Source organism: Sinohyriopsis cumingii, chromosome 14, assembly GCF_028554795.1.
Source record: "Sinohyriopsis cumingii isolate HCF-2022 chromosome 14, ASM2855479v2, whole genome shotgun sequence".
Classification (NCBI taxonomy): Eukaryota; Metazoa; Mollusca; class Bivalvia; order Unionida; family Unionidae; genus Sinohyriopsis; species Sinohyriopsis cumingii.
Window position 1 is genome coordinate 9,693,721 of NC_142974.1, and position 72,089 is coordinate 9,765,809.

Below are 72,089 nucleotides of genomic sequence, written 5' to 3' on the forward strand. Positions count from 1 at the left end.
CGTCCTTAAAATCTTGGCCTCGAAACAATAGAGGTCCGCGCATTTCTTGAGGGTGCACTTTCAAGGTGTAGCGTGGAGCTAGAGCATCTTGCAATTTTTGCATCTCAGGAATGCCACAGGGTGTGTCTTTGGGCAGTCCGGCTTGTTGTAACAGGAGTTCTGCTTCGTTTCGTTGTTTGGCTCGGTCGGAACGTTGAATAGTGTTCCAGGTTCTTTTCCATTCTACCGTGTCGTTCTTGTTGGCATAGGTTCGTCCCACCACGATGGCACGGGCTAAACACATCTGGTCATGAGGGTTGTTAATTCGGACGAGACTCGTTTTGGTGTTGCGAAGGTCGTCCACCAATAACATCTTTTTGCGTCCTGTCCCTTGAGGAGGAGAGACGTGGGTCATGTCCAGTGTGGCTTTTCCATCGGTGATGCCAAACTGGTCATTAGATTGTTGTACGTGTTGAATCTTGTCCATGACTTTGGAAGCGGTCAATTCTGCCGGGGTGCTAAACTCGATCCAAACAGGGGATTTCAAACCGTCGTGTTGTATGGAAAGTCTCAAGCGATCGTCTTCTTTGGGTTGACATTGTTGCTTGAGTGCAGTGAGCAAAGAATCCCACACCTCGGTGATGAACACTTCTGCTTTCTCTAACGGCACTTCAGCCTTGAAATCTTTAAACTTCACTGTGTATTTGTAAGCCGTGGTTCTAAATTTTCTAGAGGAGCGCTTTTCTGTCTCTCGAATGGAATAATACTTTTCAGGGTTGACTAAGGGTGATGAACTTGGTTTAGAGGGTTCGGATTCTGGTTCACTCATGTCCTCTTCAAAATCACTGGCATGAATTTGTGCCAAGATTTCAGCCCTGGTACGAGGCGATAGATCACGTTTCTGCCTCTTACTTTCTTCTTCTTCTTTCTTCTCGAATGAATTAGATCGTTTCATCTTGAAAGCAAAAAGTCAAATGACTCAAGTTCAAACACCATAAACTACTTTATAGTCATAGCAGACCAGCGTATATAAAAGGGTGTGTGTCTTGTCCTTTCACTATTCATTTCACTCTCAAGCCGAGCACAACGATGGAAGAGACTAACCAGATGGAACGTTTCGTCAGAGCTTTGCGAGGGGTCATTAGAAAATTCTCTTCAGACCAGCCTACGGACTACTCTCCTTCCTTTAGAGATAAAAGTCAAGATACTTGCTATATCTGTCAGAAGAAAGGGCATTGGTCTTCAGAGTGTCCAGACCGTCAAAAAAGAAAAAAAACAGGGGATAAAAAAGACAAAAGTCAAGATACCTGTTATTATTGTCAAGAAAAAGGACATTGGTCTCCAGATTGCCCAAAAAAGAAACAAGAGGAGTCAGAAGAAAAGAGGAATTCTTCAGAAGAAGAGAGGGGTTCTTCAGAGGAAGAGAGGGATTCTTCTGAGGAAGAAAGCAGACAGGTGAAGAAAAAGAAACAGGAGAAGAAAAGAAGAAGGGAAGAAAGTGAGGAGGAAGAAGAGGAAAAGAGTGTGACAGTGAAGAAATTCAAAAAAAACAGAGAGACTAAATAAGGAGAAAAGAAGAAATCAATGAACTTTTTATTAGAGTGTTGTGTTGTGAATTGTGAATTGGATTGTAAAAAATGGAGAAAAGAATAAATGAATGATATAAGGTAAGAGTCTTTGAGTTTTGATTTTAAAATAAGAAGCTACACTCACGCACTCATACACAGACACGTACTATAAGGGTAAAATGGGTGGGTTTTCTTTGAGTTATTGGCAAATTGAAATTGTATTTCTTTTCTAGAAATGTGGGTGGCCCTGAAAAGGGCCTTTTTTTCTTTATGGTGCAGGGGTGAGTTTAAGCAATCAATTTTAACTGCCTTAAGCCTTTGCCACGGCCAAGGCCTACTTCTGGACTGCGTAATGATGATAATGATTGGGTTGAAATCACTAAGGGTGGTACGGTAGGCTTAGTCACAGGGTTGACATGTTTGGCTCGGGAAGGTCGTATTCTCTTCGGTCGTGATAAAGAAGTCTGATACATTTGTTTCAGACTTCTTAACTCCGCTAAAATGTCCAACAGTACCGTGACCGTTTGATTTTCACCCTCTTGTTTCTTTGCTGCTACTTCTTCTTGCTGTTGTTTTTTTCTTACCTCTTCTTCTTGTTGCTGTTGCTGTAGGAGAAAAGCCTGTTCCGCTTCCTTTTGTCGTTGTATAAATTTCTCCAATTCTTCTTTCTGTCTCTGTCTAAAATTCTCCACTTGCGGTAATGAAGAAGGTAACGAAGGTTCCGGAACAAACTCTTGCGAGGAGAGAAAATCCACAAAATCCCAATTCACCTCTTCTGAAAGTAAGTCCGGGTTCCCTTGGGCGGTCTCACCTGCTGGTGCACCCCACTGGATCGTTTTCTGAGTTTCCGTCATGTTGAATCACTGTCGCATAGATTGACTGCACACAAGCGCTAGCGAATCTATATTGACTACGTGACGTCACAGACTGCTCTCTTCGGATTGGATGTGGGCTGACTGAATTCTGTAACGCGTGTTCGGATTGGTGAATGAACTCAATCCGTTTCAATCCTTTCTGTCCCTATAAATAAGCGCAGTTCACTGCATTGATTCACCTATTCTCGGAGCCTCAACATGTGGACCGACGTTGAATCTTCAACCCTTGTGTCAACGATGATGTTCAGGACGGACATGCTCATGTATGTCCGATCCAAGTGGACCGTTGTCCACAGGACCAACAGCAGCCTGTGGATAAGAAGAGTCTACATAGAGAGACAAGGTTGCCTCAAGAGGACTCTGATGTATGGCCCTGCTGTAAGACGAAGTTTGAGGACAAGAAGATGTCGCAAATGCCCTTTATGTTAAGGGAATATTAACATAAACCAAAGGCCCTTTTCAGGGCCAGCCATATTTCTCGAAAAGAGATAGTCTTTGAATTGCCTACCCCTTTTTTAAAAAAAATTATAAAAAAAAAATCCCATGTTAAATTCCCCTTGTCCGTAGATTGTCCCACGATTTATTCCCATGTTAAATTCCCCTTGTCCGTAAAGTGTCCCACGATTTATTCCCATGTTAATTCCCCTTGTCCGTATATGTTCCCACGATTTTTCGCCATGTTAAATTTCCATTGTCCGTAAAGTGTCCCAGGGGTGTTTTGACTGGAATTTCCATTGTCCGTAAAGTATCCCACCTTACTACTCACACGAGATCGCAATCTTAGATCATAAAAGACTGTCATAGATCCTCATCCACAACAAACAGCCCATTTCAGGGCTACCCAAAACTACCCAAAACTCAAGAAAATGAATACTAATACTAATTCAAATTGCCAATGGTATGTTAGTCAGTTAAAAAAAAGTGAATCTGTAAGCACATTATTTCTTTTGAAGTGCTTGTATAAGCCCTTCGTTTCTTTAGCTTGTCAAAAAATTAAAATGAGTGATTGTTAATAAAAGTGTTGTTTTTTTTTTAAGTCCGCGCATATTTGGTGATAATATGCTCAATGTAAGTTTTGGTGTCAGGGTATGTTTTCCTTCACGTCCGTGCTTGGCCAATATATTTTATATTTTTTGTTTATATTTTATATTATATATTTATTATATATTTTATATATATTTTTTATTTCCTTCTATTCTACTCACCTACCCAGCCCTATTCACTCCTAAATCATAAAACTCCCTAACAACATCCAACCACTAACAATGTCTGATAACCAACTCCACTACCAAATAATCAACCTCATAATAACGATCGTCAGGACCCAAAATTAAATTATATAAGGTAGTCTCCAAGTCCAAAGACTATCAGGCCCGGCAGCACAAGGCTGCAATAAACAAACTCGAATTAGGCCATAAGACCCCAAACCTAGAACATATAAGGTAGTCTCAAAACCCAAAGACTATTAGGTCCAACAGCACAATGCTGTAGAAAACCTTAACCTAGACAACAATGACCCCAAATTAACTACATATAAGGTAGTCTAAAAACCCAAAGACTATCAGGGCCAGCAGCACAAGGCTGCAAATAAAAACACCAATTAGAAACTAGAACCCCAACCTACCAATCAACATCAAACACCATGAGCAAGGTGGATAAAGGACCCATCACTTAATGGGTCTGCCCCAGTGTAAGGCAACTATCATAACCATCTAAACTCTTCACACTCTCTCTAACCAAAACTCTTAAAATAACAACAGCACAGAGTTAATCTTTATTCCAAATTCAAGAGACTGTTTTAAACCACGGATACCTGGATGTCGAAAGCACTACAGACCAGTGCTACCTCCGCCCGAACCCAAACCTCACCTCGTTCGCCACGGCCAGACACCAAATCTAAACGTGCAGTGCACGAAACATAAAGCGACCTTAATATAATCGCTATCATTGCAACTGAAAACCGAGTGTGTGCTGGGTCTAATCCCACTCAATTCAGGCCCTACACTCAGATCGACAGGCACAAATGATGCCTCGATCTGACGGCCCAATTAATAAGTGTTCCCTGAACACATTAAAGCCTGGGGGAAGCAGCACCTTTCCTCCCCCCACCCCGGAGTAATCAAAAAGCCACCTGTGGTGGCATAAACCAGTGGTAAATGTCCCTAGTTGGATGCACACCACTTAAATTCTAGCAAATAAGAAGAAGAAGAAGTCTGGCTATTATAAAAAACAAAAAACCTATAGGACAAATAATAAGGAAAATATTTTTAGACTGAAAAACTATACAAATACCAAACGTAAACTAAAACCTATACTATAAATAGTTAACTAGACCAATAACCAGGAAGGAATATGCAAAAGGGGGGGGGGGAGAAATTAACAACCTGTACTCTACTTCTCCTATCATACCACTCTTGTACAACGTCCTATTCTAACAGCTAAAACTTTACCATCTATACCTAGGTGACAGCTACAACAAACCTAGACTTAACCATACAACGCTAAAACAGAACGTATAAGGTGGTCGCAAGACGAGACCATCAGGGACACCCGCAATTGGAACCCAAATTAATACATATAAGGTAGTCGAAAAAACCCAACGACTATCAGGCCCTGAGGTACAATGCTGCAAAGTAACAACCATATAGAATAATACCCTAAAAATTACATATATAAGGTAGTCAAAAAACCCAATGACTATCAGGTCCAGCAGCACAAGGCTGCAACCAAAAATCAAACCAAGGAAAGTAGGACCCCAAATAAAACAAAAAGATGGACAAACACCAACTCCATCCAGGGCCAGCAGCACAAGGCTGCAAAACAAAAACCAAAGTTGATTTCACTGCTGTCACCTAGAAACTAACCTTGACCTCATAACCTCGATAGGCTCTCTCTCAAAACAAAACAGCACAGAGTTTATTATACCAGTTTCAGTGACGGAATTTAGGACCAAAAATATCCTGGATTGGAAGAGCACTACTGGCCTGTGGCAAGACACAACCACCTGCGCCTAACCACTTTCACCCTTTTCCACGGACAGACACCAAAACCCATATGTGCAGTGCATGAATCATAATTTAGCAGAAAAAGCGAACTTAGATCGGGTCCAATCCCACTAGTTGCAGCAAAATGCAACTGAAAACTGAGTGTGTGCTGGGTCCAATCCCACTCAACTTAGGCCTTACAATCAGATCGATATGTACACAAATGTACCTCGACCTGATGGCCCAATCAATAAGTGTTCTGTGAACACATAAAAGCCTGGAGGAAGTGGCACCATTCCTTCCCCCAGGAGTAATCAAAAAGGTGCCTGTGGCATCATAAACCAGTGGTACATGCTCAATGTGAGTGCACACCACTTTAATTCAACTCAACAACAACAAAAAAGTCTGGCTACCCATCATTGATTCAACAACATTGAAACTATAAATCTTGACGCCATATCATCCTGGGGGGTGGATGTCTGTAATGTATTTTCCCACTGATGTTATATCTTCCCATTTAACTACTCACACACACACACACACACACATGCACACACACGCGCGTGCATCCGAAACACCGAGTTCACAAATATAGCCATATCTTAAAAAACAATAATAGCTGAAAATGTCACACCATAGCTTTTAGTTAAGAAATTTGCCAGGGGCCAATTTAAGAAACTGGACCCTGCCAGCCTATGTCAGGCGAACGCCGACGCCATATTGTCATGTAATCTAGCTAATCAAACCATGGCACATGTATTCCTATAATATTCTCTTTCTTAATGACACAATATGAACTTTACTAATACTTTTGATTTGAATTATAGCAGTTGTTATCTTGTGTTCAAGCTTACCCACCAATACGTCATATATTTTTACAAATATTTTTACTTGTAGACGAAGATGAAGGAAAAGGGTACACACAACAATATTTTGATAATATTGCACATTTTGCACAGCGTCATCTCAGAAATTCCTTCCCCAATCGATTCCTTGATAAATTTTATGTCGAAATTAATATGAGGCGATGAACGACAGTCTACATATAGCCAAAGATTAAGACGAAAATATCACCCCTCTTTTACCAATTGTGTTGCAAATATTGCACATTTCACAGAATCAGAAGGTAGGGTAAACAGATCATTTTTAGGGGTGTCTATTTTTCAAAATAAAGCTTCCTACGAAAAATAAAAATACAAGGTCAATAACATCAAACTGAAGCCTCTAACTGACAGAGATTTTCTCTAATTAGATTAGTTCATTTTGTTACTTTATCTTTGTCGTTGTCTTTTCCAATTTGTACGTGTTCGTTTACCCACCCGGCCACTCATTGTTGGTCTAAATGTGAGGTAAGACTGAGGGCATATTATGACACGTTTGTTCTCGGGTATGAACTTCTTTCTGTACACTAATTCACATGCTTTCGTAATGGTACAAGCTTCCTTGAAAGGATTGATGACCCAGATATAATTGTCTAAATTTTCCGCTAAAACGGCGCACATGGACTAGTATCATTGTTTACAATTTAAATCTGTTTCTCTTCATTATTTGGAATTGTCAGATTTTCATTTGCTCTCCCAAGCTGTTTTTCAGTCTACGTTCTCATTCTTGTCTGCATACATTCATCACATGACAATGGTTTGGGCTAAACCTATATGGTCTTGGGAGTTGTCAATATCAACGATACAGCATTTGATAGTGCAAATGTTGTCCACCAAAATCACTTTTCTGTATGACCTGCTACCTTTAGAAGGTGGAACATGGGTCATAGAAATTAGAGCTTTTCCGTCGGTCATGTTTAACTTGTCAGTGGATTGTTGGACGACATTTGTCAATATTATTATTGCGTGCATTTTTCATTTGTAAATATTCTCAAGATCCAAGAAAAGTATTATGAAAATATGCTTGATATAAGTATCCATATAAAAAATTTATTAACTTATGTCACCAAAAAATCCTTTTGTTATTCACCAAGTTGCATTATTTATATACCCTTTGTTGCAACAAGAAGTAAATGCATACAATATTTTATACAAACACATTTATATGTGCTCTTAGGGTCATACATTTTGTTGCGTTTGAATATATTGTTGTATTGTGGTCCTGTGGTAATTATATTTGATTAAAATCTTGAAACTTGCATCTTGGAAGTCATATCACACTTACCCAGCATTGTGAAACCTTGTATATGTGTTCATATTTAAAAATTGTTTTGCTGGATAATGTACTGTACATTAAGATAAAGGATCATCTCAATCCTGTCTTGTTATCAGATGGATTTCTTTGATACAAAATAGTTTTTGTTTTGGAGATTGTTATGGTTGTATTTAAAATTTAATTATGTGGTTAAAATATAAATGGTGCAAGGCCAGCAAGATGTAGGTAGCTGGACAAAATTTCACTTAAAACTAGTACAATTCTGGCATTTCAACTCATGATTCCAGTGCAGTTTGGTAGGACATCCTGTTTAATAACATAGCCTCTCATACTAGCATTAATTAAAAGTGCTCTGTGCCATACTTTCAAAACGTTGTACATAGCCATATGTATGCAGACACCTATATTTCAAACTGTCTTTCTATTCATTGTCAACCAGAGAACAAGAATGTATTTTGGTGTGAGCAGCAAAAGTGAGTATAGCTTTGTTACAAATGGAAAGTGTTAAACACAAAATAGATAAAATGAAAAATCTGGTTCTGAATCCTAACAAGTGCTTGGTCAGCACTATGATTTACTTCTGGATGACAATGAATGGCAATTGGTGATGGATGTACAATGAGGAACATAAATAAAATGCCTTGGATGAACACTATTGAACAGATGAGGCTGCAATTGGATAGCAGTAGATGGAACAGCTTCAACTCCATAAATTGCAGTGGCAGCTCTTCTAGAAATGGCTGCAGTGACAAGTCATCACCACTACTGCAAGAATTAGAAGAACCCTTGATCCGAAGGATTGTGAAGCTAATCCTATGTATGTATGTAGTATCCCATATAGCACCAAGCACAAGAGTGGCTATGTAGTGAACATAAGCTAAATTTTGAAAAATATAACCATGAATTGATGTGATGTGATTTGGATTTTTAACGTAGCTTTAACAATTTTTTAGTCATATCGCTATGATGTCTGCAATGTGCCAGTTTATAGTGATGTCTAGCACTGAGGCATCATGCCGCAGACATGTAGCATGATGTCCCACCCGGTCACATTATCCTGACACCAGGTCGACCAGTCCTAACACTAACCTCTTAATGCTGAACGCCAAGCGAGCCAGCTGTTAGTACCATTTTTGTAAGTTTCTGGTATGACTCGGTCGGGGATCAAAACCCATGACCCACGACCTCTCGTATCTGAGGAGGACGCTCTAACCACAAGACACTGGAGTGGTAAACATGAATTGCATGAAACATTTAGGAAGACAAGTTCTTCCAAATAAATGTGAACATTAAGCACAAAAAGATAAAATATAAAACATAACAATGTTAAAATTTTGGCAAATTTATGCATATAACACAAAAGGCAACACATGTAAAATCCTTAAGACACGATTAAAACACCTTCCTTCTAAAATGTCCAAGATTTTTTATTGTGCTACATCATACAGTTTTTCCAAGGACATCAAAATATGTTTGTCTCACATGGTAGGAACCAGTACACTCTTCAAGAATATGGTCGGGCTATCAACTTATATACACCCCTTGGTGTCATCAACTGCTGGAGACAAAATATGAAGACAGATGCTGTCTGGGATTCATAATCATAAACCCTCTTTACTAAAATAAAGCCATTATCTTTGGCAATTCAATGTTTATTGCTCCCTTCCCCCAGTATTATAGAAACAAAATAAGTACTGCAACAAAATATTTTTATTTTATTTTTGCATTTGGTTGTTTATATGAATGCAAGTGTGTTGTCCCTCAAGACTTTCACTAAAATGGATTCTATCGAAAGTTATGGATACCAAAAAATGACCACCGAAGTGGCAATTGTGAAAGATCTCTGCTCCCAACAGGAGATTGTTGTACTAACATCTGAAAACCACACTTACATGCAAATGAAATGGGGCCCTGAGTGGATGAGTGGTCTAAAGCACTATCTGTTACAGATCACTGCCATCTCACCTCTGTTTGGGTTGGAGTCTCAGGTTCGGTCAATGTGGGTACGTGAGAAAGCTTGCCAGTAGCTTCTTGTGGGTCAGTGGTTCTTTCCGGGAGTTTATAGTGTTCTTTCTCCACCATTTATACTGGCCATCATGTAAAGCCGATATTGTGCTGAATAATGGCATTAAACCTTACAACAACAACAACAGCATATGAAAATAACGCTGATCAAAACTCCATGGCTACTTAGTATCCTGCACAAGACATGCTGAAACTGGATTTGTTCAATTAATGGTATAAAGCAATGTTCATTCACATACTGTATCAATTAGTGGTATAAAGCAATGTTCATACACATACTGTATCAATTAGTGGTATAAAGCAATGTTCATACACATACTGTATCAATTAGTGGTATAAAGCAATGTTCATACACATACTGTATCAATTAGTGGTATAAAGCAATGTTCATACACATACTGTTTCAATTAGTGGCATAAAGCAATGTTCATACACATACTGTTTCAAATAGTGGTATAAAGCAATGTTCATTCACATACTGTATCAATTAGTGGTATAAAGCAATGTTCATTCACATACTGTATCAATTAGTGGTATAAAGCAATGTTCATTCACATACTGTATCAATTAGTGGTATAAAGCAATGTTCATACACATACTGTATCAATTAGTGGTATAAAGCAATGTTCATTCACATACTGTTTCAATGAGTGGTATAAAGCAATGTTCATACACATACTGTTTCAATGAGTGGTATAAAGCAATGTTCATTCACATACTGTATCAATTAGTGGTATAAAGCAATGTTCATTCACATACTGTATCAATTAGTGGTATGAAGCAATGTTCATTCACATACTGTATCAATTAGTGGTATAAAGCAATGTTCATATAAATACTGTATCAATTAGTGGTATGAAGCAATGTTCATTCACATACTGTATCAATTAGTGGTATAAAGCAATGTTCATACACATACTGTATCAATTAGTGGTATAAAGCAATGTTCATTCACATACTGTTTCAATGAGTGGTATAAAGCAATGTTCATACACATACTGTTTCAATGAGTGGTATAAAGCAATGTTCATTCACATACTGTATCAATTAGTGGTATAAAGCAATGTTCATACACATACTGTATCAATTAGTGGTATAAAGCAATGTTCATACACATACTGTTTCAATTAGTGGCATAAAGCAATGTTCATACACATACTGTTTCAAATAGTGGTATAAAGCAATGTTCATTCACATACTGTATCAATTAGTGGTATAAAGCAATGTTCATTCACATACTGTATCAGTTAGTGGTATAAAGCAATGTTCATTCACATACTGTATCAATTAGTGGTATAAAGCAATGTTCATATAAATACTGTATCAATTAGTGGTATAAAGCAATGTTCATTCACATACTGTATCAATTAGTGGTATAAAGCAATGTTCATACACATACTGTATCAATTAGTGGTATAAAGCAATGTTCATTCACATACTGTTTCAATGAGTGGTATAAAGCAATGTTCATACACATACTGTTTCAATGAGTGGTATAAAGCAATGTTCATTCACATACTGTATCAATTAGTGGTATAAAGCAATGTTCATTCACATACTGTATCAATTAGTGGTATGAAGCAATGTTCATTCACATACTGTATCAATTAGTGGTATAAAGCAATGTTCATATAAATACTGTATCAATTAGTGGTATGAAGCAATGTTCATTCACATACTGTATCAATTAGTGGTATAAAGCAATGTTCATACACATACTGTATCAATTAGTGGTATAAAGCAATGTTCATTCACATACTGTTTCAATGAGTGGTATAAAGCAATGTTCATACACATACTGTTTCAAATAGTGGTATAAAGCAATGTTCATTCACATACTGTATCAATTAGTGGTATAAAGCAATGTTCATTCACATACTGTATCAATTAGTGGTATAAAGCAATGTTCATTCACATACTGTATCAATTAGTGGTATAAAGCAATGTTCATACAAATACTGTATCAATTAGTGGTATAAAGCAATATTCATTCGCATACTGTATCAATTAGTGGTATAAAGCAATGTTCATACACATACTTTATCAGTTAGTGGTATAAAGCAATGTTCATTCACATACTGTATCAATTAGTGGTATAAAGCAATGTTCATTCACATACTGTATCAATTAGTGGTATAAAGCAATGTTCATACAAATACTGTATCAATTAGTGGTATAAAGCAATGTTCATTCACATACTGTATCAATTAGTGGTATAATTGTTGTTGCTGTTGTAGGGTTTAACGCCATTTTTCAACACAAGATAGGCTATACATGGCGGCCAGTATTACTGGTGGAGGAAGAACCTGGGGAAAACCCCAGAAAGAACCACCGACCCACGAGAAGCTACTGGCAAGCTTTCTCACATACCCACATTGGCTGAATCCGAGACTCGAACCCACACAGACAGAGGTGAGATGGCAGTGATCCGTAATGGACAGCGCTTTAGACCACTTGGCCACTTGGGGCCCCAACAGTGGTACAAAGCAATATTTATACACATACTGTATCGACCTTGCTGATAAGTTCTCTGAAAATCAATATTCACCAAAAGTTGACTAATCTAAAAGTGCATCAAGAACTGAATATGTCTCTAGGTCTGACCATATAAACGTATGTTGCTGCAGGTCCACACCTATGTAACACCCCTCAAGTACTTTCATTTTCGAAGAAATCAGTCACAAGTCAATACCAAATGTCTACTGTTGATCACTGAAACTAATGCATCAATATTTCTAAGTTCAGAATAAAGTAACAATACATCATACATATTAATAACTAAGTGCTATTGTATCAACAATGCTGGAATACATCAGTCTCTCACATAATGGACCACCCAGACCAGCATTAAAACGATTAAGGACATCAAAGGCCATGCAAGACAGCTCCTTGTAACTACTGATGACATCATGAGGAACATGGACAAAGGTACCCGAATCAATAAACCCATATTATTAGACATCTCAAAGCCAGTGACATTGTCCCAAACACCAGAGAATGTTGCACAAAGGTATCATATTATGGAATCACATGAGGCACCCAGACATAAATTAATTCAAGCCCACAAGACCAACAACAGATTGTACTCTACTGTGTCAACAACCATCCTGTCTTGGTAGAGGACATTACTTTTTCAAACTCTGTTCCTGAACTGTATAAATGACATTGCTGACAACCTACATGCAAATGTCAGCCTCATTTCTGATGACCTTTTATGGTGAATTGCTTCATCGACTGCCTGCTTCTACAGAAAGGTCTTGATACACTGGTTAAATGGAGTAACACGTCAGATGGAGTTTAACATCAAGAAATGTGACATCATCCAAGATAAACATCCATGCAGTCGACTTAAAGAATACTCTACGTATCACAACAAAACATCAAGTGTATTGGGATTTCTTAAACAAAATATAAATTAGCTTAGTAAAACCAAAACTGGAATGTGCTTCCACCATTACAAATAGATGCCCCTGATTATACAAGTCGAACAGATGAAGAGAAATATAACCCATTTTGCATTCAACACAAAATACAACATAAGTAGAATCCTAATATAGTTTCCATCATGAATAACATATTGTAGTTGAAGTCACTGCAACAATAACACATCTACACAGTTGTGATCCTATTATATAAATCTGTCAATATTGCAGTAGCTGTACCATAAATCTATTGTACAATCTACCATATTACTAAGTATATTTAAGCATCTGACACATGTGCAGTGTACATTGGATCAAATTTGAAGAATATAATGTTGTAGAAGAGATACTGTATAATCAGTCTTATTATTACAGGATTCATACAGAATTCTGAATGATAAATTCAAAGACTTCCCAAACTTCCAAAGACCACATAGATTTCCAAGACCTATTTTCACTAACATTTTGTATATAAGTTATGTTATATGAGAAAACAACGAATGCAAAATACTATAATATTGTTTAATGATGAAATGAAACTGAATGGGTTGTCAAAAGAAAGAAATCAAGAAAACTCTACTACATCCAAATCTAACAACCTTGTAAAATTTTAGTGGTGATTACTGAAAGAAATTAAAATGTTTTTTTGTTCTTCAATTTTCAAAGACTTTTAAAGACCTCAGGGTAATCTGCTCAGTTTTAAAAAAAATTCAAGACCTTGAAATTGCTACTTCATTTTCCCCAAACTGTCAAAGACCATATGAACCCTGTATTAAAACTGTTACTAAGCCAAGGCACCAACCAAGAAAGCTACCTGTGCCTTAGCAATTGGATTTGTACTTGTACATATTTTAAGTGTCAAGCAGACAGACATAACAGCACATTTACCAAACCTCTATGTCCGTATCCAGAAAGCACTTTCAACAGAAGTAAAACATCGGCAAAAAATAAATTCCAAAACAATTCAATATTTACAACAATTTATAAACGTTTGCAATTAAAAATGAAGTATGAAGGTCCACAAAGATATGATCATATAACAGATGGCATTATCTGCTTAATATTTCAATTCATCACAGATATATGTAGGCAAAACCTCAAAAAAAATAATTTCAACATGAGCAACTTTATATCACAGAATAACATTATATTGGCATTCATTATTAATGGTGAATATATGTACCAACCAGGCTAACAACTATTCCATACATGATAGCATGTACATACATGTACTAGGTTATACAGTATTCCATACATGATAGCATCTACCTACTAGGTTAACTAGTATTCCATACATGATCGCATGTACCTACTAGGTAAACCAGTATTCCATATATGATAGCATATACCTACTAGGTTATCTAGTATTCCATACATCATAGCATCTACCTACTAGGTTATCTAGTATTCCATACATGATAGCATCTCCCTACTAGGTTATCTAGTATTCCATACATGATAGCATGTACCTGATAGGTTAACCAGTATTCCATACATGATGGCATCTACCTACTAGGTTATCCTGTATTTCATACATGATCACATGTACATACTTGTACTAGGTTAACCAGTATTTGATACATGATACAGACCTGCCAACCCTGATGAGTCCGTCTCATTAAGGCAATCAATTTGGTTCCATAAGAATCACCAGTTTTCAGTAAGGTGCAATAAAATATCAATACCTGCTATTCTAAAGCTGGAAAATGTAATTAAAAGTTTGATGCATCGATGATAAACATTATGTTCAACTGAAACGTTTGTAATGTACACGTATACTTTATTTACCACTAGTACAGTTGCACAAACTTTTGTTCTAAATCCTATGCAGCTCAATGACTTGTTGCTATCTCTCATCTTGATATAATTCTTGGAAATTCTTTTCCATTCCACACGATGACAGCAATCATGTCTCCTACCACAAGACACTCAAATTGGCATGTGATGCTGAATAAACATAATTGTGTCCTTTCCATCTTTTATTCATAAGAATCTGAATATTACTTTTTATTCTTTTGTGTTGATTATTAACACTTTTCTAGAAGATTATTTTCCCTTTCATGTTAAACATGCATTGCTTTCGGGATGCCATATTTAAAAAGTCTATAATCAACAGTTTGATCATGCAGATGCTTTGCCTGAGCAAATAGGTGCAGTTTCTAGCATCTGGGGTGCTGCCTTAAAGTCAGTCTGGTTCCCGACTAACTTTGCTAATTCTAAGATAAAATCTGATCCAAATAAAACACGGCTCAACCAATTACCCAGATTTTTTGGTAACGATAATTTTCCATAATTTTTGCTGGTATGCAGGAAGTCCATATTAAAAGAGTAATTTTCGTAAGACTTATGGCAGTATCATAAGAGCTGGCAGGTCTGCATGATAGTATGTACATACATGTACTTGGTTAACCAGTATTCCATACAAGATGTATATATTAGGTTAACAATTATTCAACACAAGATAACAAATAAATACAAGGCTAACCAATATTCCATACATGATAACAGGTTGATACTAGAGTAACTAGTATCTTATACTTAACAACACATACATACAAAATTAACCAGTGTTCCATAAATGAATATAAATATATACTGTACTAGGTTCACTAGAATTCCATACATAAAAAATATATTTGTGTATTATTATTGCACAACAAAACTGTTAGTCAAAATACATGAGATTTGTACCTGATTGTAAAATTTCAATCCCTGAATATAAATCTTTGGCTTTGTGAACATGTTTATGGTACATGATGCAGAGTATGTTAACTTCAATAAATAACTCAGATACATATTCTGGCAGAGGAGTCCCAAACTTTATGCAATAATGTAGCCAAGTTTCAGTTGAATACAGCAACATAGATGTAACAATAATTTAAATTAAACTTTCATAAATTTTAAATTATACAAATGATAACAGTGTTGATGTCGCAAGCAGAACAGCGATACCTATGTCTCCCCATTCACAGGCTTGACAATGAAAATGATACAATTAATTAGAGCCAAATAATGATTTATACACTGTTATGGTCTATGCTCTTGAAATAAGTAACTGAAAAGAGTGAAGACAACAAACTTTATAAAATTAAACAAATAATTTATTTCCCTAAAATACTAAGTGAAAAATAAGTAAACGAACTTTTGGTATTGTGAATTATGTCCAAAAATAATCCAAGAATTAAAATACACAAGTCCTATCAATGAAAAGTTCTAGGTGAATCAAGAGTCAAAATCCCGATGAAATCCAAGATGGAAGGCAATGACATCTGCAATTTTCAGTTTTGTACTGCTGTGTCAATAGTCTCTTGTTGAATCACAGAAAATATTATTCCAGTTTTTGAATTCTGTATAATTTCCAAGGAATGTCTTTGTCAAAGAATTATCGGGGCACTTACGTATTTCCAGGGAAAAGAATCACTTGAATTTCAACAAGCTGAAGAAAATAAAAAAACTCATCCCAAACTAAACACAACATATAACAACTTGATGTCTCGAGTGTTACGGCACAACTGCTAGAATTCTTATCATAATATCAGCTATAAAACTAACAATAGTGCAAAACAGATTCCTAGATGGGGGTAAAGAGTTCAACCTCTGCAGATGGGATGGGGAAAGTTATCTCAATTTAAAAACTTGTGCAATCCTTGTGCATAGAAAAATGAATGTGAAGTGCATTACAATTTTGGGACAATGTTTAATAATAATTGTTGTTCCTGAATTGACACTTGTGTGCACAATTTAAGGAGACCTGGTGTGTTATTATGTTTGCCTTTATTTAAGCAACAATGAAATTAACTTCAATCAAGATCGATAAATCGCAAAACTTGTATTCTGATGCTTGTTTTCAAACTAATGACCAAGAGGATGCAAATCTCATTATTGATTAAATTTAGTCAGATATGAATAGGTTACTATTTGCTTTCTAAAATTAATATATACTCCAGTGTGTTACTCATCATGAACAATTTGCTCATGTACGTTTTTTAAATATGGCCAGCATTATGTACAAACTGATTTATAAGTGTTTCTGTCTAAAAACAAGGCATGGGAATCGATTACAATTAATGATAAATGCATGCATAAAATGGTATTTGGAACTAAGGATTTCAGTAGAATTTATTATGTCAAATATGACAAACTGTCTTTTATATGTTATTATCAAAATTTACGGGACATTTACATGTCACTGTTTCTATTTTAATGTCTTTACTCAATTAATAAAAAATAATTGGTTCTCAGTAAAGACATTGTTAGACACCAGTAAAATTATTGAGCTGGTAGCAATGATTTTCATTAAATACAATTAACAGTAATATATGCATAGTAATTAGTAGCAATTATCTTAAAAAAACAATACATTAAAGTGTCACACTGAATATGGATTAGTAAATTCAAAGAAATCTTAAAACAAATTATTGTACTTTTTCAAAGTATACATATAATGTGCAGAGGATTAACACTTGTTATTGTCCCATGGCTAAACTCAAACCACTTGTTTACTTGACAAAAAAGCAAACTTAAAAATAAAAACAAATGAAAGAGAAAAAAACAATGCAGGTGCTTACTGGCAGGTAAATTGCCTCCAGCTTCATGCAAATCTGCAAAACCCAAAATTTATTTTATTTTTGCTGTAAATACCTGTAAATGTGTCAGTGTAATGAAATAAATGCTTTTATTCCATTTTAAATTTTTTCATTTTGTAACCAAGATCTATTTCATAAGAAAGGTTTCTTCAATCGAGAGGAAGCTTTTATCATAATTACAACAACACCTGCATTATCTTTACAGCTGACATCTCCTTTTGACATTCATGGACTGACATGTGTTTATTACAGTTCTCTTCAAAAGAAAGGAAAATATAGGACTTTTTCGGGTCCATGGGTGACTATCAATTACAACTAGGCAGGTAGTGTAACTTTTCATTAGCCTGCACACTGAGATAGAAAAATTATCCTTTTCACTCCATGGGTAGCAAATTATTATAGCTCATGCTTCCAAGTAACCTATGTGCTTGCCATGTTGATATCAGATTGTGAGAGAGCTTATTTAAATATAACTATGTATTTTTAACAAATAATTTTCACCTCTCAGTATTACCATAATTCATAATAATGGAGAATATATAGAACGAACCATAAATTTGCTCTAAGAGGTAATTAATGGAAGCAAGAGCCATCATGCAGCTCAGTGTTTAGCATGCTGGTCTCATGCACAAATGGGTGCAAGTTTGAATCCTACCAATGGACTGGACTGGGTCAGGTTCAAGTAAATAACCTAATTGTTTTATTGTACAGTAAAATACCAAACTAAACTAAACTAACATCAGTAGAATTTAAAACATCAAAATTCAGATAAATAAAAATGTCCTGTTGAACCCATTAATGAATAACTCAAGAATGGTACTTCCTTCAACTATTATGGAGCTAATGAAATTGGCTAGGATCTATGTCATGTAGACTTTTTGTCTCCTCCAGCACCACCTGAAAAAGAGTGTATAGATGTTATTAACTTGTAACATTGTGCACATTTCATGGGAAATGTGATGCCTACATTACATACACTGTACTGGGCACATAGAGCAGAAAAGAATTTGAAATTTAAAAGTTAATTGACATGCCATTCTTCAACATATGATTCTAATTCAAATTTCAAAATTATTATCTCTTTTATTGTTAATATTTATATCATTTTCTGATCACAAGTATCTAGGTAGTAATCTACATATATCCATATATGCCTACCACAACAACAAAATGGTCGAAGTTGCCAATGCAATATCACCATTTTAGAATAAACAGAATCATAACCATGACTTCCTGAGTTGTAGGAAGCAAATGCTGATTGATAGATAATGGGAACAGGCCATACCCTAAGTTCATTTAGCCTTAAGGAGCAAATAAAACTTAATGTGTAGAAAACCTTTTTTTGTCCTGAGGAATGGGTCTTTCTCAACTACTGCTGATGGTGTTATTGGCTGTGTCTGTGACAGAAGGAGCTTAGCAAATAAACAACAGAGGCTTAATTCCTTTTCATTCCAATTCTGGGCAGTATTTGAAGTATCTTGAAGTGAAGGTTGTGGATTGGCAATCAACATACCTCCTTCTGTCCTAGATCTCCCATCTCCAGGGTCTAAAGTAATCAAAAGAAATAAAAGTTTCAGTAAATTTGTTCAATTCAAACAGTGTAAAAAAATTATGAAAATGTTCAGTCACAAAACCTTTGCTCATCAGAATGTATATGCAGATTTATAAAAGTACATTTCATTAGGGTTGGAATTTTTGCTACTTATAAGAATTTATGTGCAAATCAAATAAGGTGTTTGCTTGTAAATACGATTCCATTTGCCAACAGGTCCATTTATGGAACAGTCAACATAAAGACATAATGAAAATACAAACCTGAAAAATTATTTAATTTACCTACTTTTGGAATGGTTAACTTATTTTCTTTGTGATACAAGCACATTACAATCTTTATAAACATAGTTACTTTAGAGTCAAATGTATTGAGGGTGTAAAAATACAAACAACATTTTAGCATAAAAGTTCGGTCTTATTAGTTAAGTTTAGACAGTGACCTACCTATCCAGAATCTAGAAATGGGTTTGGGATATTGTTGGTGTAATGAATGACTGGCTAACAAAACAAAGGCCCATTAGGAGTGAAACTAGGTCACACTGGCCTGCTTATGGCTGAGTTACTTTTCTTAAAATGCATACATAAATTACTCAAGGTCATATCATGGTAGCTGACCTATGCTGGTATGATGGCAGAAATCAAGCCTGCACCCTTTTGGTAACGAGTTTGGCAAAAATCACAAAAGTGCATTTCCCATTAGGGATATTGGGTGAGTACCTAAGTAGCAATGAACAGTTTATGTGCATTTCACAGTGCCAAGGCCTCACATCCAGAAAATACTTTATACCGCATTTAATTCCCAAGAGATATACCACAATATAAATTATCTACAGAACCAAAATTAGAAAGATAAACATTTCAGCTTCAGAGTTTCAATAATATGATTCACGATATCAAATCTTTTAAAGCTGGCAAGTTTAAATGGAGGGACCTTTTCTATTAAGATTGCATGCATACAGGAATCTAATTTGCATAGTAAATTGGAGGATAAAACTGATAAACAAAGGGAAGTAATGCCGGATAGGATGTGAAGGCATATCCTCCCATCTGCTGGGGTGGTCAAGTCAGGGAGTCTAGGCGTTTTTAAGATAAAACTGACATACATTTGCTGGGGTGGTCAAGTCAGGGAGTCTAGGCATTTTTAAGATAAAACTGACATACATCTGCTGGGGTGGTCAAGTCAGGGAGTCTTGGCGTTTGTAAGATAAAACTGACATACATCTGCTGGGGTGGTCAAGTCAGGGAGTCTAGGCGTTTTTAAGATAAAACTGACATACATCTGCTGGGGTGGTCAAGTCAGGGAGTCTAGGCATTTTTAAGATAAAATTGACATGCATTTGCAACATAAAAGTAGACATATCACAAAGAACAGCAACTGTTTTGAATATGATGCAAAGTTAGAAGATATACATTTTGTTACAATACTGTTGAGACTTTTTCGTTACTGGGACACTCTAGGAACTGTATGTTTCTTTCCATGTTAGAAAGAGACTGAATCTTCATTTTGTTAAAATACACGCCTAATATATCAATTTAATGTATCAGTAATGTTTTGTAATAAAAACATAAAAATAGAGTTTGAAAGTATTGTAAAATTATGAGCTTTGTGTATAAAACTGAATTTATTTACATTTTGTTAATCAGTGCAATTCACACTGACATTTGCTTGGAAGTGGAGCATGTGTATTCAGCAAGTATTGTGTATGAAGAAAGGGTCCAAAATCACTGTTCCATTAGAGACGTGAGGAAAGATCAACTTGCCTATGTCACTTCAGTTTAAATCAATCCATACATACCATATATAAAACAGAAAGCTAAAGAGTAAATCACAATCTCAACAATGCAGACAGACTGCTCACACAACTGCATAGTGTATATCTTGGTCTAACCCTGGTTATGTATGTCACATTGGGATTTTTCTGAGGTTTATAATAACTTTCATAAAACGCTAAATGCCTAATTCATATTTTTCAAAGCATACATTACAAAAACTGAAAGGATTGCTTGACTAAAATGGGGAAATGCAATAAATACAAAATCATATAAGTGTTCTGTTCCAAGTCGAGGAAAGAAATCATTTAATACAATTTAGGAACAAACATATCAGGCTTCAACATATTCCTATATTGCATCAAACTTGTAATTTCCTCCCACACAGAACAAAATAAACATGTCGTTTTGTCTATATAGTTATGCTTCTTTGATTGCAATTTTGACATGGTGGCCAATGGGAATGTTGTGAAGTATACATCTATTCACAGCAAAACCAACTTTTGAATTTTTTTAATTCAAACAAAACTGAAATCACAAGGCATTTTTTAGTTCTTTACCAGTGTATATGAATCCGTCAAGTTGTTATTTTGGGTTTAACTTCATTTCTCAGTTCAATCAAGAGAGGGATATACATGGCAGCCAGTAGAACTGGTGGAGGAATAACCCAAAGAAATTACCAGTAAGAACCACTGACCCCAAGAAACTATTGGTAGCTTTCTCACATACCCAAGATTCAAATCAACATGGACAGAGTGGGATGGCAGTGATCGGTAAAGGCCAGCACTTCAGACCACTTGGCCACCCAGGGTCCCTGAATGTGTTAAGTATTCATATTTCTTTGTCAGGCTGTGAATCATCCTATAATTTTCAGGAGTGCACTTAGTTCCTGTCTGAACTCTATGCGCTTTTCTCAAGTCCACTATTTGTTTCTTGAGTGGGTTTAATGTTTAGCGTGTTGTCAATATTAAATTAAAATTGTACTAGTAAACTGTTGGTTTCGCAGTATCATCACTTTTGATTTTAGGCTCTCAAATGTAAGCATATCATTAACAGCATCACCTTAATCCTTTAGTTACATCTTTTAGATTTCAACTTATAAAACAGCCAATATACACATAGCAAATTCATCCACTACATGGTGCTGGCCATTAATTTCTGCAATGGCAGGTGTGACCAGAATTTTCTTTTGATCTAAACTTGATTTTCCATTTATCTCAATATAGTTAATATTTTTTACAAATAATATCATGGATACAAGAATGTGTTGTTTTGAAATAAATCAGAGGAAACTATTTTTCCCAAAATTGACAGAAAAATTAAGCAAATACAAGTCTGGCCCCAGTTCCAGTACATTAAATTGTTGGTCCCTAAGACAACTGTGGTATAGTACAGTGCTTATTGCATTACATTAAAAAATAACATGGAACAAATGTTTTTCAAGTACCCAGCTTTATTATCATGTTTTGATGACTGAGTCAGGGCTGCTGTCAATCTGCACTGGACAAAATGGCATTCCAGGTGAGTGTAACCTTCGATGCCCCAAACTATCAGAAAAATATATCACAACCTCAGCAAAATGGTACCCCTGGTGGTCACTCATCCCTTTTGATGGCCTGGCTTAGTATACCATCATGTTTTGAAGGCTATATTCTCACGTTTTGATTGGATATAGTGTTACATTTTGATAACTTTACCATCATGTTTTGATGGCTACATGGTTTTAACTGTATGTTCTGATGGCTGTATTATCAATTTATCATCTTTTGATAGCTGCATAACATGGCCGATTGTTTTGATGGCAAATCCATCTTGTCTTGATGACTGTATCTCATGTTTTGATGATAATACTGTCACAATTTGATGACTGTACTAAAATGTTTTGCAAAGATTGTATGTGAACTTTGATGTCAACAAATTTAATTCTGTGTGATGATCATTGCATACCATATATCTTTTTAAGGATTAAACACTGTTGTTGTTGTTGTTGTTATAGGGTTTAACGCCATTTTTCAGCACAAGATAGGCTATACATGGCAGCCAGTATTAATGGTGAAGGAAGAACCCCGGAAAACCCCGGAAAGAACCACCGACCCACAAGAAGCTACCGGCAAGCTTTCTCACATATCCACATTGGCCAAGCCCAAAAGGATTAAACATACAAATTATTTTAAAAAATTCACCTTGTTTGGGGGTGTTACTTTCTGGTCTGCTGACTGGTAATCCAGCATCCAGCACCTGCAAAATATTGTATAAAATAATTATTTATCAGCAGGTGTGTCATTTGATCCAAGTATTACTCGTATTAGTTTCTTGTACTTTCTGGTGGTGAGTTTAAATTTGAGCAAGTACTCTCACAGTAAAATTTTACAGAGGTAAGCTATCAATAGACATCTGCAGTTTTGGGATAGCCACCCAGGATGAACGGCAGATGAAAATTTTGCCTAATGTTTGAAGATCAAGTGAGCTGGATAATAATGCAATTCACTTTGCCTTGAAAACCCAACTCCAGGATCTCCAGGAGTTTTAAAGTTACTTTGAAAAAAGTTGCAGTCCCAGCTCTAAAATTTGAAGTTCCTAGATTATAATGCCAGGGTGGGCAACCCTGTCACCAATCACCACAAGTAGTGAATTGGCCATGAAAGTTTGGACAATTTTTGCATGTGTGGTGAATTTCATATCTCATTCACCAAACATGTGGCTACATTGAAAACTAAGTAACTCACCTAGGTTATAATGATGATACTGATTACAATCATAATAAACAATGGTGTCTACCAACGTAGAATGACAATAGCAGTTTTGTCAGTTACCAATATAAATATGCATTCTACACCCCATGACATGGTCCTCTTGTATTTTCATATATCGATCACTTTCATGGATTTATTGCAATTTTTATAAGTACAAAATCATTGGGGATGTAGGACCATGACCTATAATCAATAACCAAAATTTAAAACTACTATTATCACATAACCATAGTTAATTGAGAGAATGTACATATCTTCATACCTCCTGGTGAAATATCTTGATCCTGACTTAGCATAGATCAGGACTATTTTAAAGACACAAATCAATATGCAGACTACTTCACTAGGATATCTCAGATTAGGACTATAGTTTATCACACAGCTGACTAAAGACACAAATCTGCAGACTACTTCACTAGGATATCTCAGATTAGGACTATAGTTTATCACACAGCTGACTAAAGACACAAATCTGCAGACTACTTCACTAGGATATCTCAGATTAGGACTAGAGTTTATCACACAGCTGACTAAAGACACAAATCTGCAGACTACTTCACTAGGATATCTCAGATTAAGACTACTGTTTATCACGCAGCTGCCTAAAGACACAAATCTGCAGACTACTTCACTAGGATATCTCAGATTAGGACTATAGTTTATCATGCAGCTTCCTAAAGACACAAATCTGCAGGTGTACAGCACTTCAAAGATACAAATCTACAGGTGTATAGCACTTCAAAGATACAAATCTACAGGTGTAAAGCACTTCAAAGATACAAATCTACAGGTGTAAAGCACTTCAAAGATACAAATCTACATGTGTACAGCACTTCAAAGATACAAATCTACATGTGTACAGCACTTCAAAGATACAAATCTACAGGTGTACGGCACTTCAAAGATACAAATCTACAGGTGTACAGCACTTAGAAGATACAAATCTACAGGTGTACAGAACTTCAAAGATACAAATCTACAAGTGTACAGCATTTAAAGATACAAATGTACAGGTGTACAGCACTTCAAAGATACAAATCTACAGGTGTACAGCACTTAGAAGATACAAATCTACAGGTGTACAGCACTTCAAAGATACAAATCTACAGGTGTACAGCACTTCAAAGATACAAATCTACAGGTGTACAGCACTTAGAAGATACAAATCTACAGGTGTACAGCACTTCAAAGATACAAATCTACATGTGTACAGCACTTAGAAGACATAACAATTCATGGTTCTGAAGTAGATTCATCGGTGATTTACAAACACAAATAATGTATGTACATTTTTAATATAGTAATTCATAATGAACTAGAATATAAAATTTAATAAAAATGAATAACTACTGTTCAAAACACTTGTCAATCGTAGCATCTCTCAAATTTTACATCAAAATGAAAACAGCTATAAATTTATATGCCTTCTCATTTGCATTACACACTGAGTTTAAAGGCATTTTACAGCATGCATGTGTTTGGACATATCTACCATTACATCTAATATACTTCTATCAACATCTTTATTTGTACAAATGATGCTGTTCCTCATGTTGCTTCATATCAATATAAACATCAAAGAGTTAGCCAAATATATCGCTTGAAATAGTTCAGACTTTATTAATATTTTATTATGATAAAATATTCCTTGAGAGTGAAATTTGGACAGTAAGAACAAAATTTATCTAATAAATTGGGTCTAAAAAATTGTGCCTTTCATAAGTTTTCAAGTTGTGCAAGCTTGCAAAAAGCAGAAGATTTAAAATGCTGGTAAGAAAATTATCGGACGTGTTCCCATGCATGAACAAGCATGTACAAGCTAACAATGATTAAATGACAATCGTATTTTTATGATCTCTGGGCTTCCAGCAAACTAGCAGCAAGCATACGTCAAGGATGCATTTTGGTTTAGGATATACACAATTTTAAATTTTAGACAGTCATGAGCTCGGAGATGAAACTGCCCACTATTTGTGGAGCAAACTGATGTTTAGATTTGTCTAATGTTTAATAAAGTGAAACACTTTGACAGCATTTTGCAAAAACAGACAGTTCAACAAACATGGCTAATAATGACTTTTATACAAGCGTGCATCTTTCTATTTATTTATGAGTATATGTGTTATATTAAACAGAAAAAGGATTGTTATACCTTATTATATTTTTAACTTCCTCAATATATTCTCTTTTTAACTCCTTGAACTTGAATCATTTTAAATGTAAAAATAACAGGGGCCCCAGACAGCTGGGTGGCATAAAGTGCTCACCTCTACCGATCACTGTCATGACACCTCAGTCTGTCCGCGTGGGTTTGAGTTTCAGGTTCAGCCAATGTGGGTATGTGAGAAAGATTAGATTTCCAGTAGCTTCCCATGGGTTTGATGTTGTTACCGGGGTTTTCCTGGGTACTTCCACCACCAGCTAAACTAGCCGCCAGGTCTAGCATATCTTGTGCTGAGAAATGGTATTAAACCCAAAACAACAACACCACAAAAAAAAAAATACACCCATACAAATTAAGAATGTTACATATTAATCAAATATCTACTTTCTGTGTTACCTAATTCAATCGCATTGGAACTGCACTCAGTGGCAAGCAAGTTTGATTTTCTAGCTTTCTTATACCAGTCACATATCATCACTTTATTTCCATCTTTCACAACGTTTTTAACCCATAGAAATCCAAGTTTCCACTCTTTCTTAAGTATTCTTACAATTTTTGGAGATTTATTCTCCTCCTTGGAGTTGTTACTAACTTTCTGTTTCTTTAAAATCGGATGGTCAGAAAGATCATCACTGGCAGGAAATTTCTGAGACTAAGACAAAAAAGAAAATATTGTTCTTTGAGCAATTGTGATTTAATAGTTCAAATACATCTCGTTACAATCTCAAATAATTCCAAAGCACAAAATAAATTACTGTTCTTAATTGCCAGCAAATTCTTATCAAATGATACAATAATTAAAACACCCCCAGTTTTAATGTTTTGTCAATCAAAGCAAATTAAATGCCAACAAAACACAAAGTTGTTCCACTTATATTTGACAACTGGCATGGTGAACTGCTATATTTTCCACAGTTTTGTGTAACTGATAGTAATTTGATGTGCAATCAAACACTGATACTGGATCAGAAGCCAATGCAGTCAAGTTATAATTGATTCCCTCTATCTTTAATTGTCATAAATGCTGAAGATAATCTCAGAATAATCTAACCTAATTCCAGTTATGTAGACTTAAGCCTGACATCAGTGACGTGGTAGCTCTGCCCCAGACATTCTGATTTTATATTGGTCTTGATATTACTGGCCAGTTAACAGTAGTCTAGCAAATGCCAATCACTGGTGCATACTTTTAATTTTGTAATTGACAGCACCTGCTCAGTAGATAATTATGCAAATCAAGGGTAATAGAGACTAATGCTCAATGCGTGTCATAAAATGAACAGTCTGGAATTCCATATGTCCGAAATGGGTCACATTTAAATTCCAAATTTCAAAACCTGAGGGAATGCATCCATATAGAATCCTGCTTTAATTGACTTTCACATAGCCACTATTGAGTCTTGGTCCTGTAAAAAGATGCAAACATAAATGTTGTCACCTTTATGTGAAATATTTTACAAAACAATGAAAGATACTTGATGTTTTCAATAAGATTCTTTTTAACAATATTCATCTGGTGTTTTCCCGGGTTCTTCCTCCACCATTAATACTGGCCACCATGTATAGCCTATAGTGTGCTGATGTCATTGTTGTAGGGTTTAACGCCATTTTTCAGCACAAGATAGGCTATACATGGCAGCCAGTATAATTGGTGGAGGAAGAACCCTGGAAAATCCCAGGAAGAACCACCGACCCATGAGAAGCTACTGGCAGGCTTTCTCATGTACCAACGTTAGCCGAGCCTGAGACTTGAACTCACTCAGATAGAGGTGAGATGGCAGTGATCCGTAATGGTGAGCGCTTTAGACCACTCGGCCGCTCGGGGCCCCCTATTGTGTGCTGAAAAATGGCGTTAAACCCTACATCAACAACAACAATATTCATTACTGTATAGCACCTGAACCTAATGGCCAAACGTAAGGTGGATTTTTTAAATTAAAAAATTTCATTTCTTATCATAATGAGGACTTTGTATAGGACCAAATCTTTAGAAGCTCTAAGCAAGATTAGACAACACCTATAACATAAAAAACATATATAATAATATGATTACAAAAAACAAACACCATGAAATTAGAAAAAATACAAAACATGCTGCAAATATTTAAGGTAGGAAACATTATTAGGTCTTTAAGTTTGTTCTTGCAGTCAAAATAGGTGAGTTTTAAGAGCACTCTTTAATTAGATCACTGTGACTTTGTGTCTAAGTTCAGTGGGCAGTTAATTCCACATTGCTGGACCCTGGTATGCAAAAAAAAGAACATTGTACATTTGACTTCGTTTTCATAGTGGGAATAATGAGTATATGATTGTAAGATGAGGAGCATAAGTATCTTGCTGGTGAGGTTGGATAGGTATGTTGGACTGGAGTCCTTCAGTGAAACGTAGCACAGAGAACTAATTTTGTGTTTGATTCTGGATTGAATGGATAACCAGTGTAGGGTACAGAGCAGCGGGGATGTGCACTCTGATCGTGGTACTCTAAGGTTGATCCGAACAGCTGTGTTTTTAACTTTCTGAACTTTCTGGAGTAGGTATTATGATGAACCAGACAGAAATGATTTACAATAGTCCAGTCCTGAAAGTACTAATGAACACACAAGTGTTTTAGTGGCATCAACTGAAAAATATTTGTGAATGGATCTGAAGCGTCTCAGCTCAAGATATGCAGCCTTGCATATGTTCATGACATGTTGGTGCAATGTGAGAGTACTTTCCAGAGTAACACCTAGGTTTCATACTGATTGTGTGAATTTAATGCTGGTGTTGCTGATATTTACTGTTTGAGGTAAAGGATGTGAATGACAAAGTCTTTGTGTTGTGATCAGAATGGCCTCAGTTGTATCATCATTCATCTGCAGCTTGGTACATGTCATCCATGATTTCACATCAGAAATGCACCTCTCTTTACCTTGGATGGTAGCATCAACTTCAGATGGGTGGCTAGATTTGTATATTTGGGTGTCGTCAGTGTACAATTGGTGAGACAATGGATGATGATCTATGACACCTGAGAGCAGCTGAGTGTATAGAATGAAGACAACAGGTCCAACAACAGACCAGAGTGTGGAACACCACAACATAGATCAACTGTGATGGAGTGTATTCCATTTGCAGACACAATTTGTGTCCTGTCGACCAAAATGTTCACTTGAACCACAGTAAAGCTGTATCATAAATGCCAAATACATGCTGGTTGTTGTTGTTGTTGTTGTTGTAGGGTTTAACGCCATTTTTCAGCACATGATAGGCTATACATGGCATCCAGTATTAATGGTGGAGGAAGAACCTGGGAAAAACCCCGGAAAGAGCCACTGACGCACGAGAAGCTACTGGCAAGCTTTTTCACATACCCACATTGGCCGAATCCGAGACTTGAACCCACGCAGGTAGAGTTGAGATTGCAGTGATCCGTAACGGAGAGCGCTTTAGACCACTTGGCCACTCGGGGCCCCTCCAAATACATGCTGGAGACGGTGAATATATCATGGTCCATTTCGTCAAATGCTGCAGACAAATTAAGGAGGATCAGGACTGTAATCTTTCCGCTATCCAAAGCAAAGAGAATGTCATTAACTACTTTTAGAAGAGTAGTTTCAGTACTGTGGCAAGGGTGATATGCAAATTGTACGTTGCTAAAAAGACTGTTTGAATCCAGAGATAGAAGTTGGGATAGAACAACTTTTTTCTAAGAATGGGAGATTAAAAACTGGGCAGTAGTTCTTTAAATAGTTATGGTCAAGTGTTGGTTTCTTCCGCAGCAGCTTTACAATGTCAGTTTTGAAACGATGATGGGAATTTCCTGGATGAGAGAGAGGAGAGGTATTAATAACATCAGTTAGTGAAGGCAACACTGGATTTTAAGCACTCAAGCAGTAGTGATGTTGGAATTGGATCAAGTTCACATGACTTTGGTGCACTCTTCATCACAACTGTACGTACTAAATCCATTGAGACAGGTTCAAATTCTGCAAATGGATGCTGCTGAAGTTCTGAATCCCAAATGTATGGTGATGACGAGTCAAATGAAATTGTGTTGTCAAGCTTATCTCTAATGGTTTGTACTTTGTCACTGAAGAAATCTGCAAACATGTCCAGAAGGTCAACTGGAGAGAAGGTAGTTGGAAGTGGTGTACATTTCCTCCTTGACATTAGATTGTTAGCAATCTCGATAAGCTCTTTCAGCTGAAACTTACCATGATCTTAGTATGTACTGTAGGAATTAGCTGCTTCATAGATTTGCTTATGAATATAGCGAGTCTGGTGGAAAGCAAAAGCCTCTCAGCTTTACTGCAGTCTCTTTTAGCAGTGTGAAGCTGGTCCCTAACACTGCTATACCACTGAGAACACTTTTGAATTTATACTCTTAGTTGCTGGGGCATGTTTGTCAAGCAATGAACGCAGGTAGTTATCAAGTTGTTCTGCTGGAGGAGGTAAGCAAGTTGTCATGTTTTCTTGGATGTCATGCATTAGTTGGTTCTATTTATCATATGGAGGTTTCTCTTAGCAGTAAATAAAGTTGGAGGGTTAGGGACTGATACGTCAACATGGCATATAATACAGAGTTGATCTGATGCAAGTTCGTGGGATACCAGGGAGGACCATAGAACATTATCATCAGGTCCTTGTAGAATCCAGTTTAAAATGTGACCAAGTTTATGGGTGGGTTGATTAAATGACTGAGGTTGAAAACATTAATGGAATCTAGGAGTTTTGATGTGTTTGGGTTTACAGGACAAAGTGAAAGTTGAAATCTCCAAGAATAATCAGGTTGCTACCTATCGAATTTCCATACTCCAGGAAATTCGGAAACTGTTCCAAAAAGAGAGATTCAGTGAACTTGTTTTTTCTACTAGGAGGAGGGCGGTATAGGCAGCAAAAATGGACTGACCTTTGTTCCAGAGTTAGTGTGGTTTGGACTAGTTCAAACGATATGTGGTAGAAACTGAAGGTTGTGGGGTGGTTAAGACGTTTGATATAGAGTTTTTTGTGATGACAGCAATTCCAGCTCTGTGAGAGTGGAGGGGAACGACTTGATGGAGTAACTGATGGGTGTTAGATCCATGCAACTTGGTTCATCGCCTGATGTTTTCAGCCACGTTTCTGTCAGGAAAAAGACGGCGATATTCTGATCATTGATAAAATTATTTCTGTGCTCTTTTCTGGTGGTCCTACTGATTAGGCATTGAATAATGCAATACGCAGAGGTATGTCTTGGATAGTTGACACAAAGGTTGATGTTTTAATATATATATATAATTGAAATTTATTATTTCTAATTTTTTTAAAAATTGAAATGAGTTTAGTAATTTTTTTCTTGTAATTTAAGTATCATAATGAAGTAAATTATCTTTTATGCTAGAATTGTTAATAAGTTTTCCATGATGTATTTTTTTAAATTAACATATCTTAATCATGTATCTTATTACTGACAACAAATTGCATCCCAATATTAAACTAAAACAAATAAAACTTCACAAATTTATTATCATTAATTCTTCAAACAAATAAGTCAAAAGGTATCTTTGGTCAGCAAGCTGACAACTATCCTTCTATATATCAAGAGAGTGAGTGAGTGATTTTGATTTTTAATGCAGCATTAACAATTTTTCAGTCATATCGCTATGATGTCTGCAGTGTTGCAGTTTATAGTGATATCTAGCACTGGGGCATCATGCCACAGACATGCAGCATGATGTCCCACAGGGAAGTCATTGGGAGGCGGGGCATTTGCTGTTATTCAGCCTGAGCCAGCGTGCTGATATTTGCATGAATCAAGTTTTGCCACCACCCCCCAAACAAGTTTTGCCCTGCCCTGAAAAAAAGTTGAAATAACCTCCCTGATGTCTCACCCAGTCACATTATCCCGACACCAGGCCAACCAGTCCAAACACTAATCTCTTAATGCTGAGCGCCAAGCGAGGCAGTTGTCAGTACCATTTTTATAAGTCTTTGGTATGACTCGGATAGGGATTGAATCCATGACCTCACACAGCTGAAGCAGACACTCTAACCACAATGCCACCAGAGTGGCTTCCTATAGCAGAGATTGGTGACGCGTCATGTAAATGTGTTATGTGTATCACGTGATATACAACAGTGAAAATGTGACAAACAATGATGGTGGCTGGTAATATAGCATGTGAAAGGAAATACAAAACAATGGAACTGCATATTTATTGCTGTTTTTATCTTTTGAGCCTTCAACAATGGAAAATATATATCCATAGTGTACAAATATATATATATATATATATATATATATATATATATATATATATATATGACAAAAAAGGTAAAAATAAAGTAATTGACATGATTCTTTTTTTTATTTAGTCTATATTGAAGTTTTAATTCATGTTTTTATAACATTTTGAAGATTTAATCTACAAAGTACATGTATCATTTCAACATAATAAAGCTGTATATTCTTTTAGTGATAATACACTTGTTTTAAAACTGATGACAATGTAGAAATGTTTATCATATAGTAAATAACATGCCATCCTGAAATATTCATGAATCATTTTAATGCTAGATAGAATATCAAAATAAAATATATTGGTGATGTAACTTGTGTCTTTTCTAAAGGAAGTTTCCAACATAGTGGAATCATCGTTTCCTTTATATTTTTTATTGGCAACCACATCACTGCCATATTAGGTAGTTTGTGTCCCAGCATCACAATCAGGGGCTGCTCTATACATAATGGCCTCTTCTGGTATCTACAAAATGAACCAGAAGATATAAGTAAATATGTTACATATCACAGTCGAATTTTGAATGTGTGAGATTTATAAGTTTGATTACTCGTGTTTTTATTTTCACATATAAAAAGAAATATCTGAATAAAGGTTCCTACATTTTGAATATGCTGCCATTTGAATAGTAACATTGTCCTACAATGTAATATATAAACTGCAAATTCTGATAATACATAAATTATGCCCCATGGGTCCCACTACTAGGTTATTTTTTTGTATATAAACATCTATTCACAGTTTTGTATATCAAGCCTGTAGTAATCTACCATAATTTACACACCTGCAAGGATAACATTTTAACATTTATTGTTAAAATATTTTTTTCTTCTGATATCTATGTTGATGACGGGACACTAAGTACCGCCCCCCCCCCCCCTCCACCGCACTGAACAGGCCTGTATATACTTCTGAAGTATACAAATGAGCGAGGAGGCAGGACTCCATATATATATATAACTGGTCTATTGTAAACTATGCAACAAAGTTACTCTGTTCAATAAATCTGACGTGTGTTATCTTATTTATGTTAATATTCATATATATATTCTTTAAAGTGTGAGCTCTTGTGTACAATTTTTTAATTTTTTTAATTTATTTATCTAGACCCCCTCTGTTTCATTCTTGGATCTGCCACTGTATCTCGGAACTGAAAGGCTTTGCATTACAAGCACATCTATTGATTAAAAACACCCCCCCCCCATGTTAATCGAAACATGTTCTAGTTTCTAAATAGATGTAAATGATGAACCTGATTTGCTGTAAGTGTTGCTGGGATAGGGTCGGGATGATCCATCCTCGGTCTATTCCCTCCTACGAAATGTTTACTGCAGATATATGTCCATCTTGTGATTTTGTCATTAGTAAAAGTTCCCCTTCCACATGCACGCATCTAAGGCCCGCACTTCTTGAGATTTTTTTCAGTTTTGGAAATGGAATCCAAAATACACGTCATATGTTCACAATCTGAATATCTACTATCATTGTTACAAAGTCCAATGAGGGGCCCCGAGTGGCCGAGTGGTCTAAAGCGCTCTCCATTATGGATCACTGCCATCTCACCTCTGTCTGCATGGGTTCGAGTCTCGGATTCAGCCAATGTGGGTATGTGAGAAAGCTTGCCAGTAGCTTCTCGTGGGTCAGTGGTTCTTTCCGGGGTTTTCCCGGGTTCTTCCTCCACCATTAATACTGGCCACCATGTATAGAGTATCGTGTGCTGAAAAATGGCGTTAAACCCTAAAACAACAACAACAAAGTCCAATGCAATGTTAATATCTTAAAGCACTATGATTTTTTCGCTTTTCAGTGATAGATTCATTCTTTTCAGTGTATTCCGACATTTATATTGTAGTACAAAAGCCAACCTATTTGTCCTACATTCTGCAGCTGAGTCTGCGAAATATAAATAGGCATGCTATTTTTAGCAGTTAAGTGTCTGTCGATCTCTGCTATGTATCAATAGATCCTGGCTGTTTCCTGGATGATCTTGGGCCCTTAAATTAATTAGTTACACACACTTCTATGTACTGTGTTACTTATCCTGTTCTAAACAAAAAGTTTCAATTTACTCTTCAAAAATGATAAATCGTGTTAGTAACTTGTAAAAGTAATAGTATCATCATATTATTTTATCATAATATAGAGAGCTTAAGACAAGGCCTATGCATTTTTGCAGATCATGCTCTTTTATTCTATATTTAACATACTTTTTTTACTTTTATTATAGTGTCATTTTTATCATTAGTTTGTTTCCAGAAAAACAATAACACATTTCGCTATGTTTAAGAGTCAGCACAATTTTCTTTACTCTTTAAAAATGTGTTTACTGATTAATGTAGATCCCAAATCTAAATCCTGCCTACTAAAGAAACTGTTATTGTTATTTAGGAACGTTGATAATTTCATAATATATGAATTGTCCAAATCAGAGTCTGAAAAGACTTTGATTGATTTAAGATTTACATAGATGTCATCAATTTAATTTACACACCATTACAACAAAAGCAGGGGGCCCTGAGTGGCCGAGTGGTCTAAAGTGCTCTCCGTTACGGATCACTGCCATCTCACCTGTCTGCGTGGGTTCGAGTCTCGGATTCCGCCAATGTGGGTCTGTAAGAAAACTTGCCAGTAGCTTCTTGTGGGTCGGTGGTTCTTTCTGGGGTTTTACCTCCACCATTAATACTGGCCACTGTATATAGCCTATTGTATGCTGAAAAATGGCGTTAAACCCTACAACAACAACAAAAGCAAACACATTTGGTAAAAAAATAAAACCATGTGAACTGCACACAGCTGCTCCAATGTTAGATATAGAATAAAACTTGTACTCTGTCAATGGAGAAAGTCTGAAGTACTATTACTAGAGTTCTAAATTACATCTAATAACTATTATTGGATGGGACATTTTCCTCACAAATTCCTGAAGGGCACAATGGTGCCTGTTTAAATTTTAGCATTTTATAACAATTAGGTAACAATGCTAACTGTGCGAAAAGATCTATTACCTTTACTACTTTCTCAACTTTTCCTTTACTCCACGTTTCTGGATCAGCATCGAAAGAAAGCCATTGGCTTGCCCCCAACTCCTCGGGTATTGTGACTTTGCCAAGGGCTATGGGTATCAATGAATCCTCTGTTCTGTCGTCAATTAACTTCTTAAATGTCGTATTCCTGCAATATTCCACCCAGCCGTTGGTACTGAATTCTTTAGTCAAAACAATAACAGTCCATTCGGATTCTTTCAATACTCGAAACAATTCCCTGAAGACGTTTCTGCCAGGAAGTGAATGTTCATCGTGGTAATAACATTTCGTGTATCCACCTGAAGAAAGCTTATCTACCAGAAATTCAACAAATCGAAGGGACAATTTCTGATCATCGGTAGCCAAATGCGTCAACGGAGCATGATTATAAATTACATGAAAATGATACGACTTTCCTTCGGAAAGTGGCTTTATGGCGGCCATCTAAAACAGAACGTAAACCGAAAGTAACAAACTTCATCAGTTCCGTTCACTATCGCCGCTAAGTAAAGGCCACTGCTACCTGCGATTTACTATCGATATTTGGGGGGTCACGTTTATGTTTTAAGAGTAACAAATTATTTTCAAACACGTGAACCAATTACTAAGCAAACTTCTTCGTAAAACAAAAATAGTAACGTGTTCGTGTAAACCGTAAATTTGCCATTGCGCATTAGAGCACATCCGTTATTAAATCTATTTTCGGAGGGCCGTAGTATTACAAGTTGGTTAGACTGGTACCCTGTCATACTTCTTCATAATAAATAATTACGACAGGTATGGGTGCTGCTATACAATTTCGTAATTTTGCGTATTGTTAGATTCGTATAAATAAAAAAAGAATTTGCCTGGTTTTCTTCATTGGTTCTCCTGGCCATTTGATGAAGTCCTTTCATTATTTGTATATCTTAAATATTGTTTAAGGGGCCATAAAGTCCCTTTAGTTTGGTGTATGACTGAGGAGTGTAATTTGGATCAATAAGTAGATAGCTTGCTCAGGCACTTGATTCGGGGGAAGCCAGTGGGAGGGTGTTTGTGTTGTCCTCTTTACTCATCTGATTCAATATTTCTCCTCCTTCCTTATTTTTTTTTTCTTTTCTACTTCTTCCCCGTTTTCCTTCCTGATTCTTCCTACTTCACCCTTTCCTTCCTAATTCCTCCTTGCTTTCCACTACTGACTTCTCCTGCCTGGCTCCCTCCTTTCTGTCGCATCGCGCATGTACCATTGAAGCTTCTGAAGGAATAAAACAAAGGGCATAATTTATTGCATCCCTACCCTATCTTTCATGAATCCATCACCCTCTCACATTAAACCGCTCCGGTGGCCTAGTGGTTAGAGCGTCCGTCTCGGATGCGGGAGGTCGTGTGTTCGATCCCCGGCTGAGTCATACCAAAGACTTACATTACAAAAGTGGTATTAACAGCTACCTCGCATGGCGCCCAGCTTTAAGAGTTTAGTGTTAGAACTGATCGGCCTGGTGTCAGAATAATGTGACTGGGTATGGCATCATGCTACGTTTCTGCGGCATGATGCCCCAGTGATAGACATCACTTTAAACTGCCACACTTCAGATATCGTAGTGATATGACTGAAAAATTGTTAAAGCTACGTAAAAAATCCAAATCACACACACACACACACTCAGACCTTCCGTCGGAAAAGTTGTGACAGCCTTACAAGGTCTCGTGTACAACCATAAATCTCCACTTACATGCCGTACGAATATTATTACTTCTGTGAATATATGGCAACACACATACTTCATCTAAATATTGATATATTTATACACGGTAACCTACAACATCGTTAATGCAGTAATCATTCATACTAGATGCGTTATGAATAAAGAAATATATATATATATCTAACTCAGGGTCTAACTTCTGACAACCATCAATCTGACATTGTTACATTCTAATAAATGCAAATCTAACAGAAGCATTCTAATGAATACAAACTCACATCGTAACTCTATTAAATCAGCATAGTTAGTCATTTAAGGTAACACAATCTAATTAACTAGAATTCAGCACTAAATTCGGTCTATAAATCAGTAGTATAAGTAAAAGGGGTTATGGGTCACCTTATTACTACGTGATAAAAGGGTGTCCCATAAAAGACCCCCCCCCCCCCCCATGCATCTATATTACTGAGTGATGGGGGCTCTGAGCCACTCGGTATCCATGGCTCTTTATTTTTTCACTTCACATTTACTGGGGACAGCGCTTTCATTTTAATATTTATAAGGGATCGTTTCACTATCGGACATAATCTTTCTCAACTGCCTTACTGTATTCAGGATCTTTTTTGTTTCGTATTCATGAGCAGTTCTGATATAATTTGCTCAATCACGCGTGCGAGTGGAACGAACTGTCAACTTGGGTCTCTTTGACTGTCGCCAAGGATCGTAACGTAGCCTGTTGAATCAACGTAATGAATCGGTACTCTGAGAGGATGTATAACTATCTTCAAAGTTTCCTTGTCGTAATGATTCAAATCAAAAGTATTTTTTTTCCAGGATCAAGTTGATCATAAATCTTTATGTCTTCATGTTGTAAATCTTGAATTGCAGAAAAAATAGCATTACTATTTTCGAAATTCATTATACGATAAATATATATTTAAAATTAAAAAAATATTTACACAAAACATATATGACTTTAGCTCTAAGGACGGCACCAACTACAATCTTAACTACAGTGGCATATTTGCAGCTTTATATCATATCAAACAATTTACAGAATTATATAAAATCTTAGCTCTAAGGACGGCACAACAAATAATCTTATCTAAAGTAGTACATTTGCAGCATTATATCATATCAAACTATTTACAGCATTATATCATATCTTAGCTCTAAGGATGGCACAACATATTATCTTTACTATAGTAGCATATTTACAGTATATATAATCTTAATTCAATGGACGGCACAACACACAAACGGGGGTCATCTCTACGTTTTAGAGCTTTCTAAACACCCTCCCTCATAACCAGCACGAGGAGTGCAAAAGAGCACCCACCTCATGGACACATACTGGAGGGTGTACTTTTTCTGTTGAGCTTCGAGCAAATGGGGTGGGCACTCCACTCATTAATGCAAAATAATGAATTTTTCGCCACATTCGACAATTTGTCCATACGAGATTGGAACGCCAGACCTCGAGTAGGAGAACACGCTACGCTAACACCATGGACCAGCCTTATGGATATAAGTTTCAGAAACTACCTATTCTGAATTCCTGCAAGGGATCATTATACTGAATAAATAATAATTGTTGTAAACTGCAGTGTGGATCTATTTCAGTTTCCAAACACACGCTATAAAATGTCTGCATTCAATAATCACACACATATTTCTGCCAGATGTTATTGATAATTAAAGTACATGTAGGTCTGTGTACAAATATCTTACTCGGATATCTAAAAATAGCTTACCTGTATTGCACGCGCAGTTGAGGGATGCTTTTTGATTTTCTGAATTTATCAGAGACGAGGTTAAAAGGTGTAAGCATCCTTCAACTAATTTGCACTGTTATAAATTATGCTGCTCCACAGACAGCTAATTGCAACACAAATAGCTAAGTTACTGAGTATAACAGTTACGTTGACACAAAAATTAATCGCTGCAGTCATGTAATATTGTGATGTAGCAAGAGAGGCAACTCCTAAAATACTCTACCGGAGAGAGCTTTGTTTGATAGAGTTATCTTCCTTTATACGGAGCGTTTTTGCATTTAACTGCAACACAATTCAGAATTGAGTTCCAGCAAATTCGGGCGTGTTAGTGTCTGCATCTAACACAATCTGGAGATACTGAAATATTTTTTCGTTAGATTTTTTTTTAATACGCCGATTTCTATATTTTATCTGCGACGCGCTGACCCGAATGCATATAAATATCAAAATATTTGCCAGCTGCATTCATTTATTGAAACAAAATTTCTTCACCAGCATCCTCGTTCACAGAATTAACACCTCTTCTTGTAATAGTTGTGTTTACCAGTATCACCAAATTTGCAATTCAGACTCTGTCTAATATCTCGTAAATTAAATAATCAAGTTTTCTGCTGTTGATATGATCCATCACAAAACTATCTTCATTTGGTCCTTGAAAACTCTCGTACCGATATGTGGTTAATAAATTATATTCTCTTTAGTATTGAGTTTAAGATAACCAGATTATTGGCAGAACCGACTGTTTATTTTTAATCGACAGTTCCCCGATTACACCATCTCGAGATGCTTCACAATTTTTTATGAGGGGATGTTGCACAAATTCATGTTGCTCCATTTATATAAAAATATTACTTGTCTAAATTATTATTTTATTGTTGGAGTGAAAACCTGGCGAGATAATCTTCGGCGATCTTTATGGAAGTTTTATTACTGACGCCATAGGCATTCATTTTTTTTCCTCATAATCTCGTTTCAGCTCTCTGTATTTTTTACCACCACTTTGCAGACACAACTGCGTTTCTCCTCTAACACCAACGCCACACTTCAAACATGTTTTGGTCCTAGACTCCCTCTTTGCACACTTTGCATGTGAAGTCCACATAATTAATTTACGCTAGATCGATTACAAGGAGTTGTAGAACCGATCATTAACCATTTGCTTTTATTCTTTGATTGAATCATAATATATATATGTATGTATGTATGTATGTATGTATGTATGTATGTATGTATAGACATGTATGTATGCACGCACGCACGATCGGACGTACGTATGTATGCATGTATGTATATATGTATGTATATATATGTATGTATGTATGTATGCATGTATGTATGTATAGATATGTATGTATGTATGTATGCACGCACGCACGCACGCACTCACGTACATACGTATGTATGTATAGATATGTATGTATGTATGCATGTATGTATATAGATATGTATGTATGTATGTATGTATGCATGCATGCATGCATGCATGCACGCACGCACGCACGTATGTATGTATAGATATGTATATGTATGTATGTATTGATGTATGCATGCATGCACGCACGCACGCACGCACGTATGTATGTATGTATGTATAATTATACTTCAATTTAAATATGTATTTTCCTTAATTATATTATGTAGGAGTTTGAGAGATTATCTGCGATTAAACTCTCTAATGCTGTATTCGATCTTGACAGAATATCCCTTGACTTGCCGAGGCACGCTCTGGTTGATATGACGACTAATAATCTGATAATAAGTATTCGTGGCGCTAAGCAAGAATTTCGCGGCGATGGTGCTGCTCATTTGCGGTCAACTTTCAGAATTACACAAGGCGTAGATGCTACAAAGAATGACCAACGAGCGATGACGATTATTAATTATCTCAAGAATTGAAGATATTTTTTAGAGTAAAGTTTACTGTAGAAAGATACGATACTTGGGTTATTCGTGTCAAACATGACCCTCTTCGATTGCATAACAATGGAAATATTGTTAACTAAATAAAAAATCCAAACAAAGAATGTTGACTGGTATTGACAGACCTTGTTCTGAACGATCGTATCCTGTGTCTGCAGTTGTTTATGCGATATATCCGCTGAATGATAAACCTAGCGCTGATCTCAAACGGATGAAACTGTCATGGTTAAATTGTGTAGCTGAGCGAGTTACAGAACACTTCACATATGCGATATGTAGAAATGGTGTAACGGATCTAAGACGTAAAAAAAGTAATAAGTGGGCAGAAACAGTTAAAGATACCGGAGCGTCTATTAAAGACATTTCTGGAGTATGAAAAATATTTTTCGATCTCCAATAAGATTGAAAACATTAACCGAAGAGATTTTGTATGATATGTTCAATTTTATCAGAAATATCAGTAAAAGCGATCCTGTATCTGTGTGGCTGTTTTAAAGTCATTATCGTGGAAACAATGATCAGTTTGTCCGACCTAATGGAGATATTTATCGTACAGAATCTCTCCACGAAGAAATGAAACTTTTTTGCGTTGAAATAGACCAATGGTTCTGAACAATTACTGAGTAATTGTTTTACCGTTCCGTCAGTTGCTGATCATTTTGATCAGAAGGAAAATTCATGGAAACCAATACAGTTGGAATTTCTTGAATATATACGACACATTTGTGTGGAATAGGACACTGTGCATTATGGAAGACTAAATACGATTATAAGGATGTTATCTCGGTTGATATGGTTGCTTGTTATGCTTGGATATCCAACACACGAGATGACCAGATTTGCGATAAAGGACCCTTACCAGATTTTGACCTGACTGGATTCGCTTGTATCGAGTCATTCGAGTTTGCTTGATCAATCGCATTTATTGGGTAGTCTCCAGGTATTAGTTGATCTTTCTCGTCAAGTCGGATATCAAGTAGGGTTCTAGGACCACAATAATTATATGCAGAAAGATGTTTCTCTCCTGGATGGTTAGCCCATGGGGCTCCTGGTAATTTTCCCGGTGAAGCAGCGATATCACCACCTGTTTTATTAGAGATAAGTTTGTATTTTTTGTATCACATTTCAGACTCTTGCCTGCAAGTGCGTGTTTTTTATTTTTTGTTATTATTGTTGTTAATCCACTGGTGGCGGTTGGTGCTCCGGAACGAACACAATATATATCCATATTATTTATTAAATTTGCACAATATGGATATCATTGATTTCTCAGCGACGCGAAAGCAAGAGCCAGTCAAGCATCACCCAGCGCTAGCAAATTCTATCAGAGCAATTATAATAGGTCCATCTGGATCTGGGAAAACGCAATTGTTGCTTAATCTGATAATGAGATGACTCAGGTGAGATAAGTTATATTCAGTGGCACCCTCTGTAGATGATCAGCGATGTTACGATGTGCTTGAATGTTTGAATGAAAATGCAAGATTGTCGGACGAGGATGGCAATGATATTATTGATTTTATCACCGATATAGATGAAACCCGTATCTGTAGATGATCTGAATGGATTTATTAATAATCTCGCAGTATACAATGATGTGATACTGGACAAACAATCAAATCCAGCTAGGATACTCTCCCGAGGTAGACACACAAATACTGATGTTATACATGATACTCAGCGATGTACACATATACCTCTAGTGACCAGAGATAACTGCAATAATTTGGTTGTCTTTAATGGAGTCGATACACATAATCTGCGAAACATTCATCACAGATGGTGTTTAAGGGATATGGATATGATTAAGTTCGAAAACTTTCTTTCACGGATTTATCACGATAAATTTAAATGATCCTCGGTCACGCTATCGCGTAGGTCTTGATATAATTTTCGGTTAAGAGAGAGCAGCAGGGCGGTGACGACAACAACTGAGTGGGCGGTTGGGTAAACAAACACGCATAAAAAACGAAAACACAAACGTCAAAAATAAAGTAACAAAAAGAAATAACCGAATTAGAGAAGTCTCGGTCGGTTAGAGGCATCAGTTTAAGGTTATTGTCCTTATATTTTCATTTTCGTATGAAGCTTTATTGTTGCGAACGGACCGTTCTAACACGTTTGTAGGGTTCACCGTCCCTGCTGCTATTCCTGTGTGACTGTTCCTTGTTTAGAGACTCTAAGGACATTACACACTATCCATAGGACACCTTTGTTTACCCCCAAAAAGTTGTACAGAGACTTGTTTATGCTCCACTTTGATCGTTGTGTTGTGTATTTTAATGATGTACTTAACCATTTGGTTTTTATATGTTTTTGTCTTTCGTATCATTCCATTTTAAAGAAATAAACGTGTTCTGAAAAAAAGTATAAAAACTCTTGTCTTTTCTATCTTCGTGTCAAAAGTGGTATTCCGTGCACTATGTATACCTGTGCTATCTCACTCCCTCTTCCACCACTTTCAAAGTCATCGACAAAAACTTACATCGTGCTAGTTGGGATGCCTTATATAATCGCCATCCCTATAACATGTTAAATTCTATACCGACTGGTTCACACAAAACCGAATTGGTCAAACGTTTGATTGAACATAAGCATTATTTGATCGATCGTCCACCTCAACGGCTCGTGTGATGTTAAACATAGTGGCAATCGGCATACAGCCTCCTGTGAGAAAGTCAAGGCGATTACATCGTATTTGTGGCGAAGACGACGGGATCGTGTCGGATCGCAGTCAAACTCATCTGGTCATCTTCGACGACATGCTAGGAGAAAACAAAACATTAAACTTCGTTTTACGCGTATTGTGATGCCAGTGTCATTCACATTACGCAAAATTTCTTTCAACATAGTAAAGCCCATCGCACCATCAATCTCAATGCTCATTACGCGGTCTTGTTTAAAAGTCCTAGAGATAAATCGCAAGTGCAAGTGTTAGCCAAACAGTTAGGACCGCCTTGGCTGACACATGAATACGACGACGCCACTCAAACTCCTCAGGCCTATCTACTTGTGGATTTTTTTAAAAACCGCTCCCCCTCCCCGATTTTTTGCGATTTCGTACCCATCTGTTTCACGAGTGGTGCCAAGACGGAGTGCCTGTCATATGCACGTCCCCATCGTCAACTTAAGAAAAAAAATATTTAAAAAAAACCTCGGACACTTTTGGTCTGTCTCACACATCGTCAACATGACGTCACTTTAGTCTCATCTTCCCGTCAAACTGATTCGTGCCTTCTACGGCATCAGTCTTAGAAGCCAGTCTGAAAGAAGTATTACGATGGTTTACGGTGACAGCACGTCGATTACTGCAAGGCATCATTCACATTCCTCATTAAACCAAACGCTTTTTCGAGAGAAACAGTAGCCTTGACGCAACTTGCAGATCCCCACATTGACACTCAAACCAAGAAGCAAATGATTTTGAAACCTGGATATACCGGATCTCTACAAGTTGTGATAATTCGTTACCTACTAATATTGGATCCCAATTCCTCAAAGTCCCCCCACAAAAGCTACTCCAAAAACAATCCAAACAGACGCAGAAGATCAGGTCACATACCCAAGAAAAAGAAAAGGAAGCGCCCCAGAAAATAGTTTTTCCCGCTAGAAGCCACGACCATCAGAGACGGTGACTACGACTCCAGTAGTCTCAGGTTCTTGCACTTCACTGTTGCTAGTGATGCCAGCCAAACCCAATTTGACACCAGTTCTTCCTCATTTGATGTAAAATTGGAAAACCCGCCTCTTCAGGAACTTGCCCTCCACCATCGATTACACCCTTTTCTTCCTCTTTAGCTGCTGATAGCTGCTGATGCAGCTGCTGACAAAGTACCTGCCCCCAAAATCAAAGACCAAGAGAGATCAAACATGTTATAGAATTTACTGGATCTGTCTAAGCAAAAACTGTTTCAATTTAGTCCGTTGCGAACCCCTCCACGACGCGTGATGCCTGTTATCAAGGTGATACAATGTAAACACAATCAGTGGCTACGTATTCCAGTATAACAAAGACCTGCGGGAATAGGTATCACTGTTTTTGTGCTCTTGAACACCAGAAAATGTCACCCAACAAACGTACACACACCACCACTGCCGTCGTCGTTGTTCTGTCCAAAAAGGAAAAAGGAAAAGAAAAGGACAGTCTCGTCATTAAAAAAAAAAAACGCTTTGCCAAGAATCGACGTCTACCACAGAAAAGACACACTCGTCTAAAGAAAAAGATAAGCAACCAATGGGGAAGATTGTTTGGCGATATAGGAAAAAAGGTCACATGTTTAACGAAGAGACTGTCAGAATAAAAAGATAAAATGACGTGTGCCAAGTCATCGTCGCCAGTGTATTTTTGTGTGTGCCTCGGAACAAACAAACAAGGATGTCACCCCACAGAAACCATCCCTCGTCTACCCCTAAAGGAAAGAAAAGGAAAGGACTTCCTCTTCGTTTAGCCAAACATCTAAAGCCTCTCCCCCCATGCGAAAACAAATAATGTTAACCGCCTCCAAAGACGTCGTCTGTACCATGTGTGAATGTTGTCTGAATGTCTTAAAAGGAACGACACCTTTGTCTCCGCATAAAAAAGAATGCTTAACCATACATCGACACGTTCTTCGGCAAATGGTCCAAAAGAAAATATCAATCAGTCAAACGAAAAAGATGTTGGTACATCGCGCAGGATTTGTGCACCTGTAGTCAGCACCCTTGGTGAAAGGAGTATAGATTAGTTCGATAATATTATTTACCTCCTTTTAAGAGTAACTGCAGAGTTAACATTCTTGCAATGAGCGTACATTAGTAACTTCCGGATAACATTGCAACAACGGATTTAAACAAACGAAGAAGCGGTTTGTCAAATTTAAACGTTAGCAATGCTAAAGTTCTCAACCAAATGCGATTTTTAAGAGACATAGGTTTACCTAAGTTACTATTCTAGTAAAAGGCTTGCCACACCATCATGATATTGACAAATAAATTTTAAGCAATTTATATCCTATTTTTTCGTATAAACAACATAAAAGTATTACAAATATTTAATTAAGTACTTACATGGATACAGTTAAATTACATATAAATCACATGTAAACTATTTGTTGTCATCGTTGATATTGTTTCATTTCAACAGGTATTAATTATATTGTTAATCATCCAGTATCATTGGTGGTTGTAGATTGGACAACTCAACACATAACTTCCATATCTTTCTTTGTTGTCCAGACATTGTTATTGGTATGGTACCCTGCAAAATTTTGAATTTTTTAAAATCTTTATGTTTATGTTCATTTTTATGTTTATGTTGCCATTTCAACATAAATTCTAAGGTTGGCTATTCGCCGTGTCTCCTACATTTCCCTACGTGTAAATCGTTTGTGTTTATAAGGTGGCATTATCAACTGGAGTCCTCTTGGTGTTGTCATATCAGCAATTTCAAATCCTTTGTCTGACATAATGACTCTCCACGTTCACAGAGGTCAAGAATTCCACATGATGGTGTAATTTGATTATCACTGATGTTTCAAGCTCAAAGCTCAGTTACAAAATTTGTTATTACAGATGTACTTCTTGCGAGCAATGTACTGTATGTTATGTGAGATTTGTAGTGTGAGTACATTAATGATTTAATGGCCAAAGACAAGATTTTTTGTATAAAGTTCAATGCTGTAAATGTTTACACGGGTTTGGAGATATGTTGTTCTAAATTTATTAGGCATTATTCTTTCAACCACTGACTTGGTTGGCCAGGTTAATTGAACTGACAACTTTACATGCATGCGACTAATCTATCCATTTATTTACGATAACTGAGCAAGTTGACTTAGAGATGTGAAATCTGGCTGCGATATCTCCAAAAAGAAGTCCCAGATGTAACCGCATCGAGACTAAGACAATCAATGACTCGATTGCTCCCCGGAAGTGGCGGTTTATACTTTTTTTATCGTCGGCAACGGAGAGCACGTCAGAGGGACGTAGTTTCAAGATGCACTTGCTGAACTGGGCTATTGGGAACAATGATTACAATATTCATGACGGGCGTTGCTTCACAAGGGATATGTCACAGATTAAAAGGATCAAGAAGATAAAAGGGGGTCTCTGGACATAAAAGATCCCAGACGTGACCTTTGTAATCTGATGGAAGGACGGAAACTTAATTTAGTGCCATACAAGAATAACCTACACCACATCTACCTCCCAATCCTCATTTGACCGAGATGTCCTAGTTACAACACGAACTGCAATTGTTGATGGATCTCAGCGGTTTGTCAGAAAAGGAAAAATCGCAACTATACGGTCAAGTGTTGCAACGACTTCAACTCTTTCGCCAGAAAGCATGCGACGAAACAGCTCAGCCAACTCTGAAAGATTTCAAGGCCCTGATGGACAATCCATCACCACCACCACTAACCCCAGCGGTTAAGACAGACGCAGCCCCACAGACGCCTGAGGAAGAAGAGGCACGAGAAGTCTTTCAAACTGCGTCAGCAGCTCCCAGCCTAGCAATAATTCAGCGTCCTTGTTGAACCCTTCCCCCACACCTAAGCGAGAAGCACTAGAAGTTTGGGTGAAAAAGAATAGGTCCACTCCTCCTTCGGCAGAAGTGAAAAAGAAAGGAAACCAGAAGTGAAAAATAAGGAAGGGAAACCGGAAGTGAAAAGAGAAAGTAAGATCAAAGCCATCCCGTTACTACCACCGCTACCCACGACGTCTACTCCCGTGGCACATCGAAAACGTAAAGTTCGTTCTAAATCACCACCTCACCCCATTGAAAGTAGCACCAGTGAAGAGTGGGTATCTTACTAAAAAATGGAGAATGTATTAGTATTTATTACGATCCAGCCAATCCTGCATGTTACGGAGGAGTTCAAAAATTGGGTAACAGGCTGATTCGGATCATGGCTGATTCGGACCAGGCTTATTCGGACCATGTGAAATATCAGTAAGTTTCGTCTGAGATTTAAATGTGACAATTACATTTGTTTAAGACACGATATTTCTCATTTCCCAGGTACGTTGAGCAGTTCCAATATGCATTTGAGGAATCGATCGTTAAATTGCATATAAGGAATCGATCATTAAATTGTATGCAAATTGTTGGGGACAAAAATCGCTAAAACAGTGTCCATGCACCAACATTTATTCATACATTTTGATCAGAGTTTACATTATTTGTGTCCACACATACAGGTCTTGGCAGGTTTATGCCTTTGCTAGATTTATGTAGAATTTATTTATGCTGTTTATTTTGCTATATACTAAAAGTACTACATAAAACTTATATCTTAAAGGAGAAAGTGAGGTACTGTACAATTTTTTATTTAGTTCGATCAAATATCACACGTCAATATCATACGTTTATATTCTTCTACTTTTGTGGACCTCGTAAGACGATTTATATTTTAATAATATTTGTTTTAAGCAACGTCTGTTAATGTTTTTCTGAATTCATAATCTGTAAAGTGTCGAATTTTGAATAAGTATTGAACCTTAAAGTTGAATGCATTGAGCAGTAAGATTTTATTTAATTTAATATATTCTTTATTTCGGTTGAAAAAATCTAAATCTATAGTTAATATGGGGTTGTTCTGATTTCGGTTAGAAATTTGCTAACAACTGTCTTACGTAAATTTAAAAGCCGAATATCAACTTGTTATATTCTCTTAGTATGTCTGCAAAAACAGTAATAACTACTAAACTAAATAATGTGTGTGTTACACATGATTGAAACAAAATGGCCGCTATTGCTTAACCTGCTTGAAGCAGCTGTTCCGTTTTTTGTGCCGTTTTCACGATATTTGTGCCTGTTGCATTTTTTAATCTTCGTTATTGTGTTCTTATGTATTGGCTATTCAATGCGTATGTGTTTCTTCATCTCCTTGTTTTGGAAACGAGAATAATTATACTTTTTCTCAGCTGTCTGGCTCCACTGTTTCTGAACAAACCGCCATCACGTGATACTAGCCAGTCAACCCGTTTATGCTACGATGGACCCTCATTAATTGCTTTAAATGATCACTCCTTGGCTTTCCACACTACATTGTGCTCTAGACTAAACGAACTGGGACTACATTCATCATTACCTAAATGTAAACAGAAGCGAAAAAAGAAACGTTGTTTCAAAGCTGGCCGGCGTAGAACAGGAAAAAGAATCCCAGTTCTCTCCTTTATTTCGGCACAACAATTTAAAAAAAAAAACGACCGTTAATTTAGATAACCTAATTCAAAGCCCTATTAATTCGTCAACCTTTGTGTAAACCATCCAAGAAATAACTCTGCACATTGCATTATTCAATGCCCAGTCAGTAGGACCACCGGAAAAGCGCACAGAAATAGTTAATTTTATCAACGACCAAAATGTTGACATATTTTTCGTGACAGAAACATGGCTAAAAACATCAGGCGATGAGCCCAAGTGTGCGGATCTAACACCCACTGGTTACTCCATCAAATCGTTCCCCCGTAATTCTCGCGGAGGTGGAATTGCTGTCATCACAAAGAACTCCATGATAAAATGATAAAACATCTTAACTATACCACAACATTCAATTTCGACCACACATCGTTTGAACTAGTCCAAACCACACTCACACTGGATCAAAGGTCAGTACATTTTTTTCTGCCTATACCGCCCTCCTCCTAGTAGAAAAAACAAGCTGGCTGACTCTCTCTTTTTGGAGTAGTTTCAGAATCTCCTGGACTATGGAAATTCGATAGGTGGCAACCTGATTATTCTTGGAGATTTCAACTTTCACTTTGACTGTCCCGGAAACTTAAATACATCAAAACTCATAGATTCCATTAATGTTTTCAACCTCAAACAGTCAGTTAACCAACCCACCCATAAACATCGTCACATTTTAGACTGGATTCTTCATAGACCTGATGATAACATTCTACGGTCCTCCCTGGTATCCCGTGACCTTGTATCAGATCACCTCTGCATTATATGCCATCTTGACGTATCAGTCCCTAACCCTCCACCTTTATCTGCTACTAAGAGAAACCTCCGTATGATAAATAGAACCAAACTAATGCACAACATCCAAGCTAACCTAACAACTTGCTTACCTCCTACCGCAGAACAACTCGATAACTGTCTGCGTTCATTACTTGACAAACATGCCCCAGCTACCAAGTGCAGAGTATCAATTAAAAAGTGTTCTCCATGGTATAGCAGTGTTAGGGACCAGCTTCGCACTGCTAAAAGACCGCCGTAATGCTGAGAGGCTCTGGCTTTCCACCAGACTCACTATTCATAAGCAAATCTATGAAGTCGCTAAGAAAAATGTCACAAATATAGTCCATGCAGCGAAATCAGCCCAGTACACTACTAAGATCATGTAAAGTTCCAGCTGCAAAGAGCTCTTCGAGATTACTAACAAGCTAATGTCAAGTAACAAATCAGCACCACTTCCAAGTTCCAACTACCTTCTCTCCAGTCGAACTTCCGGACATGTTTGCAAATTTCTTCCGTGACAAAGTACAAACCATTAGAGATAAGCTTGACACCACAATTTCAATTGACTCGTCGTCACCATACAGTTGGGATACAGAATTTGAGCGGCAACCATTAGCAGCATTTCAACCTGTCTCTATGGATTTCGTACGTACAATCGTGATGAAGAGTGCACCAAAGTCATGTGAAATTGATCCAATTCCAACATCACTGCTGCTTGAGTGCTTAGATCCAGTATTGCCTTCACTAACTGATGTTATTAATACATCTCTCTCATCTAGGGAATTCCCATCAATTTTCAAAGCTGTCATTGTTAAGCCTCTGCTGAAGAAACCAACACTAGACCATAACGATTTAAAGAACTACCGCCCAGTTTCTAATCTCCCATTCATTTAAAAAATCTTAGAAAAGGTTGTTCTATCTCAGCTTGTATCTCATCTAAATTCAAAACAGTCTTTTTAGCAATGTACAATCTGCATATCGCCCTTGCCACAGTACTGAAACTACTCTTCTAAAAGTAGTTCATGACATTCTCTCTGCGTTGGATAGCGGAAAGATTACAGTCGTCACCCTCCTTGATTTGTCTACAACATTTGACACAATAGACCATGATATATTACTTCACCGTCTCCAGCATGTATTTGGCATTCATGATACAGCCTTACTGTGGTTCAAGTCCTACTTGGTCAACAGGACACAAAATGTATCTGCAAATGGAATACACTCCAGCCCAGTTGTTCTATGTTCTTGGAACTGTTCTCTTCATTCTGTACAGTCAGTCGCTCTCAAGTGTCATATATCATCATCCAGTGTCTCACCAACTGTACGCTGATGACACCCAAATATAAAAATCTAGCCACCCAACTGAAGTTGATGCTACCATCCAAGGTGTAGAGAGGTGCATTTCTGATGTAAAATCATGGATGACATGTAACAAGCTGAAGATGAATGATGATAAAACTGAGGCCATTCTGATCACAACACAATGACTTTCTCATTCACATCCTTTATCTCAAACAATAAATATCAGCAACGCCAACATTAAATTCACACAATCAGTACGAAGCCTAGGTGTTACTCTTGACAGTACTCTCACATTGCACCAACATGTCATGAACATATGCAAGGCTGCATATCTTGAGCTGAGACGCATCAGCTCAATTCGCGAATATCTTTCAGTAGATGCCACTAAAACACTTGTATGTTCATTAGTACTTTCAAGACAGGACTATTATAACTCAATTCTGTCTGGTTCATCTCAATATCTGCTCCAGAAACTCAAAAAGTTCAAAACACAGCTGCTCGGATCATACTTAGAGTACCACGATCAGAGAACACCTCCCCACTGTTCTGTACCCTACTCTGGCTATCTATTCGATCCAGAATCAAACACAAAATTTGTTCTCTGTGCTACGTTTCACTGTCGGACTCTAGTCCAACATACCTATCCGACCTCCCCGATGTGTACACACCAGCAAGATCCTTACGCTCCTCTTCTGACAATCGTATACTCATTATTCCCACTATGAAAACAAAGTCATATGCACAGCGTTATTTTGCATACCAGGGCCAAGCAACGTGGAATGAATTGCCCACTGAACTTAGACACAAAGACACAGCGATCACATTCAAGAGTGCTTTCAAAACTCACTCATTTCGACTGCAAGAACAAACTTAAAGTCCTAATAATGTTTCCTACCTGAAATATTCTCAGCATGTTTTTTAAATCTTTTAATGTTTTTTCTAATTTCATGTTGGTTTTGTAGTAATATTATTATATGTTTTTTATGTTATAGGTGTTGTCTAATGTTGTAAAGCGCTTAGAGCTTCTAAAGATTAGGCGCTATACAAAGTCGTCATTATTATTATTATTATTATTGTTATTATTACACGGTTTTTCTTATAATACTTCACATGGTCCGAATCATCCCGTCATTTGGGCCGAATCAGCTACGGTCCGAATCAGCCAGCATTCCAAAACTTGTATCGTGCTGCCAAAACCTGACTGAAAAGTGTCAGTTTACCTCAAGTGCAACGATGGTTACAAGAACAAGCCACATACACCTTATACAAAACCCATTCGACGAAAATTTTCCAGAAATCGCACCTGAGTGGAGGGCATCTATCATCAATGGCAAGCCGATTTAGCTGATGTCTCTCACTTGGCCACTTACAATCGTGGCTACAAATTTTTGTTTTGTGTCATCGACGTCTTTTCCAAATTTGCCTGGGTCGTGCCATTGAATTCCAAATCAAGCGCTGAGTTAATGCGTACCCTCAAACTGGTGTTAAAACAAAGTGGTCGTCACCCTCTTCGATGGCAAACCGACAAGGGCACAAAATTTCTGAACCAAACTTTCCCAAAAAAATTGAAGAAACGAGAAATTCATTTTTTCACCACCGAAAATCCCGAAACCAGAGCCACCATCGTGGCATGCTTTAAACGCACCTTGAAAGAACGCATGTGGAAATGTTTTACGCATCAACATACTCTCAAGTACATGGACGTATTACCACACCTGATCCAAGCGTACAATCAATCTTACCCTCGAAGTTTCTGATGTGCCCCCCCCCCCATGACCGTTTTCGAGCGTCTGTTTTGTACATTCCCGACAATTTCAAATTGGGTGCCAATTGGCACAACCAAACGCACTTTCGGCAAAGATAAATTACGCAATGAGATCCGATTGGTTTCGTGCCATTTTACATGGCCGTCATCTGGCCTTCTATAAATTGGAAGACAACAGGTAAGTGTTAAAATAAAATACTTGCCCTAGTTACAACACGTGAAGAAAAAAAAAGACGAAGCAACACGTGAAGAAAAAAAAAGACGAAGTGTACGACACTGAAGGCATTTTCGAACAAAGAACCCGAAAAGTGGGAAAACGACGTGTCAAAGACGTGTCAAAGAATTTAAGGTACATTGGAAAGGATATCCTCCCAGTTAAGATGTTTGGATAAACGCTTCGCAAGTCATCGACTATAAAAGAAGTGACCATCATGCCCTTCAACAGTGCCGAAACCACTTCCACAGTGACCACTCCTTCGCCAAGTTCTTCTTGCAGTATTTACAAAAGCAACCCTTGTGGTGTGAAGAAGGTAACCCTAAAGCGCAAATCGTCTTTTTCTGCAAAATATTTTTGTATTGTGTCATCGTTGCTGCCGTTGCCAATTTGAGTTTGCAACAAGGAGACAAACAATTGTGGACCATTTTACTGAGCAGTTGCATTGGTTACCTTCTTCTCATCCTTCCCTGAAATACTCCTCTAATGGTAACAACGGTAGTCTTGCACCCAAGGACAGTCACCCTCCCAACAGTCACCACCCTACCAACAACCACCACAATAACCCTCTTTTAGACACTCCTCTAATTTCGAGTGACCCCTCGGACAGCAGAACTCTGGAATTATGAACAACCAATTTACTTAACTTTACCAAGTGACAGTTCCATGGATGCATTTACCCACAACACATTATTTTGTTTCACTGCCAAATTACCTCATGTCATCCATACTGGGAAGTGGTTTTGGTGTAAATAACTCATCCTACATAAATCCTAGCTGTCTTTAAAAATCAAAACACTTTTGAGGCCAAACTTCAGGACGAAGCAGTGCAGTAAGCCATGATGACCAGTAAACAACCGAAGAAATTCACTGCGTGTCGACCAGTAGCCAACACCACTTTTCCTGCATTATACATCTATGAGTTTAAAATTAATTCAGGCTATTATTTTATCGGTCAACATCTGGTGGACGCGATTGCTGACAAATTCAATGCTGTGTTTGAGAAAGTCCTGACCAAAACCTGAGCAAACCTTTCACCCTCGAGTACCATAAAGTGGCTTGTAGCCTACTGATAAAATTTCACGAGGACAAATTGATAGGCATCCAATTTTGTTCTGAATTGTTTGACATTTTGGGTGTGGACGTCAAGATGATCCAGGGTGGACCCGTACCAATCATTTCCAGCAGCTCAACTTTTGCGGCGTATTTTCGATCCCCGGTAGAAATGAACGAAGGATTAAATTTGCTCTTTTTGTGCTCAGATGTGGTGGAGTAAAACGTGGTGGGACACACCAACGTACCGTTACTACAGGTCATTCCTTTTAAAGCAGATTCTGCCACAACCAATAACCAGGAGGTGGAAATATCTATTACTGCGAATTTATACATCCTCATTATTTGTCAGTCAATAAGTTGTATTTCAACACTGTCAACATTGCTATAAAAGGAGATCTGAGACAAAATATTTCAAACACCAAAGGGAAAGTCACGGTGAATCTCCATTTTCGAAAACGATTATCTAATGATTTATAAGTCATGTATCCAGTGTACCAAGGAGTCGCTCGACAGCGAGAACATGATTTAGGAGATATGTTGAAATCGGTCTTTCGTTCGGTTGCCTCCATTTTGAAACCGATGGTGACTCGAGGATTGCACGCCTTGAAAGATGCCGCATTGACGCAAGGTAAAGAATTTCTCCAAAATGTCATCATCGACAAAAAAAAACAAAAAAAAAACAAAACAAATAAGCTTTCTTGAGAGTAGGCAAAAATGTCTTGCTTCAAACGGGTAAAGACATTTTGGGTTAGCGAGTAACTCCTATAATGCCCTGGACGCTGTAGAGTCAGGCATTCCTGCTTCCCTGACGCTACAGCAAGGACAAGGCAGAAAGAGACGACGAAGACACCCCTACATAAGCCTTCACACCCAAATATCTAGAAAGACCAAGAAAAGAAGAACCGTCCGAGAGTTAGACGTTTGTGATTAATAAATCACAGACAGAGAAGATGATGCACATAGACTCTTGTGCCTGTTCTAAGTTGGAACTGGATCTGTTTGCCATCCTACCCACCATGATGACGGACGAGAGTCATTCCCAGGAACCCAGTGGGTAGCCGTCTACTTCCCTAAAGATGGTTGTGTAGAGTATTTTGATTCGTATAGATCACCGCCTTTGGAAGACGACAATATTGACGCAGTCTTGGATATTCTTTAGAACATTTAAGGACTTAATCTGATCATGACTCTTCTAGAAACGATGACAAAGTTGATCGATAATTTTGTAACCATTATGGATAACTCTAGTCTTTAGCTAGGAAACGTAATGTACATCAATGGCCCAATGTCTTCCCTTCGTGGAAATCTAACATGATTTCACAACATTGTCAACCTTGTCAAAAATAGTTTGTTTTTGTGTTTGTTTGAAATTATATGATGATATAATAATGATTGTTTGAATACAAAAATGTTGTGTTTTAATTTTTTTTAAAGTCTTGTATTATATATATATATATATATATATATATATATATATATATATATATATATATATATATATATATATATATATATATATATATATATAATCACTGGATATATGCTCCTTGACTGCTCTCTATCCCTTACCCTAAGATAAGCTCTATATTGTTCGCTTAAAACATATAGAGCAAGGCGGTCTCTAGTCTGTCCTTCCTTTGTGAATGCACCATTCTATGAATATGTGTTCCAGATTAGCCAAGCTGAACGAAGCCCACTTGTATTTGCATCTTGTCAGACAAAACCCGATACACAAGCCTGATGAGATAGAGAATGTCAATATGTTAACAGTAGCCCAAGAGCTGACAGAAGATGTATTTAAAGATGAAGTCAAGAAGGAGCAAGAAGAAGAAGACGGACTAGGATAGACTTCAGAACCAGAGTGGGCAGCAGCAGCAACAGCATGAGCCAGACAGAGGCTGTCGAGTAGATACCAAGGATTTCTCCTCCTTTTGCAGAAGCAGTCCTTATCCTGTGGGAAAGCCTGCAGCCAGACGGGGGTGCAATCTAAGACGATAAGAGATTGCCATAATCCCGGTCAACAAAACAACACTTTTCACGGCTACACCAACCATCTAGAAATGAGATCGTAATCAAATTGCCAAACTATGTGTCTATCTTTGTGTTTGTGAGTGTTAAAATATTAGAAGTGTTTTATGTGAAAAAAGGTAGAAGTGTGCCTATAAACACTTCGTTTCCCTTTCTTATCAGAGAGTACGTATCAGCTTCGAGAAAATGAGTGGACTAGCTAAATTTATTGAACCCCAAATGCACGTGGAGAATGCCAGGCTCAAACTTGTCAAGCTGGCCATGGAGGCTATACAGGAAGATAAGCCAGGAAAGAAGAGGAAGAGGAGGAGAGGGAAAAAAAGAAAGAGAAGGTAGAAAGAATCCTGCATCACCTCATGCTAAGGCCTCTGTGTGAGGTCAGAGCTGAGGTGAGGACACATCCATGGCCAGTATCAGCACCACAAACCGTACCAGCACTACATCTACTACCGGCACCACAGCGCATACCACGTTACCAAGACGTGCTTCCCCAGACTGAAAACTGGGATGGAGAGATAAAAAGACCTCATCATCATCCACTGTTAAGAAGTCGATGAAGACAGAGTGAAAGTGAAGACTGGGATGATGAGGCCACTCAACACGCCTATGCGCTCCCAACCATGCACATAAATTGGGAGCAGGACTGGAGCCGACGATGTGTTTGTGGTTCTGGTTCTCGGCCTGGGATATGTCACATTAGCCAGGTGTATTTCGAATTTTATTAAAAAAAAGCCCTTCTTAGGGCTAAACAGATCTCTAGAATAGAGACTATTTAAGATCCAACTTTGTGTGAATGTGTAGTAGTGTGATTATAAACACTAAATCCTTTAGGCTTTACTGATGTGTTTGTGTGCATGCGTACATTTCGTTTGTGTGTGTGTTTGTGTCTCTGTGTATGTGTTTTTGTGGACACGCATGTTTGGCTTGTGTTTGTGTGTATGTACATGTGTGCATGCATACGTTTGTGTGCATTTTGTTTTATATCTTAAAAACCCTTGTCCTACACTATATGGGTAGTTTATAATGGGATTTTTCATCCCTACTGTGTTGATAGTAGATAATGGTTGTTTCTTCCCATATGTGTTGATAGTAGATAATGTTTTTTCCCCTTTCCTTCTGTGTTGTAAGTAGATAATGTTTTTTTTCTTCCCTTCTGTGGTGAGAGTATATAATAGTTTTTTCCCTTCTTGATAGTAGATATTTTTATTTTATTTTCTTCCCTTCTGCATTGATAGTAGATGATGGTTGTTTCTTCCCTTCTGTATTGATAGTAGATACTGTGAAGTTATTGTAAGGGGTGCTTTCCTTCACATCTGTGCTTCAAGTATAATAACATAGCATTCATCATTTAACGTTGAATAAAAATGGCAAGTAATATAAAATGAAGAAGTTGCAGGAGGTAGTGGACAATTAGGGAATGATAGAAGAGATGCTGGTGAAAGGATGGGGATTACTATTATAGCACACATCAAGTCAAAGTGGAAATATACAATTTGAGAAAGTCTAAGGAAATGTAAAGGGAACTACTTAGAGAAGAAAAAGGATAAAAGGAAGATCAGGAAGAAAAAGACCAGGATGAGAAGATATAATGAAACACTAATCAAAGATGAAGAAAATGAGAAGATAAAGAAAGAGCAGATAGAGGAGAAGAAGGAAGAGGTAAATGAGTAAATAGATGGAAAGAAGAAGACTAAAATTGTGGTGAAAAATTGAGAAGATGGTGCAGAAATAGACGATAGAAAAAATGAAGAAGAAACTCAAAGGCCCTTTTCAGGGCCACTTCATTGCCTCGAAAAGATAGCTATTCTCTTTGCCATATCCACCCCGCCAAGCATTCTATCAGGTTCTTTGTCCCGCCATTCCAAGCGTTATCACTTTTTTCCCATTCAGATTCGCTGACATCCTGGTAAAATGTTTCTACAAGATGGTGGCCTCTCACACACTCATTACGGTAACTGAGGCGTTTGATACATTTACATTGGTGCTCGGCCTGTGCAGCGTGGACCTGTTCAACATCCTTATCGTGGCGTATGTGCTCTTTGTCAGCAGCTTTTGGGCTGGGCATGGAGAAGAAGTTGTTTTAACCAGCGAATGTTATGGCAATTACTGGCCATTAGGCAGTCATGTTGATATTAGCAGGAATGATGACTTGTAAAATTGATATATAATAATAATAATAATAATAATAATAATGACTTTATACAGTGATTAATCTTTAGAAGCTCTAAGCGCTTTACAACATTAGACAACACATATAAAATAAAAAAACATATAATGATATGATTACAAAAACAAACACCATGAAATTAGAAAACATAAAATACATGCTGAGAATATTTAAGGTAGGAAACATTATTAGGTCTTTAAGTTTGTTCTTGCAGTCAAAATAAGTGAGTTTTGAGAGCACTCTTGAATGGGATCACTGTGTCTTTGTGTCTAAGTTCAGTGGGCAATTCATTCTACGTTGCTGGGCCTATGCAAATGCTTTCCATGAATTGTTCAAATGTTGGTACTGCATTGCAGGCCATGAAAAGATAGTACTTGGTACCATTTGATGAATTGTCTCGTGAGCAAATGGATCCATTTCAACTGGCCACTACCCACTGAGATGGTCCAGTTTGGAGAATCATTGTGAGCCTGTAAAGCATCCAACAAGCCATTTAGTCATGAAAGTGGGAGTGAGTCCTTTAAAGTTTTGCTGTTAAACTTCCTATAACCAACACATGTTCATAGTGTTCGTCTTTCTAGCAGACTATTACAAAAAGTGAACCTCGGGAGCATCTTGAAAGTTCATTCATCCCATGGTCCACCATTCATTTTATCTCTACATGTATTTATCTCATGGCTAAGAGTAAATGCATTGTTTTTTTGTTGTTGTGCATCACCAATGTTGATGTTATTCTTTACCCTATCAGTGTAGACCAATAGGTAGCAAGTAGATCTCCACTTTGTTTCTGACATGACTGATTTCAAATGAAGTTTTCAGCTTCTTTTTGGTTTGAACTAACAGCTGGTTGCTAGCAATTAACTCATTCGGCCCTGGATGTTTTTGTCATTTTCACATGAGATGCGAGTAGGAAAGACATTTTGGGGGCTATTTCTGAATACATCCTAACACATCAACTTTCAACAGTTTTTCCATGAGACTAATGTCTAGTTGTATTAGAAACTTCGTTTTCCATTGGTTATTCTGCTTGCGCATGAGCAGATGGGTAAAAGTTGGAGTTTTTTTTTTGTTTTTGTGTTTTGCTTAATGGACCCCTCATTTTTGTATGGAGACCACTATTTATTCCAAATGCCCACCTTATCCTAGTTTTTACAAAGGTTCACCTGTCTGTGTGCAGTTTGGACTGGTCTGCCTTAGATCTGAGGCCAAAATATCTAAAATCCAGACACAAAATCGCATTCCAACCATGAGCAAACTTTGGGTGAAAAACAACGGGTCACAAAAATTAGGTTTTTCCCTCTGTATTTTGTAGTGCAACTAGAACATCCAGATTTTTTTGGTATCACTGTAGAGCTACATCTGTCTGCTTTTTTGTAATACCACCTATTTAGTGTATCTTAAATGACCTTGATGCTGCAGAGCTTGGAAGTAGGGTACTGCCTCATCACACCTGCAGGCAGAATTGGGGCTGAATTAATTAATAAATGTATTTTAACCAACCGTTTATGAGGATGTTAAGTAAAAACACTCTTCTTGTTACCCATGGCACAAAATCCTTTAGAACGCTCACTTTTTTAGTACTTATCCCTTTCAGAACACAATACCTATGCATCCAGCAGTTATTGAACTGAAATTTAGATTGATGACACATGCATGGAATGCAGCATCTACCCAAGGTAAGAGTAATGTATGGACCCCATCTAGTGAGGACCATATCACTAGGAATTCAACTTGTTACTCTTGTCTTGGGAAGATGCTGCCTTCAATATATGCGAAACCAATTTATAAAACATGAAAGTATTTGTAGTTGAACTATGTTCAGATGTACCTTTGGTTTTTGTATTGAATATGCATTAGAGATTTGTTATTGTACCAATAAAACATTTTTACCAGTCTTGTTTATAAATTTTATGAGATTACTGGTTCTGGTAACACCACTGAAGACTTGTTTCCACCATTGATGATCAACAGCATTTGGTCTTAGATAAATTTATCAGTTATATGTTACACACAAAGTGATTATTTAACCTCATTTGTTATGAGAAAATGATTATCAACTTTGGGGGAAAGGTGTAGTGTTTTATGTAGGCATATTCAAATTTTTATAGTCAATTTCAATTTGTCAAATGGAAGCAGCTGATTCATGATATGTTCCTTCAGTATTTGTACAACAAGTATTAAACTGCTTCTCCATTGATTTAAGGGTTCCAAAGGTCATCTGACAAATAAGTTATATTTTAAGGGTTTTAAAGGTCATCTGTGCAGCATGTTTAAGGAGTTTCAAAGGTCATATGTCCAATAGGTTATATTTGACACGTTTCTAAGGTCATCTGTGCAGTGTGTTTTTAGATTTCGAAGGTCTTCTGTCAAATAAGAATATTTTAAGGGTTTCAAAGGTCATCTGTGCATTAATTGTGTTTTAAGAGTTAAAAGGTAATCTGTCCAATAAGTATGTCTGAAGGGTTTCAATGGTCATCTGTCCAATAAGAAATTTCTCTTGGTTGGTCCTTCTCTGAATTGTGACAAATTCTGTATTTATTGGGGTAATAGTTACTATCTCTATAATTTGAAAGGCTGTTTAAGTCTATTTCAAGAATAAAATCAAGTCACTGGATAAACTTCTTACTAACAGCACCAATATAAATAAGGTCTAACTTTGCATACTGTATACATCTGGCAGGTCGTGTAAATGCATGTTAGATAAAGTTTAATTTGAAGCAAGTTAAACAATCATTTTCTACCAGCATGGCAGAGCCAGATCAGAGACTTTTCAAAGGATTTAATTTGTGCACTACTCTGAGAAAGGCTAACAGTATCTGGATGATATACTTTTTAAGCCAGGATACAAAGTAATTAAATGACACATATTATTCATTACAAATTCAAACAAGATTGAAAAGAAAATTAGCAAGAAAACATACACTTTGTTCTAATTGTACTATTGGAGATAAATGTTTTTTTATATTTTAGAATGCTATCAGCTTTAATCCATAAAGAAAAAGTAACAAAATAAATATGTAAATCTATAAGACTAAGCTCATGAAACTTTCAGCAATGCTTTAATAATTTTAATAAAGCATAGTCTAGAAAGGTTTGTACCTTGGTAAATATATCAGAAGTTAAACGTGCAGCTAAAATATAATTTTAAAACACGTTTTTTCACATTGAGGATTTTGATGATCTATATGTATTTTTGTTCTCTTTCAAGCTTAGTTTGCTTTCAATTCATGATTTTGTGCTATTTGTTTCTTTCAGTGCAAAAACAGGAATGTGTTATACAACACAAATGTTGTGCTCTAAGAGGGAACATGATATATAGAACTGTATGTGTGCCAGAGTATATTGGTCTCTCCGATGTGTTCTAGGCATATACTGCTACCTTGGCAGAATTACTCAGCTCTATTCCATAATACTTGTATCTTGGGATATAGAACTTTTTTATGCAAGGCAAGGTTATCAATTTGCAGACCATACATATATAGACTGGAAGTGTGAAAAAGGATAAGCAAATTTATATATTGATAGTGAAAATTTTGCTAAGGTTGTAATGCACGCAAAGTTGAATGTTTTAACCAAACAGTCAATAATGCGTGTGTGTGTGATTTGGATTTTTAACATAGCTTAACAATTTTTCAGTCATATCGCTATGATGTCTGCAGTGTGGCAATTTATAGTGATGTCTAGCAATGGGGCATTATGCCACAGTCATGTAGCATGATGTCCCACCCAGTCACATTATCCTGACACCAGGCCGACCAGTCCTTAGAACACTGAACTCTTAATGCTAAGAACCAAGCAAGACAGCTGCTAGCATCATTTTTATAAGTCTTTGGTATGACTCAGCTGGGGTTTGAACCCGCAACCTCCTACATCCAAGTTGGACTTTCTAACCACATAGTTAACCAGAGTAGTCAAACAGTCAATGATGCGTTAGAAATGAACCTAGAAAGTATCACATAAGTATATGTTCTGGTTTGGCAACCAACTTTTTATATGAAAGTTTGGTTTTCTTCAGAATAAATTCACATATCATATTCTATTTAGTGTATCCCATCCCCCTCAGAAAAAGTGTGTGTGTGATTTAGATTTTTAACGTACCTTTAACAATTGTTCAGTCATATCGCTATGATATCTGCAGTGCAACAGTTTACAGTGATGTTCAGCACTGGGCCATCATGCTGCAGACATGCAGCTTGATGTCCCACCCAGTCACATTATCCTGACACCTGGCTGACCAGTCCTAACACTAACCTCTTAATGCTGAGTGCCAAGTGAGGCAACTGTGGTTGCCATTTTTATAAGTTCTTGATATGACCAGATGGAGTTCAAACCCATGACCTCCCACATCCAAGGCGGTCACTCTAACCACTTAGGCCACCAGACTGGTCCCTCAGAAAAAGAAAATCTCTTCAAATTTAACAGGAACTAGAAAATCTCCAAACTTCCCACAAATCAGTCAACAAGGTAAACAAATCAACCATATGCTGACAAATTTAGTTTGGATTAATGAGCTGGTGTGGATAAATGAGTTGGGATAAATGATCTGGTGTGGATAAATGAGCTGGTGTGATAAATGAGCTGGTGTGGATAAATGAGCTTGTGTGGATAAATGAGCTGGTGTGGATAATGAGCTGGTGTGATAAATGAGCTGGTGTGGATAAATGAGTTGGCATGATAAATGAGCTGTGTGGATAAATAAGCTGGTGTGGATAAATGAGCTGGTGTGGTAAATGAGCTGGTGTGGATAAATGAGCTGGTGTGATAAATGAGCTGGTGTGGATAAATGAGCTGGTGTGGATAATGAGCTGGTGTGATAAATGAGTTGGCATGATAAATGAGCTGTGTGGATAAATGAGCTGGTGTGGATAAATGAGCTGGTGTGATAAATGAGCTGGTGTGGATAAATGAGCTGGTGTGGATAAATGAGCTGGTGTAATAAATGAGCTGGTGTGGATAAATGAGCTGGTGTGGATAAATGAACTGGTGTGATAAATGAGGTGGTGTGGATAAATGAGTTGGCATGATAAATGAGCTGTGTGGATAAATGAGCTGGTGTGGATAAATGAGCTGGTGTGGTAAATGAGCTGGTGTGGATAAACGAGCTGGTGTGATAAATGAGCTGGTGTGGATAAATGAGCTGGTGTGGATAATGAGCTGGTGTGATAAATGAGTTGGCATGATAAATGAGCTGTGTGGATAAATGAGCTGGTGTGGATAAATGAGCTGGTGTGATAAATGAGCTGGTGTAATAAATGAGCTGGTGTGGATAAATGAGCTGGTGTGGATAAATGAACTGGTGTGATAAATGAGGTGGTGTGGATAAATGAGCTGGTGTGATAAATGAGCTGGTGTGGATAAATAAGCTGGTGTGATCAATGAGCTGGTGTGGACAAATGAGTTGGCATGATAAATGAGCTGGTGTGCTCACCCTGCAACCAAATAATTACAATCTGAGTACAACAAAAATTTTTTACGGCATTCATTTCTCATGGCAGATTTTAGGCACATTTAGTTAACCTTTGGCTGAACTGTAAATTAAGAGCTATTATGTTAAAAATGATATATTTTGCATATATAATTGTAGACTCATGTTAGATTTCTATGCAAATTCGAATTTTGTAAGATATTCATATATTTCAGTTGATTTCAGCATTTAACATAGTGAAGTTGTTTTTTCTAAAAAGAAACAAAATAAAATATACAGCAAAATATTAAAAAATATAAGATTTATTTATTTTACACTGATAACAAAAATGTATACTAACATAAATTTTGATGCATGACAGCCATGCACATGGTGGCATCAGGTATTGAACCTAAGACTGCAAATGTGCATCGAGACTCAATGGCTTAACCAAACTGTCCTATCATGATCTTTCCTGGATATTTCCTGAGGAATTATTGCATGTAAAACAATTATGTTTAGAATAACAACAACAAATGCACTAATTATGCAACAGACAAATCTATAGTTTAGCCATTATAAACATTATTAAAAATGTGTAGTTACTTGAAATATCCACGTTTTTCTAACATGTATATTCTTGAAATACAGTTAAGAAAAACTCAAATGTTATCACACATTTCAAAATGATGTTGTGAAACTAGTCTATTACATCATGTATAGAAAAAACATTAAAACATGTATTGCAGACTAAGCTTAAGATATCTGGTTGCCCTAATAAAAGTTTACAATAACAGGCCAGAGTGGGCCTGGTAAACAAATTGTTTGACTTAGGACAAACTAATTATATTAAAACATGTAGAAAATATTTGGCATTTGCAGATGAATTGCTTTTCATCACTTTCGTAAAGGATAATTTTTCAATGTCAAGTCCATAATCATCAACCTTCCAGATGCACAGGATATTGCCATATTTGTAAGCTCTTCACCTCTGAAAATAGCAAATACTCTCACCTGTGATTTTATTTAGTCATTCCAGTATTTTAGCAAAACAAGTCTCCCAATAATTTCTCCCAATGTTAACAAAAACACTGGCGAAGAAATATGAGACTTGGGAATACATCTAAGTTCAAGTCAGGAACATCCTCCTTCAAGTGAACTTAACTTGGAAGTGTACTGGAGAGGAGTCACCTGCCTAAAAACACAGCCACATGAAATCTGAAGTTTAAACTTTGTTGAAGGCAAAATACAAAGTGATTCAATGGAAAACATGACCAGAAAGCTATGGTGAGCAAGAGTGAAACTTAATAATCTCAATGAATGTCATTAATGGTCACCAGTCTATGGTTTTGAGAAGGAAAAAAAATGCTTGTGCATATTTTATACCAAATCTTTGTAGTGAACTGTGAGATATACCGATATTCATTATTACATAATTAATAATTCACTAACCGATATTCATTATTATTTTAATGTCTTCCATTATAATCTGATTCATGTCCTGAAGTTTGTGCTTTATTGCAGAACAAATACATCTCACATTAAAAAAATCTACTTGTTTTTGCTTTTAATCACCTTAAAAAATTTCAAATTTATGTCAATAAAAGTGGACTGGTTTTGAAGTTGATCGACTGATCACAATTTGTAAATCTACTGGTTTGATGTCCAGGTTCTGTCAAATGCATGACAATGGATCAGATTTTGCACAATCTAGAATTCAAGCTCTTATTGATTGTTCTTCTTTTTTTCATGGTCACTTTGACCTCTGAACTGTACACTGCAAAACTGACAGGTGTCTTTCTGAACTATTGTGAAACACATCCACAGGTTTTGGCAAATGTACATGGTTGAGAACTGAAATTTTTCTTTTGAAAAAAGATAACTTTCCTCTTTCAGTTATGGAGTCAAAAACACCTAAACAAATTGGTCTCTTTTCTAACCATATGTGTAAACTCTATCAACAAAATGTAGTTCAAGTCTGTAATGTTGAGCTAATGTTATTGTATGCAAACCATTTTTCTTGTCTCAGTTCCAATGACACTGGTCTTTGACTGCTTTACCTCCAAATCAACAGACTTCTTTTCTATCACACTTGCTAGCTATCCAAAAAAGTTTCGTTTAGATTATATGAGTGGAACCAATGATATTGAAGAAATCCAGTTACCTAATTTCAGTGACCTTGACTTTTGACTATTTCATCCTGAAACACAGTCTTCAAACAATCCTCAAAGTTTGGTTCAATTATGTAATGTAGAACTCATGTTGTTATGCAGAAACCAATTCTTTTTAGTCAAGTCACCATGGACTCTGACCTTGAAATAAATAGGGTTCTACCTTTCTCTAAGTGTTACCAATTCACAAAGTTTGGTATCTGTAGTAGGTGGAGAACAGAAATGAAATTGGTGACAGGTAGAACACAACCAATATCATGACATAATAAGCTTTTCCTAATGACAGACAAGGAACAAGGGACGATCTTTCACCATACCCACTTTTTATGTAGAGTAGTTTAACAATGATCTCAATCAAAGAACAATGACTATTTTTTAAAATCTGGACTTGTTGTTCTTCCAATAAAAATTCATCCTAATTAAAACAAATTCATCCTCACTGGGTGTGTTATGTTCCAAGAAAAGAAAGTCACCTTAATATATGTGTGTTATGTTCCAAAAAAATCACTATTTTCATTATAATCTGGAGTGTTGTGTCCCAAGAAAATAAATTCATCCTAATTTTGGGTGTTGTGTCCCAAGAAAATAAATTCATCCTAATTTTGGGTGTTGTGTCCCAAGAAAATAAATTCATCCTAATTTTGGGTGTTCTGTCCCAAGAAAATAAATTCATCCTAATTTTGGGTGTTGTGTCCCAAGAAAATAAATTCATCCTAATTTTGGGTGTTGTGTCCAAAGAAAATAAATTCATCCTAATTTTAGTGTGTTATGTTACAAGAAAATAAATTCATTCTAATTTTAGTGTGTTATTTTACAAGAAAAAAATTCGTCCTAATTTTAGTGTGTTATGTTACAAGAAAATATATTCATCCTAATTTTACTGTGTTATTTTCCAAGAAAATAAATTCATCCTAATTTTAGTGTGTTATTATACAAGAAAATAAATTCATCCTAATTTTAGTATGTTATGTCCCAAGAAAATAAATTCATCCTAATTTTGGGTGTTATGTTACAAAAAAATAAATTCATCCTGTTTTTAGTGTTATTTTAGAAGAAAATAAATCCATCCTAATTTTAGTGTGTTATATTCCAAGAAAATAAATTCATCCTAATTTTAGTGTGTTATGTTCCAAGAAAATAAATTCATCCTAAGTTTAGTGTGTTATGTTACAAGAAAATAAATTCATCCTAATTTTAGTTTACAAGAAAATAAATTCATCCTAATTTTAGTGTGTTATATTACAAGAAAATAAATTCATCCTAATTTTAGTGTGTTATATTACAAGAAAATAAATTCATCCTAATTTTAGTTTATTTTACAAGAAAATAAATTCATCCTAATTTTAGTGTGTTATGTTCCAAGAAAATAAATTCATCCTAAGTTTAGTGTGCTATGTTACAAGAAAATAAATTCATCCTAATTTTAGTTTACTTTACAAGAAAATAAATTCATCCTAATTTTGGGTGTTATATTACAAGAAAATAAATTCATCCTAATTTTAGTGTGTTATATTACAAGAAAATAAATTCATCCTAATTTTAGTGTGTTATATTACAAGAAAATAAATTCATCCTAATTTTAGTGTGTTATATTACAAGAAAACAAATTCATCCTAATTTTAGTGTGTTATGTTACAAGAAAAAAAATTCATCCTAATTTTAGTGTGTTATGTTACAAGAATATAAATTCATCATAAGTTTAGTGTGTTATGTTACAAGAAAATAAATTCATCCTAATTTTAGTGTGTTATGTTACAAAAAAATAAATTCATCCTAATTTTAGTGTTATTTTACCAGAAAATAAATTCATCCTAATTTTAGTGTGTTATTTTACAAGAAAATAAATTCATCCTAATTTTGGGTGTTGTGTCCCAAGAAAAAAAATTCATCCTAATTTTGGGTGTTGTGTCCCAAGAAAATAAATTCATCCTAATTTTGGGTGTTATGTTACAAGAAAATAAATTCATCCTAATTTTGGGTGTTATGTTCCAAGAAAATAAATTCATCCTAATTTTAGTGTGTTATGTTACAAGAAAATAAATTCATCCTAATTTTAGTGTGTTATGTTTCAAAAAACCAAATTCATCATAACCTGGAGAGTTATGTTCCAGGGAGATAAATTCACCCTAATTTAGGGTTTGTTGTGTTCCAAGAAAATAGTGATGTTATTTTACCAGATATTAGTAGCAGACTCTTTTTTCCAATGAAATATATTATTACCACGACACCTGTAGTTTGCTTATTAAAATGTGCAGGTAACACAAGTACATGTATGTTGCATACATCACCCTCACCACAATTATTCTGAACAACAATAACAGTATTGGAATTAAATAAACAACAAATCAGAAATATACATAAGCAAATGTAAAATACTGAAAGGTAAGGAACTTCTGTAACATAAACGTCCTTAACATGGTTAAGTCATCTTAACAATGAAGTTAATCTATGCACCACTTAATACCTTGGCACCACTTAATACCTTGGCACCACTTAATACCATGGCACCACTTAATACCTTGGCACCACTTATTACCTTGGCACGTGTGGGTTGAGCAAGAAGCAAATATGCCTGCATATTAAGCTATCTCCAAGGTAACAATAAACTTCACACAATCTTTATCATTGAAAACTTTGTGAACTTAATCACTAAAAAGAGTACAGTGTCATTTTTATTACAAGTGAAACTGTACTCAACAAGAGATATTGTATCGCAACCAATATTAAAATCATCAGAGTTGTAAATATTAACAATCACAAAGGAAATTTTCTATTTTAGCTATATGAAGTATTATAAAATTCATTTGTAATATCAAACAACTTTAAAGGCACTCAAAAATCAATTGACTTTAAAGTCAACCAGTAAATCAATAAGTCATTAAAGGTAATAAAAAATTCAATAAACCTTCAACTGCAATTAAAAAAATCAGCATTCAATTAAAAAAATGGATAAAACTTTAAAGGCAATTAACAAATAAACAAGCCTTTCATGTCAGTCAATAAATCAAAAAGCCTTAAAAGACAATCAGTAATCAATAGTCCTTTAAAAGCAATACAAAATCAATAGCATTTAAAGGAACTAAATAAGTCAATCAGTTTTAATGCAATCAAGAAATCATAAGCCTTTAAAAGAAATCAATAAATCAATAGGCTGTTAAAGGTAATCAACAAATCGGAAGCCTTTTAAGGCTATCATAACATCAAAAGACATTTAAAGCCAATAAAGTAATCAATAAGCTTTACAAGATCAAGGACTGGTGAGCAATTTGCTCATATAAATATATCACAACTTTAAATTTCCACCTCTACCTATGAGGGAGCTGCCTCAATATTTACACAAAAACATTCTTCAATATACAATGACTGGTCAACATCAACATAAAATATTGTGTGTACAATGATTGGTCAACATAAAATATTGTGAGTAAAATGATTGGTCAACATAAAATATTGTGAGTACAATGATTGGTCAGCATAAAATATTGTATGTACAATGATTGGTCAACATAAAATATTGTGTATACAATGATTGGTCAGCATAAAATATTGTATGTACAATGATTGGTCAACATAAAATATTGTGTATACAATGATTGGTCAGCATAAAATATTGTATGTACAATGACTGATCAATATATCTTGTGATAATTTTTGTACTAAATTTCAAAACAAAAGAATTTTACAAATTTTTGTCATACATTGCATCCAGCAGTAAGTTAAAATAGATGCTAACTGACACAAAAATTAAGATAGCACAATGATTTGTCAATAATATGGGCATCTTTAGATGATCACCATAGTATGTACACAGTGTTGTATTGGGACTTATAAAGAAAACTGCACCATATCCTTGTTTTCATAAGATCCTGCTTTATACCTGGAAATAACTTAAATGTAAGAGTAGAGTGATTTGTCATTTTGCACATCTTCAGATGACTGGTCTTAGCAAGTACTTTATTTCATGGAGATCTATTAAAAGATGGGACTAGTAACATTCATAAATTTTTTGTCATACCCAGCACTCAGTTGCATACATAAAAGGGCAATAACTCTCATATTAACTGCATGTCTAAAGTGACATATTGCTACTCTCAACAACTGCATGTCTCAAGTGACACACTGCTACTCTCATAACAACTGCATGTCCAAAGTGACATATTGCTATTCTCATAACAACTGCATGTCTCAAGTGACACACTGCTACTCTCATAACAACTGCATGTCCAAAGTGACATATTGCTATTCTCATAACAACTGCATGTCTCAAGTGACACATTGCTACTCTCATAACAATTGCATGTCCAAAATGACATATTGCTACTCTCATAACAACTGCATGTCCAAAGTGACATGTTGCTACTCTCATAACAACTGCATGTCTCAAGTGACACATTGCTACTCTCATAACAATTGCATGTCCAAAATGACATATTGCTACTCTCATAACAACTGCATGTCCAAGGTGACATGTTGCTACTCTCATAACAACTGCATGTCCAAGGTGACATGTTGCTACTCTCATAACAAATGCATGTCCAAAGTGACATGTTGCTACTTCCATCTTCAGGTTACAAAAATAAAAATTTCCATGTAAAATCAACAGTGTTCTATAGTGTGATGACCTCCATTTAGAGACAGCCTGTCTTCAGCAACTAATCTTTATAATGCAGAAGGGATGATCTCTAAAATATATATTTCACTGAAATACTTAAAATGTGGGACTATGAAAAGTTTCTAATTTATGACCCAGAGGACTGTCACCTATTGGAAGAGAGAGAGAGAGCTTCAATTGCTGGTTGCACAGATAATTAGGCTTTTCCATGCCAAGAAGGTGCATATATAACCTACTGGGTGGAAATCTTAATGGTTTAAGGTTATGATCTAGGGGCTGGACTTCAGAGGTGGAAAATAGACACATGGTTATGACCCTGGGGAAATTCTGGTTCAAAATGACATTTAAATGTCTAATTATGCAATATTATAAGATAAACCCAAAAATACTTTTAATAACAGGTAATCTTGGAACATGTGCATTGAGTTCTATCAAAATATATAGAATTTAGGTGACTTTTGACCTTCCCAACACTAATAAAGTGCAGGTTCAGTTCAGTTTGCTGATAAAAAGTAATTCTCACATCCTACATTAAATGATGCAAGTTTCCTACATATATCATCCTTAACAGTACATTACTTTTTGTCGACCTTTGTTTAATAGTCCTCTATATATACTTTTGACACACTCAACTTTATGTACACAAATTAGTGATGGACATGAAGGGAAATTTTGCTGGGTACCATGGCTGGGCTGAGTACCCATCTGTCGCCACGTCTGGGAAGTACCAATCTATTATATCGTCTGTTTTCGCTAACATTTGGGCAAATATATTAAGGAAAATATTCAATTCAAAGAAATCAAAGTTTAATATTATTTTATTGAAGACTTAGCACACAAATGCAATTATATAGGTCCCAAAACATATGGGACAATGCCATGTTGTGGAATTCGAAACGTGCAGTACAGTCAAAGTTGTTTTCACTCATTTTTTTTGAAAATATGGGAAAAAATGCAGTGAAGCAAAATACTATTTATTCAGTGCCTGACATCACTACACATACACAGACCAATAATAAAACCATAAAAATTCAGTCCTATCTATCGGCTATCCTTAAGATGCTAGAATTACTTTAAGAAAACCGCTCTTTCTAAAAACAGACGCACTTGCATATTAGCTGTTTCAATTCAGTTGGAAAGAAGAATTTCATTCATTCATATACCAACTGTAATGCTTCAGTTTGTTATCTATAAACAGTTATTGCAATATTTTATTGGCAACAAAGAATTTGTGATTTACACGATGGTATGAAGACATGTGAATTTGCTCTCGTGTACATGTTACAGGGGTTGTTTCAAAACATGTTTATAATTTTTTTTCAACTGCCATTTTATAGTGAACTTTCATAAAGTAAAATAAAATAATTAATGTTTAAGGGTCATTGATTGAACATTTTTACCACCTTGCAATTACAATACTGTAATCTAGTTATCCCTGTCAGTTAATAATCATTACAATATATAGTTTCTACAGTGCTCTTTTAAAGTCATATGGTCAAAATAAACTGCATATGGATATGATAATTATTATACATGTACAAAATGTGTTTATAATGTACATACAACTCCAAAAAAGTTTTGCTTGAAAATATAATGTTACTAAAAACCAATGTTAACTGCAGATATGCATACAGAGAAAGAGAGGACATATTTCTAATAAGAGAACAAAAACACACACACACACACAAACGTATATATATATTGCATATCTTGCTTTGTATCCACTTTCCCCTTCTTCAGCTGTCACTTCTCCCTGTTCTGTCCAAAAGAAGAAGTCACTTCTCCCTAAATTCAAGTCTTGCTTGACCCCTGATCTGCCTGTCTGTCTGTCTATTTATCTATCTATCTCACAGAAAAACATGGATAAGTGAACTGTCCCATTTTAAAACAAGTGAGAATAAAAAGATAAGAAAGGACAAA

At 36.3% G+C, this 72,089-nt stretch overlaps 2 protein-coding genes across 2 annotated transcripts in view; both read right to left on the bottom strand.

Annotated features, from left to right (window-relative positions):
- Positions 1-8,889: 8,889 nt before the first annotated feature.
- On the bottom strand, positions 8,890-35,805 carry LOC149783201 (uncharacterized). The gene is made up of 4 exons (XM_089931435.1): positions 35,103-35,805; positions 23,104-23,158; positions 18,933-19,142; positions 8,890-18,493 (listed from the first exon to the last, which is right to left on the bottom strand). The coding sequence occupies exons 1-4, from the start codon at positions 35,562-35,564 to the stop codon at positions 18,462-18,464; spliced, it is 759 nt and encodes a 252-aa protein (XP_089787561.1). The 5' UTR covers positions 35,565-35,805; the 3' UTR covers positions 8,890-18,461.
- Positions 35,806-71,850: 36,045 nt separating this feature from the next.
- The window catches only part of LOC149783202 (uncharacterized), a 15,883-nt gene continuing 15,644 nt past the window's right edge, over positions 71,851-72,089 (bottom strand). The window contains exon 4 of the mRNA XM_089931436.1: positions 71,851-72,089. This exon is cut by the window's right edge and continues 918 nt beyond it. The gene's annotated coding sequence lies outside the window, so the exon portion shown is untranslated.

What these genes read in the sequence shown, in the direction of transcription:
- LOC149783201 (XM_089931435.1), bottom strand. Translation starts at nt 35,564, where the DNA reads ATGGCCGCCATAAAGCCACTTTCCGAAGGAAAGTCGTATCATTTTCAT. An exon ending in AAGTAACACCCCCAAACAAG is followed by an intron (nt 19,143 to 23,103) that starts GTGAATTTTTTA and finishes TGATTACTTTAG; the next exon opens with ACCCTGGAGATGGGAGATCT. An exon ending in ATTCCTCAGGACAAAAAAAG is followed by an intron (nt 18,494 to 18,932) that starts GTTTTCTACACA and finishes ACTCTTTTTCAG; the next exon opens with GTGGTGCTGGAGGAGACAAA.